This window comes from Procambarus clarkii, chromosome 33 (assembly GCF_040958095.1).
Source record: "Procambarus clarkii isolate CNS0578487 chromosome 33, FALCON_Pclarkii_2.0, whole genome shotgun sequence".
Classification (NCBI taxonomy): Eukaryota; Metazoa; Arthropoda; class Malacostraca; order Decapoda; family Cambaridae; genus Procambarus; species Procambarus clarkii.
In genome coordinates, this window is record NC_091182.1 from 4514606 (window position 1) to 4586694 (window position 72089).

Sequence of the window (72089 nt, forward strand, 5' to 3'; positions counted from 1 at the left end):
TATTGATTTCTGTCCTTCCTGTGAGATCAGTAATGCAGGCACCTTCACGTTCAGGAAGGTGGTGGTAGCCGTAAGTTAAGTTCTTATTCATTATTTAAACTTATCCCTTTATTTTGTTGCTTCCCCCATTTAATGGTTCTGTTTAACAGTTATCTGGGAGTTCAGTGAGGGTCACAGTAAGCTTGCAAGCAGTGTTAAGTTGGGGTTTTGAGTGGGAAAAGGGTGCAGCAATCAGGTGTTACAATGGTAGGCAGCGGTGTTTTGAATAATTTTCTTGAGAATTATTGAAGCCTCACACGTCTGTCCATTCGGTCACATGCTGAAGTAGTGAGGGAGTTCAGCCAGGGGCCCACAAGCTAGAGTTCGACGGTAATCCCACGTCAGTGCGATGGGCATGAAGTGGGCGATTCAATAGTGTCGTGAGGGGCTGGTAAGTTTAAATTTAGTCGCTAAGAGCCCGCCTTAGTTGGTTTGACAGGGTAATAAATACTCGATCTTCTTCAACCGTGTTACGGACCCGAGCCCAACGTCCGAGCACGGAGCAGTGACGACCGCGCCATCTGTGGGTCAGCTCCCGAAACCCCCTCCAAATCGACGACGACACCTGGTGAGGACGAGGTGTACTGGCCACGAGGGCCAGTTTCCAGTCCTGTTCAGCTCACAACACAGCCGCTGCTGACCTCTGGTGAGGTGGTGCTCAGACAACAACGCCATCTATGGAATGGATACGTCAGGCGTTTGTGTCTAAGCCTGTAAGTGAGGTGCTTTAGTGTGTCCCTGTTACTGATGACGTGTCTGATTACAGAGTCGACCTGGGACTGCTGTAATGGAGGTTGGATCAGTCTACCCAAGGCAGCCGTCTCGACACCAAGTGTTTTGCTGCAGCAGCTGTGAGTCCCCCCCCCCCCCCCCGGATGAACACTGTGGTGTTACCCTGCCTGTGAAGCGGCAGTTGAAGGATTGTCATACCCGGGACTGACTGGTGGAGACGCTTAACCACTGGGGTGTTGTGGAAAGGAGAGTGATCTGTGGTATCACACAAGGCTCCTGACTAGGGCGCGACCCTAGTATCGCTCGTGGAGTGGCCTAACCAGCGTCGCTGATTCGGAACCTGCCAGCTATCTGCTGGACTTGTGGTTGACGGCCTCCACGACGGTGCCCCCAGTGGAACTGAGTTTTGGCTGGCCTGTGGCCGGGGTAGACTCAAGATTCTCGAAGGATTCATCGTGAGGCCACGAGAGCACCAAGAGCTTGGCACCGTGAACGTCCAGGGTCTTCAGAGGAAGACTACCTCGTGTATTATAGTGTTTATACCCTCCCCCGTGTAATCTTCTTATATCATATTTATGGTGAAGGTATTAATTAAATTATTTAGTTTTTGACTTTCTTTCCCTTCCTCTTTTATTTACTTGCGTTACGGATCACATCCCTTGAAAGCCACTACTGGCTTGGGGCCGGATACCCTTCCTCTAACAACATCAGAGTAAGAACCCGGTTACGACCCGAGAGGGCCGTAACATAATTGGCATCCCCAGCGGGATCCGACCCCTTGTCAAGTATGTTTGACAGGGGTGGTGAAGTGGCGTAATCCCTGTAAATAATTCCCCCTGTGTGTGACTATTAGGAGGTTATACGTCCTGTGCGGTGCTCAGAGTGACTAAGTGCAATATTGTGCAGTGCGGTGCTCGCTGTGATTAAGTGCAATATTGTGAAGTGCGGTGCTCGGTGTGATTAAGTGCAATATTGTAGAGCGAAGTGTTCGCTGTGATTAAGTGCAATATTGTGTAGTACGGTGCCCGAGGTAATTACGTGCAATATTGCCAAGTTCAGTGTTTGGTGCGATAAAGTGCAATATTGACGTAGAACAGTGCTCGGTGCGTTAAGTGCTAACGTGAAAGCGGTGTGTTAAGTGCTAAGTGTTCCATCTGTGACAATGGCAGAAAAAGCTTATTTTGTGTTTTATTTTTTTATTCAGTGTTTTATTCAGTTCAACCATTGTGTCTGCAACACGCTAGTGTTTAATTTATAATTTTGAAATAGGAAATATTAATTATTAATTAAGAATCAGTGTGACTGTGGCTAGGAGCGGTGCGGTTATCAGTCACAATTTCTCAGTGAACTGCAAATCGACTGCCAGTAAACAAGTACATTATTAAAAGATCAAGCTCAATCAATTAACGGAAAGAATTAATTTACCATTAACTTTTCAACTAATAAATAGTGATAATTATTTCTGATCGCCGTTGTTAGCGCCGGGCGTTCAGAGTTATATAATTGTTGAAGCTTTAACCATCCCGCCAGCATTCAATTATTATGGTAACGTCATCAATCACAGGCGTCTAAGAATTACAAAAAAATTTAACAATTCAGTTAACATAAAGTGTTGAATTAATTGTGCGCTGGTCAGCTAGACTGAGACTATTTTTGCTAAATAAAAGAGAGTTCAGGGTAAATTATTCACAGTAAATTCAGTTTAGTTCCTTTGTGAAAATATTACTTATACATTTTTCAGTGTATTGTTCAAGAGTCCAGTCATTTGTGTTCACCATAACGAACCACTAAGTTGGTATGCTGAGTGCACTTGTACATTCTTCTGGTAACCAGAAAAAGGCATCTGGTGTCGGTCAACACTCACTGTTAGTTTGTGGATAATAACAACGCAATAATACAACAATCTTCACTAACCAGTTTTTCTCCCCTCATAACCACTCCACATTTAGTCTGAATAAAGGAACTGTTAAATTAACCAACAAACTATACAATAAACGTTACTTAATATTTCGAAGAGTGGAAGGTAATCTTGAAGTCATCTCGCCTTTCGACGCAACTCTGGTTATATATAAGCTTCCCCACTACTCCAGTGGAATTGTCTGGGTAAAGGAATAGTTTATTGGGTCAGGTAATTGAGTTGACTGGCGAGGCTAAAGATCAACAAATCTAATATGTTTGCTATAAGTTAACCACGCCGCCTCCAGCCCTTGCTGGGGTTGTTTACAAGTCCCACGTGGCCAGGAGAGAGCGCCGAGCCTGCGAGCATCTCCTTGGCTCGTTATCCCTTCAAGGGTTTGCCTAATTATAATTTCTAATCCTTAATTAAACAGAATTTAATGGTAAATTCCATACGTAAAAGCCTTCAGTTTTAATTATGGTTATTTGTATATTCCTTTATGAATATCACAAGAGTTTAAAAGAGGGTTACATAAGAGGGTACAGGAGTTACATAAGAGGGTACAGGAGTTACATAAGAGGGTACAGGGGTTACATAAGAGGGTACAGGGGGGTTACATATGAGGGTACAGGAGTTACGTAAGAGGGTACAGGGGTTACATAAGTGGGTACAGAAGTTACATAAGAGGGAAAAGGGGTTACATAAAAGGGGACAGGAGTTACATAAGAGGGTACAGGACTTACATAAGAGGGTACAGGAGTTACATAAGAGGTTACAGGGGTTACATAAGAGGGTACAGGAGTTACATAAGAGGGTACAACGTTACATAAGATGGTACAGGGGTTACATAAGAGGGTACAAAGGTTACATAAGATGGTACAGGGGTTACATAAGAGCGGTACAGGGGTTACATAAGAGGGTACAGGGGTTACATAAGATGGTACAGGAGTTACAAAAGATGGTACAGGAGTTACACGTGATGAGGTCAAGAAGCACTTATTGGAGCTGGACGTGAGAAAAGCTGTTGGGTCGGACGGAATCTCACCATGGATATTGAAAGAGTGTGCAAGAGCACTTTGTTTGCCACTCTCCATAGTGTATAGTAGGTCACTGGAAACGGGAGACCTAACAGAAATATGGACGACGGCTAATGTCCCAATATACAAAAAGGGTGACAGACAATAGGCACTGAACTACAGGCCAGTGTCCTTAACTTGTATGCCATTCAAGGTGAAGGAGAAGATTGTGACAAAAAACCTAGTAACACATCATGAGAGACGAGACTTCGTGACAACCCATCAACATGGGTTCAGGGAGGGTAAATCTTGCTTTACAGGCTTAATAGAAATTTACGATCAGGTGACAAAGATTAAGCAAGAAAGAGAAGGATGGGCGGACTGCATTTGTCGGATGTCGGAAAGCCTTTGACACAGTAACCCATAAAAGGCTGATGCATAAGCTGGAGAAACAGGCAGGAGTAACTGGTAGGGCGGTCCAGTGGATAAGGCAGTACCAAAGCAATAGGAAGCAGAGAGTTACAGTGAGGGGTGAGACCTCAGATTTGCGTGAAGTCACCAGTGGAGTCCCACAGGGCTCTGTGCTCAGACCTATCTTGTTTCTGATATATGTAAATGATCTCCCAGAGGGTATAGACTCATTCCTCTCAATGTTTGCTGACGATGCCAAAATTATGAGAAGGATTAGGACAGAGGAGGACAGCTTGAGGCTTCAAGAAGACTTCTTGAGGTTATCTTGAGATGATTTCGGGGCTTTTTTTTTAGTGTCCCCGCGGCCCGGTCCTCGACCAGGCCTCCACCCCCAGGAAGCAGCCCGTGACAGCTGACTAACACCCAGGTACCTATTTACTGCTAGGTAACAGGGGCATTCAGGGTGAAAGAAACTTTGCCCATTTGTTTCTGCCTCGTGCGGGAATCGAACCCGCGCCACAGAATTACGAGTCCTGCGCGCTATCCACCAGGCTACGAGGCCCCAGACTTGGACAAGCTGCAGGAATGGTTGAACAAATGGTTGTTAGAGTTTAACCCAAGCAAATGTAATGTAATGAAGATAGGGGTAGGAAGCAGGAGGCCAGATACATAGCATCATTTGGGAGACGAAATACTTCAGGAGTCAGAGAGAGAGAAAGACCTGGGGGGTTGATATAATGCCAGACCTGTCCCCTGAAGCTAATATCAAGAGGATAACATCAGCAGCTTATGCCAGGTTGGCTAACATAAGAACGGCATTTAGAAATTTGTGTAAGGAATCTTTCAGAACATTATATACCACATATGTCAGACCAATCCTGGAGTATGCGGCTCAGCATGGAGTTCATATGTAGTCAAGCATAAAACTAAACTGGAAAAGGTTCAAAGGTTTGTCACCAGACTAGTACCCGAGCTGAGAGGTATGAGCTACGAGGACAGACTACGGGAATTAAACCTCACTTCGTTGGAAGACAGAAGAGTTAGGGGGACATGATCACCACATTCAAGATTCTCAAGGGAATCGACAGGGTAGATAAAGACAGGCTATTTAACACAAGGGGCACACTCACTATCGGACACATGTGGAAACAGACTGCCCAAATGAGCCACAGAGATATTAGAAAGAACTTTTTTAGTGTCAGAGTGGTTGACAAATGGAATGCATTAGGAAGTGATGTGGTGGAGCCTGACTCCATACAGTTTCAGGTGTAGATATGATAGAGCCCAATAGGCTCAGGAACCTGTACACCTGTTGATTGACGGTTGAGAGGCGGTACCAAAGAGCCAGAGCTCAACCCCCGCAAGCACAACTAGGTGAGTACACACACACACACACACATAAGGAGCAGCCCATAACAGCTGTCTAACTCCCTGGTACCTATTTACTGCTAGGTAACAGGCACATCAGGGTGAAAGAAACTCTGCCTATCTGTTTCCGCCGGCACCGGGAATCGAACTCCGGCCCACATGCTTACGTACTCAGTGTGCTGTGCACTCAGCTGACAGCGCTCAGTGTGTGTGTGTGTGTGTGTGTGTGTATTCACCTAGTTGTGCTTGCGGGGGTTGAGCTGTGTCATAGGTTGTGTCAAAGAGGCCTGTCAAGAATTTGGTGGTGGTGGACCTTTAAATGTTGTCTAGGGGAATAGATGATTTTACTTGAGCCAAGGGGACATCAAGGAGTAAGTAAAACAGCCTAGTACAAAAATACAAATTTATATGTATAAGACATATGACAACATATATAATAATTTGTACTCCTAACAACTCAAGGTCATTCTGTAATAATAAAAACTCCCAAGCGGGCTCTGGTTACCCTATGGCTCACAGTCCCAAACCTGGAACCATGCACACTGCCACCACACCTATCAACCGGTGACACACATATATAAACCTCTAGGAAACCTGTTCTCTCTCTTATAAAACATCACCAAAGACTGCATTACTACTCTACCCTATCTTGCAACCCTGATACCAGGTAATGATGGTTTATCTGACTGTGCGACCGCAGAAAAACCCTCAGAAAAGCAAGGTCTGGTCGTCAACGATCCACCTCCCCTCACGTCAAGATGGCGTCCACCTCTCTTGCGTCATTGCCCCTTTATACTCTATTATTTACATTTGCAATCAAACTCTTTATTGACTTTATTTACCATATTCCCAATGCATGCTTTTTGATTGAGTCCATTTTTCCCTCACATAGTTAGGCTATTCCAGTTCACATTATTCCTAACAATCTCTAGCTGAGAAGGAACTACTTTGCTTGGCGGATTATTACTGGTGACTCGCGGCCTCCCAGATATCAGCTGTAGATTTATTCCTGTTAAATATTGTCCACTGTGTCCACCAACAATTTATAATTGAAACTAACCTCCACAGGATGTACGGTTCGTAACACGCTGCTCTTTCGGCCCGCATTTCAACTATTACCAACTCCTATTGTTTTTTAAACACACACACCCCAGGAAGCAGCCCGTAACAGCTGTCTAACTCCCAGGTACCTATTTACTGCTAGGTAACAGGCGCATCAGGGGTGAAGGAAACTATGCCCATTTGTTTTTCCGGCGGTGCCGAAGGATCGAACTTCGGTCAGTAAGTCCACGAGTCTAGAGCGAAGTCTACTCGGCCACCTCCCACCCACATGTGTGTAATTACCTAAGTGTAGTTACAGGATGAAAGTTACGCTCGTGGTGTCCCGTCTTCCCAGCACTCTTTGTCATATAACGCTTTGAAACTACTGATGGCCTTGGCCTCCACTACCTTCTCACCTAACTGGTTCCAACCATCTACCACTCTGTTTGCGAAAGTGAATTTTCTGATATTTCTTCGGCATCTGTGTTTAGCTAGTTTAAATCTATTACCTCTTGTTCTTAAAGTTCCAGGTCTCAGGAAATCTTCCCTATCGATTTTATCAATTCCTGTTACTATTTTGTATGTAGTGATCATATCACCTCTTTTCTTCTGTCTCCTAGTTTTGGCATATTTAATGCCTCTAACCTCTCCTCGTAGCTCTTGCCCTTCAGTTCTGGGTGCCACTTAGTAGCATGTCTTTGCACATTTTCCAGTTTCTTGATGTGCTGCTTAAGATATGGGCACCACTTGCAACCAGCTGGCATATTCTAGCTTTGGCCTAACAAAAGTCCTGAACAATTTCTTTAGTATATCGCCATCCATGTATTTAAAAGCAAATCTGAAGTTAGAAAGCGTGGCATAGGCTCCTCGCACAATATTCTTTATGTGGTCCTCAGGTGATAGTTTTCTATCTAGAACCACCCCTAGATCTATCTAGATCCACCCCCTGTGTGTGTGTGTGTGTGTGTGTGTGTGTGTGTACTCACCTAGTTTTCTTTTCAGGGGTCGAGCTCTGGTTCTTTGGTCCTGACTCTCAACTGTCAATCAACTGGTGTACAGATTCTTGTGCCTAATGGGCACTATCATATTTACATTTGAAACTATGTATGGAGTCTGTCTCCACCACATCACTGCCTAATGCATTCCATCTGTTAACTACTCTGACACTGAAAAAGTTCTTTCTAACGTCATTGTGGCTCATATGGGTACTCAGTTTCCACCTGTGTCCCCTTGTACACGTACCACCCGTGGTAAACAGTTTATCTTTATTTACCCCCCTGTCAATTCTTCTAAGAATTTTGCAGGTAGTGATCATATCTCCCCTTGCTCTTCTGTATTCCAGTGTCGTCACGTGCATTTCATGCAGCCTGTCATCGTAACTCATGCCTCCCAAAGAACAAATCCACAAGGGCCCTAACGACGGTTCGAACCTACGTCCGAAAGGATCCCAGACGCTGCCTTAATCGACTGAGCTACAATATGGCCAAAAGAATTGCAACCAGAAGTTCTACTGAGCTTACTTCGATCCTGCAGCCTCTCCGAGACACAAACCAGGGTTGTACACAATTCCCCCATGCACTCGTTCTCTATCAATAAGCTGTTCTTACTTCATTACACACAGAAATCACAATAGCGTGATGCATCAAATGAACAAATCCACAATGGGGGGGGGGGGTGTTCCACGAATCCACAAATCCCTTGTGGATTTGTTCATTTGATGCATCACGCTATTGTGATTCCTGTGTGTCATTCCTCTTAGTTCTGGGACTAGCCTAGTGGCATACCTCTGAACTTTTTCCAGCTTCGTCTTGGGCTTGACAAGTTATGGGCTCCATGTTGGGGCCGCATACTCCAAGATTGGTCTTATAGATGCGGTATACAAGGTTCTGAATGGTTCCTTGAACAGGTTCCTGATGGCAGTTCTGATGTTAGCCAGCCTTGCATACGCCACAGATGTTATTCTTTTGATGTGGGCATCAGGAGACAGGTTTGGCTTGATATCAACTCTTAGATCTTTTTCTCTGTCCGTTTCATGAAGGACTTCATCTCCCATTCGGTATCGTGTCTGTTCTCCTGTTTTCACCGCCTAGTTTCATTCCCTTACATTTATTCGGGTTGAACTTTAGTAGCCATTTGTTTGATCATTCAGTCAGTTTGTCTAGATCATCTTGTAGCCTCATTCGATCTTACTTTGTCTTAATCCTCCTCATAATACTTGCACCATCAGCAAACAATAAGAGGAACCAATTAGAGTCCTGGGAACTCTCCACTATCACAGTCTATAAACCTTGTTCACCAGTTAGCGTCTTGGGATCTCATCACCATCACAGGCTGGACACCATGGTCACCAGTTAGCGTGCTGGGAACTCTAAACCATCCCAGTCTGTACACCATGGTCACCATTTAGGGTCCTGGGAACTCTAAATCATCCCAGTCTGTACACCATTGTCACCAGTTAGCGTCCTGGTAACTCTCCACCATCACAGACTGTACACCATGGTCACCAGTTATCGTTCTGGAAACTTTACACCATCACAACCCTCAAACCTTGGCCCCCCCCCCCAGTTGAAGAGACGAATTAATGACGTTATGTTCCGTGCTTAAGATGAAGACATGTTTGGAATCTGCTATAGCTGACTTAGCTTGATTTGAAGGAGGTATCCGAGTGCTTGTACCCAGCTGTGCTGACCACACTGGCTTCCACTCACATCATCTCTTGCAAACGGAAATTTTCTAGACTTTTAATTAACGTAAAAAATATGAAAATTGTATGAAATTGATATGAATATATATAAAAATTGTACCACACTTCACCAATACGATTTGTGACTGTCAACACACACTCATAGTTCATGGTTAAGGTAACAATATTGACTTTCCTCTGATTGTAATAGTTCTTTTTGTAACTATTTTGTCGACAATACCAATATGTTGTGATGGACCACCAGAAATTTCACTTTTTCTATTAATTAATTTTGACAAACTGGAAACTTTTTCAATAATAACTTTCATGTATAAGCTTACCTAACCTAACCTTTGCTAGCAATCCTGGGCCTAATTCTCGCGATTATAGGCCTAATGTACTACATATAGGTGCAGTACTAGGAATGGGAATTTTTATGTTTTGATTTTAGCTTTTTGGGGACTGTGAAATTAATATTTCAAAAATTAGTTTACTGTTAGTCCATCACTACATAATGGTACTGTCGACCAAATAGGTACAAATAGGTAAGTATGATCAGGTAATGAGGAAGGGTGGAACAATGCAACAATCTTCACCAACCTATTTTGTTGTTGTGTCACACTTATAACCGTTCCAACTTTTGTCTAAATTAAGGCATTGATAAATTGGCTAACAAACTATTGAACCTAATACTTTGGAGAGTGGAAGGTAAGCTTGGAGTGTTCTTGGCTTTGGACGTACCTCTGGTTATATATAAGCTTCCTCACTACTCAAGTGGAATTGTCTGGGAGTGAAGAAATAGTTTTATTGGTTTAGGTAATTCAGTTGGCTGTTTTGGCTCCAGAATTACCAAAATATTCTAGATTAAATTAACTGTTAACCACACTGCATCTTGTCCTTGCTCGGGTTGTTTACAAGTCCCACTTGGTGAAGTGAGAGCGCCGAGCCAGCGAGCAACTTTTTTTATATATATAATGGAAAAATACAAATAAATACAATAATAAAAGCATGGGTGCCGAACCACCAGAACAAATAAAGACAAAACCGTGAACAGTACAGTAACATGACAATAACAGAACAGCAAGTAACACAAACAGAACTGGAAAGCGTTAACACAAACAAAAATACAAAATACATACACATGATTAGCAGGCAGAAGCAAGGCACATAAAGTTAAGCTTACAAGAAGAGGCACCAGAGTGCCACATCATAATTACAGAAAAATGACAGGAAGAATGACAGGAAGAATACACGAATACCATAATGGCAAAGACAAAAACTACAGTAAGAGCAGGGCACAACCTGCACATAGTCACCCATATCCATACTACTCATGAAACAAAGTTCCTGGATATCTCGCTCAATTCACATCCCACCTAACTCCCAAGGTTTTTTATCCTATGTTATTATGTCTGAGAAGACATTACCATTACTAATAATGAAAATGTACAATGAAATCACATTAACGTAATGTAATAATGAGAAAATCCTTTATACATCATGCTTGAAACGCTAACTTTGCTTCAGTTGTAAGCCTCAGGAACCTTAGAGGATTCACTGGTATCATAAGTTGCATTGCTCTTGACCATGTTGTGGCGTGGCTTTTTTATGGTGATAGCTTGGGGGTACCAAGTTAGTGGGTATAGAATCCTCCTCATGGCTCCTACTCATCTATATAAATAAAAATGTAAATGTTCGTTTGTGCATAACCGCTAATCTCCAAAAGTTCTTCACCGATTGATTTGAAATTTTCACACAAAGTTCCATTCGCACCCGAGCAGGTTTTTATATACATACTTTATAGATGTCAGGTCTGTGATGGTAAAAAAAAAAAACATGCTTTTTCTGAAAAAATCATGTGTTTTTCATGTGAGGGAAATCTTCGAAACCTCTTTACCGATTGCTTTGAAATTTTGACACAACGTTGCATTCAAATAGGCGCGTCTTTTTATACATCTACTATATACATGCCTCACCTGTGACAGGAAAAAACACGCTTTTTTTAAAACAGCGCCATCAGTTGGACGTAAGAGCAACACACACTGAAATCTTCGAAAGTTCTTCGCTGATTGCTTTGAAATTTTGACACAACGTTGCATTCAAGTAGGCACGTCTTTTTATATACCTACTATATAGATGCCACACCTGTGACAGGTAAAAACATGCGTTTTTTAAAAACAGCGCTATCTGTTGCACATAATAGCAACATGCACGCTATACTAAATATGTCACGAATTCCATTTCATTGTTTCCGATTGCATTGATAAATTTTATTTTCATAGATTTCGATATATTTTATTTTTTATTGAATTAGTTTGTGTGACATTTGTGTGAATTTGTTTATGTTTGTGTTGGAATTGAGGTGTGTTGTTTGCCATACCGTTCATTTTGTAGGTATAGATGCCACTCCTGTGACAGGTAAAACTATGCTATTTCTTGAAAAACAGTGCCATCTGTTGCATGTAAGAGCAACACACACATGCTATAATAAATATGTTACAATTCCATTTCAATGTTTGTGATTGCATTATAAAATGAATTTTCATAGATTTTGATTATTTTCCATTTTGATTTATTTATTTTGCGTGAACTGCGTTGGAATTGAGCTGTGTTGTTTACCATACCATTCATTTCGTGAGTATAGTTTATTTGTTCAAAATAGTCAAAATCAAAATAATCAATCAATTAATCAAAAATGAATAAAAAAAGTACAAATAATAATCAAAATAATAATCAAAATAATATTTTATTCATAACCCAGGGGCCTGGTCAGGGACAGGATCGCGGGGACGTTGATCCTCGGAATCACCACAATGTAGGCTGATAACATATGCATACATCTATACTATGAGAGAAAATATCAGTTTGTGAGTCTGATATCTGTGTGTCTGACCAAAGTTGGAGGCCAGACACTTGGGTTACCCTCGCCCCACTTTGCAGTGGGAATAGTTTGGGGTATGGGCTGGATGTAGGATGGTCGGGGATAAATTAAGTTATTTTTTTATTAAATATCAGTATTTAAACCCCTCAGGTAATACGTTTGAATTTTAAAATGAAATCGTGGATGTGTTTTCCGTAGAGTTTATCGTAAAAATTGTGACCCAGGAAAATGTTAGTTAAACAGATGGGGGGACATGAGATAGATGAGGGGAGATTGGGGACAAGGGACTAATAATAAAAGGGGAGGTGGGCAGGAGGAGGGGCGGGAGGGAGGGTAGGTGGGAGAGAGGGAGGGAGGGAGGGAAAGGGGGGAAGGGGGAAGAAGAGGAGGGAAGGGGGAAGGGGAGGTAAAAGACAAAGACCACTGCCTAATTCCCCTTTACATATTGATGTGAATGTAAATAGCTGTCTGGTGGAGATTGGAGGCCAGACGGAGGAGAGCGGGAAAGAAGGGAGTGAAGTAAGGACAAGTGTGAGGAGGGAGATGATAAGGACATGGGGTGGGAACAAGGGTGGGACTGGGGGAGATGCGAGGGAGACGGGGAAGATGGAGGCAGAGAAAAGAAGGTAAGAAAGGGGAGGGAAAGGGTAAAGAGGGAAGGGAAGGTGGAGGAAGAGTGGGGGATGTGAAGAGAGGTGGAAGGAAGAGGGGAGGAATGATGGTTGGGGGTATGAGATTATCCTGGACACTGCCGGGCGCCCCTCCTGTAATATTATAGTAAAGAGGCAAGTGAGAAGGAAGCCCACCTATGCATACTAACCATATATCACTTGATATATGTAAAAGGGCCAAATCAAAACACTACCTCCCAGAATATGTCTAGAAGGAGTGGGCGTAGGCGTGTCCGCCCTAACCAGCGTTCTCAGCCTCCACACCTTCAGCCACAACATAACCAACCTCAACAAAGCCCTGAACAATGTCAACACCGGCCTCCACACCTTCAGCCACAACATCACCAACCCCAACAAAGCCCTGAACAATGTCAACACCGGCCTCCACACCTTCAGCCAAAACATAACCATAACCAGGCACTGCATCACCAACTTCAACATGGCCCTGAACAACAACAACACCGGCCTCAACACCCTCAACCACAACATAACCATAACCAGGCACTGCATCACCAACCTCAACAAGGCCCTGATTAATGTCAACACCAGCAGCACACACACATCACGGGTCTCAACTCTTGAATCAGCGGTTTAGCTCTGGCAATAATCAGTCTGGACAACTTCCCAGCCTCATATTAAGGCCCTGCTCTAAATGCATTCACAGGGGTCAAACGCCTGAAACCTGTCGGAGTGATCTCAGGCGCAATCACTGCCATCGAAGACTCATGTCCATCAAAAGGACTCATGTCGAATCAAAAGGGATCTGGATAGACAAGATCAAATGTTTAAAGAAATGATCTTTGACAAGTTCAAAGAAATACTCATACTAAGTACACATTCTTACTTGTCAGCATTCGTACTATCTATACCCGAACATTGCAGATGGCGTGTGCATTACTCAGCACCTCAGATTTACACACCTCCAGCACACCAGCTGCGAGGTCTGCCACCATACACAGCTGTCTTCTCAAACAAAACGCAGATATAAGGAGTCAATTACAATAATGTTTGCCAGTATCAAGGGCTTCATTACCAATCTTGGCGATCTCACACACAGCTTTGTGAACACTCATCGTCGTGATGTCATTTTTGTTCCAGAAACAATTCTAGATGACAGGACTCCTAAGAACTTTGTTTAAGTTGCCGATTATACATCATGGATGCGCCGAGACAAGCAGGGTTAAGGAGGGGCTGTTCCAGTGTGTATCAGCAAAACTGTGCATGCCCAACCCATTGATGTGGTCATCTTGAAATAATGGTCTTCAAAATGTGCATAAATCCTGGTGAATCAATACTCATATGTGCAATGTACAGACCTCAATGGCAGGGTGCTTCCCCCAGTCAACTTCCTGATGGACAACCTAAACTCCCTGCTAATGTCAGCACATTATAATTGTCGGTTCAGTGACCTCAGCCAGTATCTCATACAGGGGGATTTTTATGAACGCTTAGCAGTCTTCAACCTCGAAAATTTTGTGAGCTTTCCAACCACATATCAGGCTCGTTCCTCGATCCTGTCGTATCTCACCTTCCTGCAAGCAAAGTTCATTGCAGACCTACGGGATGTGTTGGTTCTTCAGACCACCAGGCTGTGTTTACTACACTGGTTATCCCAACAGATCGAGGTGAAACATCTGTCCGAACTATCAGGCTTTCGGACAGTGAGAACTTGCCAGCATTTTGCTCAGATCTTGACGCAACTGAGTGGAATGCCTTGCTCAAGGGGGACTTGAACAGCCAAGCAAAATCTTTCACCAGTCGTATACTGGTGAAAGAGTTATATAAAGATCGGCAAGCATATTCATCTGAGCACACAATCCTGCCTGTAAACCGGGAGGATGGAACTGTTGCAACCAGCAATCAGGAGAAGGCTGATCTAATGACAACCCACTTTGCTGCCAAGATTGGCTTGGGAGCTTTAAGGATGTGTGTGTGTGTGTGTGCGATACATTACAGAAGCATAGAGTATGTGGAGCTAGAACAAAGAGAATTGTGTGTTTGAGGAAGATAGCTTTAGCAGTATGAGGAGGGATGAAGTGTAATCACATGCATAGATGAGAGAAGAGGGTTCTACCAGAACAGCATTAGCAGACAGAGTTAACAATCCATTCATACAACTAACCATCCAACCAACCAACCAACCTATCAACAAATTGGACACTTCCCATCACATTTCGCTCCCATCGTTCGCCTGGGATGCCTTCTTGCTTAAATCTAAAGTAGAACTTGATGTAGTGTCAGATCCTCTGGTATATGACTTAATCCCACGAAAACTCCGCAGCGTGTTCCCCCAGCGTGCCTAGACAGTATACAAATGTTGTGGACCAACATACCAGGGCTGAGCCGAGTGATGACAGCGGTTACAACATTTACTTGGACATTAAGGCCAAATTTGACCAAGAATGTTAACCTCAACAGTAAGCAGTTCAGTAATATCACGACCTGTACAAGGCAAGTGGACGTGGCATAAAGTGCTGGACTTAACTTTTCTTAGTAATAATTATTTACGTACAAGAAATTTAATTATATTCAACAAAAAACAACAAAAAACAAGTACAAAAGGCTCATCTCCGAGCTTTAGCATCTCTCATATTAAGAAAGATTAAGAACATATTGGATAATGGACAAAAAAAGACACCAAGATTAGCCTGATGAGCCACATTTATAAGTATATATATAAGTTCCAAACACATATATATGTGGGACGCCGTAATACAGTTGATAGAGTGATCGCCTCGAGTTATTGGATCTGAAGATCAAGTCCCACCCCGAGGAATCTCTGTCACTGTCTCTGGCATGAACAGTGTTGTGACCACAGTAGCCATCATGGACCGCCGCTATGAGGTGTTCACAGTTGGCGATGCCCAGCGCCAGCTCGTGAGGCATGCTCTTCGAAAGACCAAGAGCCAGCGCCGACGCAGCAAGGAGCGAACCCAGGCATACTGGATGGCAAAGGTCTGTGGCAAGGAGGTCCAGACCCTTCCCTCCCGCGCCACCCACTCTCAGTGAGTCTCCTCTCCTCTACACACTTGTAGTAAAAAAAAAAAAAAAAAAAAAAAAAAAAAAAATCCCATAAACAAATTAAAACAAAATTATATACCTTAAAAATGTTTTATTTAAATTTATATTTTTTTTTTATTTTTGTAGTCTTACAAATTATGACATTGGAAATTGGAACTTTTTGTTCCAGGTAGCAAATCTTGAACAACAACATATGGCATATTATTATTTGTATATTTGTCTTAGTTAATTTACTGATGAAGCCAGTGTGTAGATCGGTACAATAATTAAGAGGTGAGTAAAGGATGTGGTAATTGTAATAGCGGTAGTGTGTAGTGTATGTGGTTATTGTGATGAAGGTAGTGTGTAGTGTATGTGGTTATTGTGATGAAGGTAGTGTGTAGTGTATGTGGGTATTGTGATGAAGGCAGTGTGTAGTGTATGTGGTTATTGTGATGAAGGCAGTGTGTAGTGTATGTGGTTATTGTGATGAAGGTAGTGTGTAGTGTATGTGGTTATTGTGATGAAGGTAGTGTGTAGTGTATGTGGTTATTGTAATGAAGGTAGTGTGTAGTGTATGTGGTTACAGTAATGAAGGAATAGTAATAATTATTAAATATTTATATTATTATAATAATTATTATAATAATAATTGTTGTAATTAATAAATATTATTCTTCCTTGTGCTGGGTCATGAAGGAAGCGGGCCTCGGGTTAAAGGTGGCTGTGACCATCTATGTCTGGAACCCATAGGTGCGGGGTTCGAACGTCCACCTCCTGGGGCTCGTTTGGCCCAAGCTCTTCAAGTGGCTGGGATCGTTCTTGGCCTTGCTGGGGTGAGTCTTCTTCGGCCTCGACCACCGCGGTGTCCGGGTTTGTAGTCCCTGTGCCTCCTTTACCAACTACTAAGTAAACTCCGGTAGTGTCTTCATGCTTCACAGCATCACTGGAAACACTGACCTGGTCAAAATCTCAATAATGCCACCTGGTCTTCAGTACTATTGTCTAGGGTTCAGTAGAAGTAACCAAAATTTACCGGTTTACTGGGGCATATCTAGGCAAGGCACTGTAATATAAGTAAACAGCTCTATACAACTGCTACTCCCAAAGTATATAATATAGCTTCAATCAAAGCTTTTCGGAATCATTATCATGCACACATCAATTGTACACCCTATGAACTAGCTGTCACTAGGCTCCAATCACTTTTGTCACTAGACAAAAGGCCAGTTGTATTTGTTGACGAAACCCAAGTGAGTTTGACCCCAGACAAGACGCAGACACCCTAAGCCACGTAAGTTACAAACAGTGAATTGTACAGTTTTTAGTGATGGTCTTCAAGTATCGGGTCTTGGCTATGGTCTTCGTAGATATAGGTGCCAAAATAAATATTGTCAAGACTTCAGCTCTTAGAGATATTGCAAGTAAGCACTCTGTTACAGTGAGTGAGTCACCAATGACTTTACTGAGTGGTGTTTCTGGGAATAAAGTAACAGTCAAAGTGAAAATAAACCATCCACTCAAGTTAAAGGACATCATGCTTTCTATAACATGCCTAGTTGTGGACAGTATCAGCTTTCCTAGTGACATATTACTAGGGTTGTACACCATGATTGATGAAAATATTGTATTGTTTCCCAATCGTTGGAACATTAGTATTAAGGACAATGTCATTCCATTGTGTAGTATGTATAGAAGGGATCATGAGTTCAACCCTCAGGAAGATTATGTTTATTTTGTTGACAGCCGACTTGCCAGCGTTGGCTTGTCAGGCCCATGTCACAGTAACATACCCGAAAAAACAGGCATTCAATTGAAGCATCGTAGTTGTGTAGTTGCTCAGGAAGTGAGTATGGAGACTTTCTGGACGGGACGCCCTAACGGATTGTCATTGTCTTGCTCGCCTAGCGGCTTCCATCTCTGAGGTCAGTGGTTCTACGGCTGCTGAAACTGTGCTGCACTCTCACTCGCTCACAAGAGTTAAAGTTAAGATTGAGGGAGTGCATGAGTTATTGGATATCATTGTAAACAGTGAAACGTGTAAGTATGTTGAACCTTCCTCTCATGTAGTGCAGGATGGTACAGTTACATTGTACGTTGCAAACACTAGCAGTGCCAACATCCATCTCCAGTCTGGCACCCACATTGTAGAGTTTGCCCATTACTGGTTAATGGTGCGAGTGGTGAATGATGTCTCCGTGGAGCATGTTGTGTGTGCACTCACATCAGGAGAATGTGGATCTCAGCCAGAGGTGCAAGTGCAACACCTCATTCCTTCTGATTTTCCCTGACTCCATGGTTCATCTTATAGGAAATTATGAACAAGAATAGCGCAGCTTTAACTTTACTTTACCTTTAACTTTACTTTAACAGTAACTTTACTTTAACAGTAACTTTTCTTTAACAGTAACTTTACTTTAACAGTAACTTTACTTTAACAGCAACTTTACTTTAACAGTAACTTTACTTTAACAGTAACTTTACCAGGCGACACGTTTGATCTTACATCTCTTATTATTCATAAAATTCCCCCTGTGCCAGGAACTAGACCAATTTACGTACCAGCTTATCGTTTACTACATTCTCAGAGAGCAGAAACTGATAGACTTATAGAGGAAATGCTACAGGATGATGTACTATAGCAAAGTAAATCACCAAGGAACACTCCATTGATTATCGTTCTAAAACAAGATGGGACGTAGAGACCAGAAACGACTATCAGAAGCTGAACAGAGTAACTATACCTGACTGTTTCCCACTTCGTCCTAAATGATTTGTTGCAAAACATAGGTCGAAACAAGGTATTCTCAACTTTAGATTTGTTGCAAGGATTCTGGCAAATTCCATTTGATGAGGAACGTAAACAGGTGAAAGCGTTTCGTATTCCTAATGGTCGTTTTCATTTAAAGAGAATGCCAATTGGTTTGCAGAGCAACCTAATAACCTTTTCCAGGCTCGTGACGAATCTATTTCATAGATTGATAGGTAGTACTCTTCGAGTGTACCTCGATGATCTCATAATAATGATGCAAGATGTTCAGATTCACTTCCAGAACCTTGAGAAAGTACTTGCAAAAGTAGCAACAGCAAATTAAAAAAAAACTCTCGAAGTGCTAATTTTTAAAGAAGATTAACTTCTTAGGTCATGCAGTTAATCTCCAGGAAATACCTTGAACGAATACAAAATTATTGCTGCCCATGATTTTCCATAGCCATGTAATGCAAAAGCCGTAAGACCTTTCACAGATCTTGTTGGATTTTATCGTTCATTTATTACTGGGGTTTCTCTGTCATAGCAGCCCAACTTTACAGGTTGCAAAGAAAAGATGAACATTTTGTTTGGGAAGAAGCTCAAGAACAGTCATTCAATAAACTCAAAGCAGCACTGAATACTGCACCTGTCCTTAGGTACCCAGATTTTTCTAAATCTTTCATGTTAGTCATAGATGCTAGTGATGTAAGCTTGGGTGCTGCATTACTTCAAACCGAAGGTCACAGAGATCATGCAATAGCTTATGCTAGCCGTACAATATCTAAAGAAGAGAAAAATTATAGGGTAACTGAGCGTGAAGCTTTAGCGGTTGTGTGGACTCTGAAATATTTCAGGAATACAATTTATAATTATCCTGTCCATGTTCTTACAGATCATCAACCATTAATTCCTTTTTTTCAAGAATAAGAATCATGTGGGAAAATTTGCTAAATATTTGCTCACAATTCAAGAGTTCAACCCAACATTTGGTTATATCCCAGGAAAACAAAATGTTGTAGCTGATGCTTTTTCTTGATATATAGCTGCAATTCATGTAAATTACCCAGCATTAGACGCTACAGAAGTTGAGACAGAACAGAGACAAAACCCCACCATGGGCACTATGGTGGGATATTGGACAATATGGGCACATGTCATTATGTTTCTGACTAAGCAAGATTCTCATCTAATTCACTAACCCCCAGTACCATTGAAAGAGTTAGTGTTGACAGACAATTTACTGTGTAGAATAGTGAAGCTAGAGACCCTCCAAGGAAGTCCTGTCAGTTAGTCTGACAGTTTGACATCTGTCATCAACTAATATCTGTTGTTAGTCTGACATCACTATTAGTACAAAATGTGTTAAAGATTATCAATGATGCTCCTGCTAGCCATGCTCAAATGGCTAAAAAGATTGCTTATTATGTTGATAGATGTTTGATCTGTTTACAGCATTAAAGGCAAGTCATGGGACCAAACCCTATTCATGTGTACCGAGCGACTAAAGCACCATGGGAACGAGTATCAATGGATTTGTTGACAAATTTTGCAGAAACAGAAAAGGGGAACAAACACTTGCTCGTAATGGTTGATAACTTTTCCCGTTATTGTAAATTAGTTCCCATCCAGAACAAAACAACAGAAACTATAGTCAGTGCAATCCATGATCAAATAATTTGCAGATACAGTATACCTAAAATTATCCCTTCAGACAATGGGCATGAGTTCAGTAATATTATATTAAATAGTTTGTGTGATTTATTAATTGAACATTCAAAAAATATTGTATTATGCCATATCATACAGCAAGTAAGGGTTAGCAGAGCGTACTAACAGGAAAGTGTTAGATGTTTAGAGAGTCACTTTGAATTTTCATAACAGTAATTTGGATCAGTTCGTTCCCATAGTACAGTGTGGCATAATTTTTCAATTAATGCCTCAACAGGAGAAACCTCTCATGCTATTCTTTATGGCACAGATAAGATCCTTCCTAATGTATTGATTAGTGCACTCAGAGTTCCTTTGTATAACTCAGATGATTATGATCAAGTAAAGCGTAGACATATGCAACTAGTTTTCAAGAAAATACGAGAACACTTGTCTAATGCAACAACAAAGTTTTCTCGAGCAAGAAATTCACAAGCTAAGCCCTGTAAGATAACTGTGGCATCTGTAATAATGGAACTTGACCAACACAGGTCTGGCCCTGTGTTCAAGATAACTAAGAAATTTTTTGGCCCATATAAGGTAATAGAGCTAATCAAGAGTAATAAGTACAAACTTAAGAATCTGTTAAGAAGAGAGTATATAAATGAACACCTAGACCACATGAAGTAGGCTAAAATGACTGTTGATGAGGCTGATGTAGAAGATGATAATGAAGTTACCCAGACAGATTCTTCTATTGTGACACCATCTACAGTGGTTGACAGACCAGTTGACATAAAGCAACCTCATGCCAGCAACTATAATCTTAGATCTAAAGCTTTAGTCTCTACTGTGCACACACCCCAAGTCCACTGTCTAGATGCTAACGAGATTAACTACCCAGTTGAGAGTCTGACACGCAGTTTCATGTGTTCCTGACCTGCAGTCAGAGCCAGAGTTGTATAGTGCTCTTGAACTAGGTGTTAACATTAGCAGAATGTGTAATTAAGTGCAGTCATCGTTCCGTTTTAGTTTCGCCAAACCAGAAAACTATAGTCTCCTGGACGAAGGCGTTCTCTTGTTTATTGCCTTACTTCCCAGTACTTCGACCTCGTGTCCTATTAATGTCGTGAAAAGCATTTACTTTTGCAATGTATTTATTTTTTCAACTTTGTTTTGTTTCTTAATCATATGCCAGTGTGAAGTCTACTGTGCCATTTGTATTGTTACAGTTCATGTCTTCAAGAGTTTTCTTAGTGTTCTAGCCACCACATTAAGGCTTTGGATTCCTGACAAGGAATAGCTCCTGTCACCCCAGAGTTGACTGACTGACTGCTTTAACCAAGATGTTAGCCTTCTCGGTCCAGTCCTTGTAAATATTTTGTAGTGTACATATTTGTTTTCTTTCTTGAAATATTAATTCATTGTAGTTATTAGGTCATGCTCGTGATCCATTTAGTTTCAGATGAGTGTCTTGTATTATGTCCATACACATGTCATTGACACAAGATGTGGATAATTTTTTGGACACAATACTTTCTGAGTATGTATTGTTCATACCTGATGATTAGACATGCATACATGCATATTTTCTTCATGCTCTTGTTCTAATTGAGCATTGTTACCATCACCTTTTGTCACAAGATGTTTCACTGAGTAAGACTATGTTATAAGTTTTATGTGAACATGCCAAACTGTCTCAGTATAAACGCACACCTGTCCTGTCATTTACTGTGTTATTTGGTCTTTTACATTGTAAGATATTAAGCAAGCCACCGAGGTCCTTCAGAATCTATGTATTAGATAGCCAGAGATTTGTCGACAAGGGACGTCCACTTGGTAGTGTGTCCGAGAGGTGTCAGTTTTCAAATTTTAGGTTGGAGTGTAACCAATCACAGAGGCGGTAGGTCTCTGACGTCACACACCATAGAGCTGGTGGGTGCCTGCTCAAGTGGACGGCACCAGTACTTAGCCAGGACTAGAGTACGTAGAACCTAGGTTGTGCTGGACCTATATTATTATCTCCTCTCAATAAAGTCCTGTGAAGCTATCTAGTGTGATCTCTTAAGTCCCAAGTAAGAGCCATCTCCAACACTCCAACCAACAAACAATAAAGTTGAATATATCTTGTATTTAAACACTTACTATCAAACCTTGTAATGTAATGCTGCCGAACTTTGTATTGTAACATTTACTGCATCACCTTGTATTCTAACACTGCCACACCTTGTGTTGTAACACTGCCACACCTTGCATTGTAAATCTTACCACTACACTTTGTATTGTAACACTTCATGCCACACCTTGTACTGTTACCCATACTGACACACCTTGTGTTTTAAAACTTACAGCCACATCTTGTGTTGTAACACTTACTGAAACACCTTGTATTGTAACACTGCCACATCATGTATTGTAATAGTTACTACCACACCTTGCATTGAAACACTGCCACCCCTTGTAATGTAACCCTACCACATCTTGTATTGTAACAATTACAGCAACACCTTTCATTGTAACACTGACGGCCATACCTTGTTTTGTAAACCTTACTGACACACCTTTTATTTTAATATTTACTCTTTTACCTTGTATTTTAATAAATTACTTCCACACGTTATATTGTTACACTTACTGCTACACCTTGTATTATAACACATACTGCCACAGCTTGTATTGTAACATTGCCACACTTTAAAGCACTGCCACACCTTGTATCACTTATTGTCCACTTTGTATAATAACACTTACTGCCACACCTTGTATTGAAACACTAACTGCTACAAATGTATTGCAACGCTTACTGCAACACCTTGTATTGTAATACTAGAACACCATGTATTGAAATACTTCCACACCTTGTATTGAAGTACGGCCACACCTTATATTGTAAAACGTAATGCTACAGGTGGTATTCTAACACAGCCATACTGTGAATTGAAATATTTACTGCTACAACGTGTATTGTAACACTTACTGCCATGCTTATAATTTATCGTTCATTATTTTAACAGAAACTTGGCTAAGTAAAGACTATATCCAACTCTACTCCTTAGCTGGATATAAAGCCATTCACAACTGTAGGCCTAATAAAAAAAGGTGGCGGCTCAGCTATATTACCGAGATACATTTATCTGCAACAGTGTAATTTGTGATAGAGATGACTACTGTGAATATACTTTTGCTCAGTTTACAATTAAATCCCTTAAATCCTCCTTGACTATTGGAACCATCAATACATTTCCCAATACTAACATAGCTTCATTCTCAGATAACCTAAGGAATCTTATTATAAACAACAATCTCAACAAAAAACCATTCATTCTGGGAGGACACTTCAATATTGACCTTGGTCAACAAAATTGCTCTCAAGTTGACTATTTCTTTAACAGCATGAACTTCTGTATGCTAATCCCCACAATCACCAAACCTACCCGAGTCACTCAAACATCAGCCACTACCTTGGATCACATATGGACTAACATATCAGCTCCCCTTGTATGTGGTACAATCTACGACAGAACAACTGACCACTATCCTACCTTTCTCATAGCAAACATGGATATAACACCACCAAAAAGCAAGAAACTTACATTCAGGTTACACAGTGAATCAGCTTTAGGCAATCTTACAAATGCACTTCACAGTATTAACTGAGCTTATCATCTGAGTATACCATAATCATAATCATAATCATCTGAGTATAACTCAGATGATTATGATCAAGTAAAGCGTAGACATATGCAACTAGTTTTCAAGAAAATACGAGAACACTTGTCTAATGCAACAACAAAGTTTTCTCGAGCAAGAAATTCACAAGCTAAGCCCTGTAAGATAACTGTGGCATCTGTAATAATGGAACTTGACCAACACAGGTCTGGCCCTGTGTTCAAGATAACTAAGAAATTTTTTGGCCCATATAAGGTAATAGAGCTAATCAAGAGTAATAAGTACAAACTTAAGAATCTGTTAAGAAGAGAGTATATAAATGAACACCTAGACCACATGAAGTAGGCTAAAATGACTGTTGATGAGGCTGATGTAGAAGATGATAATGAAGTTACCCAGACAGATTCTTCTATTGTGACACCATCTACAGTGGTTGACAGACCAGTTGACATAAAGCAACCTCATGCCAGCAACTATAATCTTAGATCTAAAGCTTTAGTCTCTACTGTGCACACACCCCAAGTCCACTGTCTAGATGCTAACGAGATTAACTACCCAGTTGAGAGTCTGACACGCAGTTTCATGTGTTCCTGACCTTCAGTCAGAGCCAGAGTTGTATAGTGCTCTTGAACTAGGTGTTAACATTAGCAGAATGTGTAATTAAGTGCAGTCATCGTTCCGTTTTAGTTTCGCCAAACCAGAAAACTATAGTCTCCTGGACGAAGGCGTTCTCTTGTTTATTGCCTTACTTCCCAGTACTTCGACCTCGTGTCCTATTAATGTCGTGAAAAGCATTTACTTTTGCAATGTATTTATTTTTTCAACTTTGTTTTGTTTCTTAATCATATGCCAGTGTGAAGTCTACTGTGCCATTTGTATTGTTACAGTTCATGTCTTCAAGAGTTTTCTTAGTGTTCTAGCCACCACATTAAGGCTTTGGATTCCTGACAAGGAATAGCTCCTGTCACCCCAGAGTTGACTGACTGACTGCTTTAACCAAGATGTTAGCCTTCTCGGTCCAGTCCTTGTAAATATTTTGTAGTGTACATATTTGTTTTCTTTCTTGAAATATTAATTCATTGTAGTTATTAGGTCATGCTCGTGATCCATTTAGTTTCAGATGAGTGTCTTGTATTATGTCCATACACATGTCATTGACACAAGATGTGGATAATTTTTTGGACACAATACTTTCTGAGTATGTATTGTTCATACCTGATGATTAGACATGCATACATGCATATTTTCTTCATGCTCTTGTTCTAATTGAGCATTGTTACCATCACCTTTTGTCACAAGATGTTTCACTGAGTAAGACTATGTTATAAGTTTTATGTGAACATGCCAAACTGTCTCAGTATAAACGCACACCTGTCCTGTCATTTACTGTGTTATTTGGTCTTTTACATTGTAAGATATTAAGCAAGCCACCGAGGTCCTTCAGAATCTATGTATTAGATAGCCAGAGATTTGTCGACAAGGGACGTCCACTTGGTAGTGTGTCCGAGAGGTGTCAGTTTTCAAATTTTAGGTTGGAGTGTAACCAATCACAGAGGCGGTAGGTCTCTGACGACACACACCATAGAGCTGGTGGGTGCCTGCTCAAGTGGACGGCACCAGTACTTAGCCAGGACTAGAGTACGTAGAACCTAGGTTGTGCTGGACCTATATTATTATCTCCTCTCAATAAAGTCCTGTGAAGCTATCTAGTGTGATCTCTTAAGTCCCAAGTAAGAGCCATCTCCAACACTCCAACCAACAAACAATAAAGTTGAATATATCTTGTATTTAAACACTTACTATCAAACCTTGTAATGTAATGCTGCCGAACTTTGTATTGTAACATTTACTGCATCACCTTGTATTCTAACACTGCCACACCTTGTGTTGTAACACTGCCACACCTTGCATTGTAAATCTTACCACTACACTTTGTATTGTAACACTTCATGCCACACCTTGTACTGTTACCCATACTGACACACCTTGTGTTTTAAAACTTACAGCCACATCTTGTGTTGTAACACTTACTGAAACACCTTGTATTGTAACACTGCCACATCATGTATTGTAATAGTTACTACCACACCTTGCATTGAAACACTGCCACCCCTTGTAATGTAACCCTACCACATCTTGTATTGTAACAATTACAGCAACACCTTTCATTGTAACACTGACGGCCATACCTTGTTTTGTAAACCTTACTGACACACCTTTTATTTTAATATTTACTCTTTTACCTTGTATTTTAATAAATTACTTCCACACGTTATATTGTTACACTTACTGCTACACCTTGTATTATAACACATACTGCCACAGCTTGTATTGTAACATTGCCACACTTTAAAGCACTGCCACACCTTGTATCACTTATTGTCCACTTTGTATAATAACACTTACTGCCACACCTTGTATTGAAACACTAACTGCTACAAATGTATTGCAACGCTTACTGCAACACCTTGTATTGTAATACTGGAACACCATGTATTGAAATACTTCCACACCTTGTATTGAAGTACGGCCACACCTTATATTGTAAAACGTAATGCTACAGGTGGTATTCTAACACAGCCATACTGTGAATTGAAATATTTACTGCTACAACGTGTATTGTAACACTTACTGCCATGCTTATAATTTATCGTTCATTATTTTAACAGAAACTTGGCTAAGTAAAGACTATATCCAACTCTACTCCTTAGCTGGATATAAAGCCATTCACAACTGTAGGCCTAATAAAAAAAGGTGGCGGCTCAGCTATATTACCGAGATACATTTATCTGCAACAGTGTAATTTGTGATAGAGATGACTACTGTGAATATACTTTTGCTCAGTTTACAATTAAATCCCTTAAATCCTCCTTGACTATTGGAACCATCAATACATTTCCCAATACTAACATAGCTTCATTCTCAGATAACCTAAGGAATCTTATTATAAACAACAATCTCAACAAAAAACCATTCATTCTGGGAGGACACTTCAATATTGACCTTGGTCAACAAAATTGCTCTCAAGTTGACTATTTCTTTAACAGCATGAACTTCTGTATGCTAATCCCCACAATCACCAAACCTACCCGAGTCACTCAAACATCAGCCACTACCTTGGATCACATATGGACTAACATATCAGCTCCCCTTGTATGTGGTACAATCTACGACAGAACAACTGACCACTATCCTACCTTTCTCATAGCAAACATGGATATAACACCACCAAAAAGCAAGAAACTTACATTCAGGTTACACAGTGAATCAGCTTTAGGCAATCTTACAAATGCACTTCACAATATTAACTGGGATTCTGAATTCAATAATTTTCAGGATATAAATTCATTAGCTAACCTCTTCCTCTCCAAAACTCTAAGCCGTTGCAACCTTCATTGTTCCCTTCTTACCAAGCAAGTAATTGACAAAAGATTAAACAATCCATGGCTCACAAGTGGTATTCTCAACTCAAGCAACAAGAGACATGAATATGAAAAGAAACTTAGGATTGACCTAGTTACAAAAGAAGTAGTTAAAAGGTGCTCATCAATGCTTACCAGTATCATAAGAAAGGCAAAACTTTCATATTATGTGAATAGATTCAATGAAGCAAAAGGCAACATAAAAAGCACATGGAAAACTATCTCTAGTATCCTAGGAACTAAACAATACTCACATAACCAAATAAAACTCTATAAGGATGGTTATACACCGTCAACTGATTTAGAAATGGCAAATGAATTTAATAGCTTCTTTTCATCGGTTGATGCTAATCTTGCCAGAAAAATCCCACAGACTCAGACACATATTACCACATATCTCTCAGGCAGATATCCAAACTCTCTTCTCCTTTCACCAGTAAGCCCGGCAGATGTTGTGTCCATCATACACTCACTAAAAACCAAGGCAGGGAACACCAGTGAAATTCCGTCCATTGTATACAAGAGCACCTCCCATGCCCTTGCGCCACCCATAGCTATACTGTTCAACAAATCCATAGAGTGTCATACCTTCCCTCATATCCTTAAAAAAGCAAGAGTAACGCCAGTCCATAAAAGGAGTCAATCTGGCAGACATAAACAATTAAAAACCAATATCAAATCTACCCATTCTATCAAAAATATTTGAACAAATTATCTACAAACAGCTCTATTCCTACCTCCTAAAATTCGATATACTCAGCCCCTGCCAGTTTGGTTTCCGGTCCCAAAAGAGCACCAATGATGCAATCATTAGTCTCCTTGATGTAATCTACTCAGCCCTTGACAAAAATGAGTTTCCGATTGGACTCTTCATTGACCTAAAAAAAGCCTTTGATACTGTTAATCACAACTACCTCCTACTTAAACTCCAGCATTATGGAATCCGAGGCCTTGCCCTGGACTATATCCGATCCTATCTTAGTGACAGACACCAGTGTGTAACCATCAATGATACAACCTCTTCCACTCTACCAATAACCGTTGGAGTGCCACAGGGCAGCATCTTGGGACCTCTTCTATTTCTTATATATATCAATGATCTGCCTAATGTCTCTAATATTCTTAAACATATATTGTTTGCTGATAATACTTCCCTCATCTATTCAGACCCCAACCCACATACACTAAATAATGTTGTGAATAATGAATGAAAAAAGTCCACTTATGGATGTCAACTAACAAACTAAACATAGAAAAGACCTACTACATCTTATTTGGAAGCAAATCATCGAATGTAATTCAGCTACAGATAGACAACATTAATAACATCAGTAATAAAAATGATGGAAAGTTTCTTGGCCGATTCCTAGACAAGAGACTCAACTTCAGCACCCACATTCAACACATAACTAAGAAAGCCTCTAAAACAGTTGGTATACTCTCCAAAATCAAATATTATGTTCCTAACTCTACTCTCACTATATTATGCACTAATCTATCCCTATCTTAATTATGGTATCTGTGCATGGGGTCTACCACTGCAAACCACCTTAAGCCCATCATCACCCAGCAAAAATCTGCTATCAGAATAATAACAAATTCTGCTTTCAGACAACACTCGGCTCCCTTGTTTAAATCCCTTAACTTGTTAAATATTACATCCCTCCACACATTCTCTTGTATCAACTACATTTACAAAACCCTGTTCTTAAATGCAAACCATGCTCTGAAACTCTCCCTGGACAGATGTAATAGGACCCATTACCACCACACCGGAAATAAATATCTCTTTGATATCCAAGGGTCAAACTTAATCTACGTAAACACTCTATGCAAATTAAGGGACTTAATCTTTGGAACTCACTCCCTAGTGAATTGAAAAGCTGTCAAACTTTTGCCTCATTCAAAAAAAAAAAAATATCTAATTTCATCTTCGTAGTTTCCTACACTGTGCTTTAAATTTGCTTTGTATCTAGTGTTATCCAATCTCCCAATCTTGATGTACTTAATCCAAACAACTTTATCATTGTGTTCATTGCTGTCTTCTTTTATGTGCTAGCCATATGCTGTATGGCTTGCCTACTAATTTTTGTTAAACTACCGTTCAAGCTGTCATCGCAATCAATCTGAGCTACCTATGTACTCTAATATACCTACAATTTTCTCTCATCTTTTATTTTTTTCTTGCTATGTAACTTATCATTTTTATAAATTTTGCACGTATTTACCTACTTAAAATTCTCTTAGTTTAAGAACCTGCCCGAAACGCTGCGTGTACTAGTGGCTTTACAAGAATGTAATTATTATGCTATGTATCCTCACAATCCCAATGTACCTTCTTGTATATATATATATATATATATATATATATATATATATATATATATATATATATATATATATATATATATATATATATATATATATATATAGATATATATATATATATATATATATACATTATATATATACATTATATATATATACATTATATATATTATATACATTATATATATATACATTATATATATATACATTATATATATTATATATATTATATATATACATTATATATATTATATATATATTATATATATATATATATATATATATTTAATATATGTATATATACATTATATATTATATATTTATATATATATATATATATATATATATATATATATATATATATATATATTTAATATATGTATATATACATTATATATAATATATATATATATATATATATATATATATATATATATATATATCAATAAATAAATGCCTTGTATTGTAATATTTACTGACAAACCTTGCATTGTAACACTGCTATAACTTGTATTGTACCACTGCCACCTTGAATTGAAATACTGCCACACCTTGTTTTTTTACACTTATTGCCACATCTTGTATTTTTACACTTACTGCCACATTTTGTATTTTTACACTTATTGCCACATCTTTTATTGTAACACTTACTGCCACACCTTTATTATAACAATGACTGCCTCACCTTGTTTTGTAATTCTAACTGCCAGATCTTTTATTATAATGTTTACTGTCACTCTTTTTATTGTTACACTTACTGCCACACCTTGCTTGAAACACTGTTTCACCTTGTATTGTAGCACTGCCACACCTTGAGAAGGTACTACTAACCTAATTGTATTGAAGCACTTCCTCACATTGTATTGTAACACTGCCACACCGTGTACTGTATCATTGGCACACGTATTGTGTTGTAACACTTCCTGCCACACCTTGTGTTGTAACACTTCCTGCCACACCTTGTGTTGTTACACTGCCTGTTGCGGCCTCCTAGAGCTGGTATCCGGTTCACGTCACCTCTGTGGACATAAAAGTCATTAGCCTGACAGAGAGTATACAAGGAGAATATTGGATGGTAACCTCTCACCGTGGAACAGTGAAATGTAATCGGATGCACAATCTAGACGGCGTTGATATCATTACGTCACTCACCAGTGGACATCATCATTGACCTCACCTCCTAACTGAGGTATGAAACAGGAGCCTTTCTCAAACGCAACACTTCCACCAATAGATGGCGTTGTCTTCGTCTCACCTAATGCCTTGGAGTTGGAGTGAAGGTCCGTAGATGGCTTTGATATCGTCACTACTTACTTGATATTGTATTACTGCCACACTTTGTAATGTAACACTTCCTGTCACACTTTGTATTAGAAAACTTACTTCTACACCTTATATTGTAACACTTAGTGCAAGGCCTTATATTGTTCCAAGGGGTTGTCATAGCCAGAGGGTGGTAATGGATGGACGAGCTCCCCATGACCTTTAAAATGCTCCTATACGGCATGCATCTCAAATTGCCTTTGAAAACCAAGTCCAACTCCTGGCCTGCACGGGCGGCTTAGTCTAAGTCCGTCGGTACTGCTTTTTACCGACAGGAGAAGGGGCGAGGGGGGCCTCTGGCGCCTTAAAACCAGCTGCTCCGCGTAGATGGGACTCGATTGCCTAAGAAGGCAGCCCATCTAGGGAAAGGAAAACCCTGATTTTAAACCTCCGCTGCCTTGCGGCCATACCCCATTTTTGGGATAGGCTTCAGGAGTCAACCTCGAGGAAAAGTCCGGAGTTGGAGCCCCTAAGGCAGTTCGTTGTTGACGTCGACCTCGTTCTGGCAGCTCCTGCGACGTTGCTGGAACCATGTGTATTGGCATTTGCCTTTCTATTGGATAATTTCAGCAACGTGGAGAGGGAAACCTGCTGCATGGGTAGCAGCTTCTCCTCCATATCTACCTACCCAGGCTTTGCGCCCTGGAGAGGGCACTCTAGCTTCGCCTCACAGCGTCGAACCAACACGGGAAGCGACAGTCTACGGGTTTTAAGTCTTCTGCTCGATTGGCGAAGAGTGTGACGCCAGGGGTTGCTTCCGACAGTGGAAGGGGTCATCGCGCCCCACTGGGCAGCTACTACCCGCCTCAAGCTGGGCAAACCCCAGCCAATAAGGTGTTGCCTCGACACGGTCCGTTAACCTCACTGGGTGCGTGGGGTTTAGGGTGAAAACCGACAAGCGGCCTGACAACTTTGCACCAAACAATACCAAACCTAAGAAGAAAATATCAACTGCCCTAAAGCTGGGCACATGGAACGTCAGGACACTAACACCAGGTTTCTCTGACGACCTGCAATAAATCAATGACGCCCAAAAAACAGCAATCATCGATAGGGAGCTGAGCAAACTGCAGATGGATATTGTTGCTTTCCAAGAGACCAGGCTCCCTGGATCAGGATCTGTGAGAGAGAGGACCTTCTCTTTCTTCTGGCAAGAAAAACCACCTGATGAGACCAGAGAACATGGTGTGGGATTTTCCGTCAGGAATGCACTGTTGGGACATATTATGCCACCAAAGGGGGAAACCGAACGAATTCTGTCTCTGCAACTGCACTCCCAAACAGGACCAGTCAATGTAATTAGTGCATATGCTCCAACCCTGACTTCTCCAGCAGAGGCAAAGGAAAAATTCTACGATGACCTCAACAGAGCCATAGCGAGAATCCCTGTAAAGGAGCCACTGTTCATCCTCGGCGACTTCAACGCCAGAGTGGGTGCCGAGCACAACATTTGGCCAACTTGTCTGGGTCAAATCGGCATAGGGAGGATGAATGAGACCGGGCAACGTCTGCTAGAACTCTGCTGCCTTCATGGTCTTTGTGTCACCAACACGTTCTTCGGCACAAAGCCTCAACACCGAATATCTTTTACACCCCAGTTCACGAGCCCAGTTCCAAGCACTGGCACCAGCTTGACCTGATTCTTACCAGGCGTGCAAGTCTACCCAGCGTCAAGATTACGCGTAGCAACCAGAGTGCTGTCTGTGACACCGACCACTCCCTGGTATGCAGCAGGGTCAAGATGCAACCAAAAAAGATTCATCACTCGAAAAAGGCGGGCAGACCTCGCATCGACACCACCAAGACCTGCAACCAGGACAAGGTGGAAGATTTTGCACGCATGCTCGGTGAAGCTCTCCCTGGCCCAGCCGGGGTCACTGCCTGTAAAAGATGGGAGCACTTCAGAGACGCTGTGTTCAACGCTGCCATTTCCACCTTTGGCAAGAAGACCAGCAGGTCGGCAGACTGGTTCGAGGCTCACTTGGAAGAGATGACACCTGTCATCGAAGAGAAGAGAAACGCCTTGGCAGCCTACAAAGCCTGCCCAAGTCAGCGCAACTTACAGATCCTTCGGGCCGTCCGCTGCAAAGTGCAGCAGAGCGCCAGGCGATGTGCCAACAACTATTGGCTCCAGCTCTGCTCCTAGATACAGACTGCAGCGGATACAGGCAATGTAAAGGGAATGTATAACGGCATCAAGCAGGCCCTCGGCCCAATCCAGAGGAAGACCGCTCCTCTGAAATCTGCCACTGTCGAGGTGATTCAGGACCAGACACTGCAGCTGAAGCGCTGGGTCGAGCACTACTCTGAGCTATACGCCCGGGACAATGTAGTCACCGAAGACGCCCTGAGCGCCATTGAGTGTCTGCCTGTGTTAATGGAGCTCGACAGCGAACCGACCCTGGAAGAACTCAGCGATGCCCTAGACTCCATTGCTTCTGGTAAAGCTCCTGGCAAAGATGGCATTCCTGCTGAGACCTTAAGTGCTGCAGAGGTAGCCTGCTCATGGAGCTACATGAAATTCTCTGCCTCTGCTGGGAAGAAAGAGAGGTGCCACAGGACATGAGGGATGCCAACATCGTCACGCTGTATAAGAATAAAGGTGACAGGAGCGACTGCAAGAACTACCGTGGAATCTCCCTCCTCAGTATTGTCGGAAAACTGTTTGCTCGAGTCGCATTGAAGAGGCTCCAAGTACTTGCAGAGAGAGTCTATCCAGAATCATAATGCGGATTCAGAGCTGACAGATCCACCATCGACATGGTCTTTTCCCTCAGACAACTGCAGGAGAATGCAGGGAACAGAAGCAGCCACTCTTCGTACCCTTCATAGATCAGACGAAGGCCTTCGACCTCGTCAGCAGATTGGCCTGTTCAAGATCCTCCCCAAGATTGGATGCCCACCCAGGCTTCTCAGCATCATCAGATCTTTCCATGAGAACATGAGGGGCACCGTGGTCTTTGATGGCCTAACATCAGACGCCTTTGACATCCGAAGTGGAGTAAAGCAAGGCTGCATACTGGCTCCAACCCTATTCGGGATTTTCTTCGCAGTTATGCTGCGGCACGCCTTCGGATCTGTCACGGAAGGCATTTACCTCCGGACCAGGTCGGATGGAAAGCTCTTCAACCTCGCCAGGCTGAGAGCCAAGATGAAGGTTCGGCTTAGGTGTCTGCGCGACTTCCTTTTTGCCTACGACGCAGCAGTCACTGCCTACTCAGCCGAAGACCTCCAACGGCTCATAACCCACTGCAGCGAGGCCTCTCAGGCTTTCGGACTCACCATTAGTCTGAAGAAAACACAAGTCATGGGACAAGGAGTGGACTCCCCACCTGACATCGGCATCTCCGATTCCAAACTGGAAGTCGTTCACGACTTCGTGTACCTGGACTCCACAATCCCTGACTCCCTCTCTCTTGATATGGAGCTAAACAAACGCATCGGTACGGCATCTACTACCATGTCCAGACTGACAAAGAGAGTGTGGGCCAACAGTAGGCTAACTGAGTATACTAAGATTCAGGTTTACAGAGCCTGTGTCTTGAGCACTCTCCTTTATGGCAGTGAGTCTTGGACACTCCGCGCCCGTCAGGAAAGACAGCTGAATGCCTACCACATGCGCTGCCTTCGACACATCTTGGACATCACCTGGCAGGACAAGGTGACAAACAACACCGTCTTGGGGAGAGCAAGAATCACCAGCATGTACACAATGCTGAAACAGTGACGAATGCGTTGGCTCGGGCACGTTGTGCGAATCGGCGATGGTAGGATCCCCTAGGATCTCCTGTACGGAGAGCTGAGGCAGGGAAAGCGTCCAGCAGGCAAGTCCCAGCTACGGTACAAAGACGTATGCAAGAGGGACCTGAAAGCCATGGACGTCGATCTTGCTATATGAGAGACACTGGCTGCAGAACCTTCAGCCTGGAGGCAGTCTGTTCAAAGAGGTCTCTCCAAGTTCGAGGAGTCACTTGCCAAGGAATCGGAGGCAAAGAGACAGAGAAGGAAAGTCGGTAGCCAGGAAGACAGACCAGAATCGGACTTCGTTTGTGCTCGGTGTGGGATGGACTGCCACTCTCGGATTGGCCTCATCAGTCACACCAGACGCTGCACCAGGATTGACAACTAGGGCGCAACTCCATAGTGTCCCGAGACTGAAGGATACCTACTACTACTATATTGTAACACTTACTGAGGCACCTTATATTCAAACACTTATTGCCATACCTTGTACTGTAACACTTATTGCCACACCTTGTGTTGTTACTCTGCCACACCTTATATTGTTCAACCTCCTGCCACACCTTGTGTTGTAACACTTCTTGCCATACCATGTATTGTTAAACTTATTGTCACACCTTGTAATGTTACACAGCCACACCTTCTATTATTTCACTTACTGCCACACCTTGTATTGTACCACTGCAATGCTTTGTATTGAAACACCTACTGCCACAAACATGAGATTTAAAACTTACTTCCATATCTTGTGTTGGAACACTTACTGCTACACTTTATATTGTAACACTCAGTGCAACGCCTTATATTTTAAAACTGCCTCATCTTATATTGTAACACTTGCTGCCACAGCTTATTTTGTAACATTCACTGCCACACTTTGAAATGTAACACTGCCACACCTTGTATTCTAGTACTTTCTACCATATCTTGAATTTAAACATATTACCTCACCTTGCATTATAACGCTTACTGCCACATCTTGTATTGTAACACAATACAATGTCACAATACTTTCTGTCACTGCTTGTAATGTAACACCTTGTGTATAATGCCACGTCTTGTGATGCAACAGTTACTGTCAATTTTTATTGTAACATTTACTGCAAATCCTTTGTTGTATCAGTGACTGCCAGACCTTGTTTTGTAAAACTAACTGCCAACATTTACTGTAATACATACTGTCACACCTTGTATTGTAACACTTACTTCACCAGATTAAATTGTTACACTTTCAGCCACACACCTTGTTTCGTAACATCTTGTATTGTAACACTTACTGTCAAACCTTATATTGAAACACTATCACACCTTGTACTGTAACAATTTCTGCCAATCCTTGTATTGTAACACTGCTCTACCCTTATCATAACTCTTTCTGTCATATCTTATATTGTAACACAGTCAGTCCTTGTATTGTAATATTGCAATACCTTGTATTGTAAAACTTACTGCCGCACCTTGTATTGCCATACTTAATGTAACACTTAATATCGTGAAACTTACTGCAACACCTTGTATTGTAACACTGCCACACCTTCCTGTTATTCAAACACTTACTGCCACACCTTGTTTTGAAACATGCCACACCTTCTATTCGACATTTACTGCATCTACTGCATTATTGTAACACCTAGTGCTTCACCTAGTCCTAGTACTGTGGAATGTTAGGACCATGACACCGGGTCTCTCGGAAGATCTGCTGGAAGTGAACGACGCCCGCAAGACAGTTGTGATCAACAATGAACTCCTCGGGATCCAGATGGACGTAGTCGCCCTGTACCAGACACGTCTGCCCACAACCGGCAACATTCGGGAGAAGGATTTTACCTTCTTCTGGCAGGGCAAACCAGAAGAAGAGGTAAGGGAGTATTGCGTTGGCTTCCCTGTCAGAAATAGATTGCTAGGGTCCATAGTACCGCCCACGGAGGGGTCTGCAAGTATCATCAAACTTCAGCTTTATACAGCAGCAGGAATGGTCAGCGTCATCAATGCCTGCATACTGTGATGGTAATCTCTTTCAAGAGAGATTGAGCCTGCTCTTCCCTACGTAGAGTTACTTATATATATACAACACTAAGATGCTACCTTCAAGATATGTCTACCAGTAGCACAAAACGTTTTGACCAGGTGGCAAACGTACCCTAAACTTCCCCCACTCCTCACTCCCTCCATGACGGCTCGCCACCGTCGTCAACCAGCAAATTACCATTCCAGTGTGCCTGCTTCTGATTGGTGACCCGCCATCTGCACACCTGCACCTCTGCACCTCAGCGCTCTCTACCAAGTCGATGTCTGGTCTTGAACCAGCCATTGAAGTTAGAATATCCTTGTGCTGCCAAGCTGTGAACTGATATACGCTCTGTTTATTGGTGGAGGTTCTCAGCTAGCGCTATATTCTCAGCACCTGTTAATCATTTTTCTGTCTTTATTTTATTTGTAGAGTAACGTCACCCTTGTTCTTAATTTTTATGTTATATTTTTTGACTTGTTTGTTTGCACTGTACATAGCCAAGGAATTGTCTTATTCATAATTTTTAAAGTTAATTAAAGTTTCATTGTTCATACTATGTGTTTTGCGTGTCTTCCCTTACTTTACCACAGACAACAGCCAAGCAGTTGATCTTTTTTTCTAAAATGTGATAGGCATTGACACCAGCCATTAGGAGGACTGCCGAACACCTACACTTTCCCGTCACACTGACCTCCTCTACCGAAGCGAAGGACGAATTCTATGATGATCTCTGCCTAATTCTTAGAGACCTACCTCAACAAGAGCCAGTCTTCCTCCTGGGAGACTTTAATGTAAAGGTTGGTTCTGATCACAGCTCTTGGCCTTGCTGCCTGGGCTAGTTTGGATTTGGGAAAATGAATGAGAATGGGCAGCGCCTTCTGGAGTTCTGCTGGGGCTCTATTTTCAAAACTGCCATGTCCACCTTCGGTAAGAGGCAGAACAAGTCAGCAGACTGGTTCGAGGCCAGTGGAAAGGAACTGTTACCCATCGAAGACGAAAAGCGACGAGCTCTCTCAGTCTACAAGAACCTGCCCTCAGAAAGAAATCTACAGGTCCTCCGAACTGCCTGCAGAAGAATTCAACAAACTGCAAGGCGCTGTGCTAACGATTACTGGCTCCGACTTTGTTCCAGCATGCAGACCGCGGACACTGTCTGCAACATAAGAGGCATGTACGAAGGGATCAAACAGGCAACATGCCCTACACAAAACAGGACGGCTCATCTGAAGTCAGCCACTGGAGAGATCATTAAAGATCGTGATCAACAGATGAATCGCTGGGTGGAACGTTACTCCGAACTCTACTGCATAGAGATAACTTGGTCAGCATAGAGGCCTTGGATAAAATCGAGTGTCTGCTCATCATGGAAGAACTAGACTTTGAACCGATTGTGAAAGAAGTTCAGAAAGCACTGCATTCACTTTCCTCTGGGAAGGCGCTGGAAGACGATGGGATTCCGACTGAAGTTCTCAAGTGCGTTCGAGGAACACTTAAAACTGAGCTTCATGAACTTCTATGCCAGTGCTGGAGGGAGGGCTGTTGATCCGCAACATTTATATAATAAATGTTGCGGATCAATAAATAAAAATAAATAGACATCATAATTCCAGTGCCCGGCTCTGTGGTGCAGCGGTCAGCACGTCCGCCTTTAAAGTGGCAGACTCGGGTTCAACTCCTGGCTCAACTTTCATCTCAGGTTCAACTTTTTGTCTCCAACTAAATTTTCACCCTGATAAATTTACTAATTAATGTTTTACATTATCTTCAACAGAGTATTGGTAAATGTGAATATATTAGGTCTACAGTGTCATGATCATTTGTTATTTATTTTTTAACTTTTAAATAACAAACATTGAAGAATTTGTTCTGTAAAACTAACAAAAATAAGAAGAATAGTAAAACTGATGATGGTACATTACGTTGGTGCCAAATACAGTATGTGGGACGTTACGTTGTTAGTCCAAATACATTAGGTGGGTCGGTCCCATGGGTTCCAAATACAGGAAATAGCGCGTTTTGTTGGTTGTTCAATTAATGTATGTGGGGTGTTATATTATTTATTCATATACAGTATGTGGAATGTTACGTTGTGAGTCTAAATACAGTAATGGGAAACTACATTGGTTGTTCAAATACAGCAGGTTATATGTTTTGTAATCTATTCAAATACAGCAAGTAGAACGTTACTTTATTGTAATCTTTAATGCCACCCCGTTTATTGTGACATTTAGTGGTGCACCTGCTATTGTAACACTTCCACACCTTGTATTGTAATACTTACTGCCACACCTTGAATTGTAATACTTACTGCCATACCTTGTATTATAATTGCCACACCTTGTATTGTAACTCTGCTATACCATGAATTGAAACACTACCACACCTTGCATTGTAACTCTGCCTCACCATGTGTTGAAACACTTCACACCTTCAGGGGAGCCGGTGGCTGAGCGGACAGAACACTGGACGCGTGATCCTGTGGTCCCGGGTTCGATCCCGGGCGTCGGCGAGAAACAGTAGGCAGAGTTTCTTTCACCCTGATGCACCTGTTACCTAGCAGTAAATAGGTACCTGGGAGTTAGTCAGCTGTTACGGACTGCTTCCTGGGGGTGGAGGCCTGGTGGAGGACCGGGCCGCGTGGACACTAAGCCCCGAAATCATCTCAAGATAATCTTGTATTGTAACACTTACCTACTTGTTGACTGACGGCACCGTGGAGAGGGGGGAGGGGCCTGCTGCGAAGGTGACAGCTTCTCCCCCGTATCAACACATTAACTTTGTGTTGTCTTTGATACTTTAACGTATCTACCCTGGCTTTGCACCCTGGAAAGGCCACTCCAGACCCACAACCAGAGCGCAACTTTATAGTCTCCTGAGACAGAGGAATGCCTTCTAATACTACTGCCACACCCACCTTTTGTTGTACCATCTACTGCCACACCTTGTATTGTAATACTGCCACACCTTGTATTGTAATACTGCCCCACCTTGCAATGTAACATTTACTGTCACACGTTGTATTGTAATACTGCCACACCTTGAACTGTAACACTGCCCCACCTTGCAATGTAACATTTGCTGTCACACCTTGTATTGTAATACTGCCACACCTTGTACTGTAACACTGCCCCACCTTGCAATGTAACATTTACTGCCACACCTTGTATTGTAATACTGCCACACCTTGAACTGTAACACTGCCCCACCTTGCAATGTAACTTTAACTGCCACACCTTGTATTGTAACACTTATTGCTACGTAGATGATGAGTCACAATAACGTGGCTGAATGTGTTGTTATTGTGTGTGTTCTTCTTTATCTTCTGGTGTGTTGACTAAACAACACACCAGAAGATAAAGAGACAGCACTGTGGAGAAATGCCCGACAGACCACTGGAACATTATCTAACACAGTGCACAGTTACAAACCCATTAAGATTTCAAAATCGATTCAACAGAGCAGAAGAAGTTGTTAAACACAAATGGCAAAATCTTACTGAAGCAACCATACAAGTCATAAATACTCATGCTCCGAACAAGTAAAACAGAAACAAGCAACGCTTAGTGGGTAGGCCAGAGGCTCAGGGCCCACGCAGAAATATTCCTGCAAAAGAAAAAAATAAAGAGACGACGACGTTTCGCTCCGTCTTGGACAAGTATTAAGTCGATTGTGATGAGACAAGGTTGTTGGTATTGTGGTTTTAGATTTAGCTACACAGAACAAAATGTCCATTTAGCACGGGCTATGGTGAGCCCGTAATTGAGTTCGGTTATTCGCGATAAGCTTGTTACTGTGATAAATGAGTCAAAATTTAAAATGAGGGGTTTCCTACTTTTTCCGTTTCTTTCTCATTTCTGTTTTAGTGCACTGGTTTTAGTCCTGTTTTAATAACATCATCTCGGTGGTGGATGTAAATGCAGAATATTCACTAGTGTGTCCCATTCTTCAACGGCTTTTCTAATCACTGTAGTCGCTGTGGAATTTTCAGTTAATGTAGCTGCTCTCGTTGGATTATTGTTGAGTTTGAAGCTATTTTATGCCTATCAATGCCTATACTTAAACTATTGGGTTTATTACCTCCCAGCAGCACTTGCAAACAAGCCTTAGTTTGTGTATGGCTGAGACAAAGAATGCACGAGGCATTTAGTAAAGCAAGAGAGAGGTGAGGAGGAGGAAATCTTAGAGGAAGGTAAGAGCAAGGCAAAAGGTACAGATAGGATAGGTGTAAGGGGGTAACAATAGGTGTAAGAATGGGAACATAAGTAAAAGAGGAGAAAGAAATAGACAAAGGATTGGTAGGCTTATGTTAGGTCCCGTTTGTTAGAAAGTTTAGATCATCTGGGTATTGTCGGGGTCCACCACCATAAGAGGGGGGGCGAGTAACAGTATATTCAAGGTCACTCACCGTAGCCCTGCGGGTCTTCACTCTATCCTCGCGGCGCCACTGTACGCCAGGAGGGTATCCCAGTCAATCCCAACCGGCCTCTGATCGAGAAAGAGTGGGAACACAACTTGTTCTCTTAACTATTGTGTGCCCGCCCCGGCATGGGCTCTACTACTAACCACAAGGTCGCCAACTGGTGTTTCCGGTGTCCAGTAACACGTCAGTGGTTTTGTTGAATTGTGGTAACAGTGGCAAGAGCACACTCAATATGTCTGATATCAGGCAGGTATTTACTTCTATCACTATTTGCTTTCAGGTATTATATAGCCACAAGAAATATGGAGGGGATGATATAAACACCAATGTACTTTGTATTTTACTTAAAACTCATTCAAAGACATCACAAGATTATATCAATAAGCAAACAGCTGTTTCAGGCGGAAGTCGCTCGTTCCCACATATAATCATGAACTCGCCAAGCCGGCAATGCTCCCCCTCACATCAATGTCAAAATCAGCTGGGCTATTCCCACCGCGCGAATGTTCGTGTATTTGTTTACCTGGTGGCGTGAGGCGCCTGTTTCTTTAAATTCTCAAAGATCACTAGAAGTTCGAACACACAATATTTGCAACAATAGCACGTAAATACTTCGCTGCACTGATCTTGAGCTCAATCAAACATTTCTATATTAATGGACACAATAATTCACTAATATGGTATAACACACTGCTCTTCATTTAATGATAACGTATGCAAGTATATATCACTGGAGTTCTCAGTAATTCCATTCGTGGGCGATAACACAATTAATCACTGCACACATGAATGATTATTCAATACACAAGCATAGACTTATATATATATATATATATATATATATATATATATATATATATATATATATATATATATATATATATATATATATATATATATATATATATATATGGATGAATCATAGACATCAATAATGGTAATAACATAGTTACTGGGCACACAGCCTAATACCAAATACTGGTATATTTATATATATATACTCTCTCAATAACTGATCATATTAAAGTCTCATGAAAGACATTACCAACACAGTAAATTCATCAATTACTCCGAGTGCCTACATACACCAATAATAATCATAAATATTGTGGGTACTCTATGTAGTCCCACTCTGCACACTGGTGCCTTACTGTGACATGGGTGAGCCTTGCTCACGACATACAAAATACTCTGGCTAAATAATATAGCTGACTAAAGGGGAATTGGGAGGGAAACTAGAATCACCTACTTCCACCTATCCTCCGGTGAGAGTTGAGTTGTAGCTCCCGGTCCAGGCTCCTGCCTCGTGTAGGGAACGCCCCCACACACACCCTGTCGTGTCCTCCAGGAACTCAATCAACGTCCCACCATAAACGCGTCGTCTTCGTGCCTTTCCACTGCAGGTCCGTGCTCCTCCTCAACTTCTTGTAGGGTTGGAGTTGGTCTCCCGGCCGTCAACTTCTCCTCCCAGCTACGGCTGCCTGCCTACGTCTCGGCTGCAGTCGTTCGGATTCCCGATTAGTGTCTTCTTCACTGCTTCCCAGTGGATTGGCCTAGCCGCTACGTCGTCACTGTGAAGCTATCAGACGTCCCAGACGATACTGCCTAGACTTCACCTGCACAGCACCCGATCCTGGAGCACTTGATGCTCAATATTCCGTCAATTCCCTTTTTGGTCCACACATGGAATGAAGGAAGACCTCTGGCGTACTTGCAGACTACGGGTGACGCATAAGATCCACGGGAGTGGCGTGTTACTGTCAGATTGACAGGATCAATCTTCACACATCCGACCACCTTGACGTGTCGTGTCAGACTGATTCCCTCCGGAGGATTGGCCCAGCCACTATGTCATCACTGTGAAGCTATCAGCCGTCGCATACGTCGCCGCCTAGACTCCACTCTTGCACAACACCTGTTCCTGGAGCACTTGTTGCTCAATATTCTGTCACTTCCTTCTCTGGTCCAACACATGAACGAAGGACGACCCCACAGGTGATGGCAGACCACGGGTGATGCGTAAGTCCTCCGGAGACAGGGTAAACTGTCCAACTGACAGGACCCCCAGCGCACGTCCGACCTCCTTGACTTGCTGTCTTAGACTGATGGCGCCAGAGTCGCGCTCTGACCGGAACCCCCCTTCCTTCGTGACGTCATATTCGCCATGGGAGGTTTTCATTGGCTCCCTGTGCCACATCGCTGTCGGTGACCAATCTGGTGTCACTGACGTCACACAGTTTTGGCGGCAAAACAGAGTAGCCAGCGCCATATTGGCTTCCTAAAGGGCCTAAACCACAGGCCAAAATACTCTTCTTTTACAAATTTCTCGCCACTTCGAGAACACTACATTCTCCCACATATATCAAACTGATGCCTGCGACGTAGAGAACGCTCGGGTAAAGTGGACATGACTCTTATAGCAGGCGTGGGAGAAATATAAGGGGGGGAACACCGTCACAGTATGTACAGTGAAAGGGAAGAGTGAACGGCAACAAAGACAGGACTAAGTTTCATGTTGGGTAAGTTGTGTATCAGAGCCGATTAGACAAGACGGCGTCTGCGAAAAGTAGAGTTAGGAAAGAGCAATCAATATTATGACAAGAATCTCTAACATGACTTAAGATAGCATTGTTTGTGTCTGCAGATATAAAACGTCTTTTGAGTTCCTTAAGTCTGTCATTAAGTGTACGGCCAGTTTCCCCAAAGTTTTGGAGTGGACAAGACGAACATGAAATAGAGTAGACACCGGCAGCATTAGCCTTGTATTGTAACAATGCTGCACATTGTATTGTAAGACTTACTGCCACACCTTGTATTGTAACACTGCCACACCTTGAATTATAATACTTACTGCCACACCTTGTATTGTAACACTGCCACTCCTTGTATTGTAATTCTGCAACACCTTGAATTGAAAAACTTACTTCCTCACCTTGTATTGTAATCCACCCACACCTTTTATTGTAATATTTACCGTCACACATTGTTACATACGATCATTTATATTGTTTATATATAACCATTTTATCCGCAAAATTTATATAATAAACATAATAATTCCAGAGCCCGGCTCTGTGGTGCAGCGGTCAGCACGGCCGCCTCTAAAGTGGCAGACTCAGGTTCAACTCCTGGCGGAGCCTTTTTCTCTCCAACTAAAGTTACACCCAGATAAATTTACTGATTACTATTTTACATTATCTTCAGTTAAGTTTATGTGAAATACGTAAACAAATATTTAGCTAATTATATCGTATAAAAAACTCAATTAAGCCTACATTTTCATAATAAATTTATATTTATTTAACAAAGAAATTGCAAACACTGAAGCATTTGTTCTATTAAGAAGTGCAAAAAAAGTATTGTTAAACTGATGTTGTTACGTTATGTTGGTAGTCCAAATACAGTATGTTGGCCATTACATTGGTAGTCCAAATACAGTGTGACGTTATGTGCGCAGTGCAAATACAGTAACACCGCCACACAGTTTTTTGTAACACTTACTGCAACACATTACATTGAAACACTTGCTGCCAGACATTGTTTTGTAACACTTACTGATACACCTTGAATTGTAACACTTACTGCCATACCTAGAGTTGTAACACATTCTTGTACACCTTGTATTCTAAGACTACTTCCCCTTGAAGTATAATATTTCCAGAAATACTTTATATTGTAATACTGCAACACCTTGTTTTGATGCACCATCACACTTTGCATTTCAACACTTTCTACAACATTATGAATTGTAATACTTACTTCCACATCTCGTGGAATATAGAATATAACGAGAATATAAACAATATTTAACTCCCTATAACACTTTCACGCATTTGATGATTTCTAGGTCGTCACCAAATTTTCTTACGTTTCCGCATAACAGACTACGCGTGTAGTCCGGCGAAAAAATATTTGTATAAATTCCATTTATTATCCGATCAACTTGGGAATAGTTTACAAATGTTTACCATGAAATTTACGTTTTTTCTAATAGTCGAACAGCTTATTAAAGAGATCGGCATGGCAGTGAATCATCGTGGTAAACCAATTGTATTATTGACACGACGAGTATAATCGACGTAGTTTTTATATATGTTGCCGGTCGAACGCATTCTTATGTGACCTTTAATACTTATGTTCTTATAGAACAATCTATTGCGAACACATTGGAACAAAAATGAAATACATACATCGAAAAATAATGTCAGGACAGTGAATTGAATATACACTTTTCAAAGCGAGTTTCGCCGATATGCCGCCGCGGGTAACACTTCGGTCACTTCCCTCACTGTTTTTGGGTGGGCTACGACATTGAATCTATATTTCTATTACTAATTACCGCGTGTAGTAACCTAGACTAACCATATTTCATTATCTGTGGCTACCGGCAGTGTACCACATATGTTAGCCTAACTCACACCAATTTATTTGCTGTCTATACCTCATGTATAAGGTAACACTAGTGGGACATAGTCAGTTACCCACAACACTCAGACCTATACCTCACACTGAGGTAAGAATCTTCAGGTCACCAGGAGCAACAGCTCACAATTTCTAAAATAACTCCACATTAACACCTGCGTTAGAGTGGCCTCACCATCTAACCATTATTTATCTAGGTGGTAATGACATCCATCCTACTCGACACCCAGCTGAGGTAATTAATCACCTTAAAACAATAATTTCCTCATTTAAACTTGTTAGCTGGTCAGTAGTGTTCACATTAGTGCAACCTCGTCAACAAGGTCATAATAATCGAGGGGAGTAAGTCCAGAATATTACCAAAGGGCTGCCAAATATATAAACTTTCGACTGAGGAAAACAGTATGATTGGATGCCACTTACATTCAATTTACAGCCAGACCATACAGGCAAAACCTGGCAAGAGATGGTCAGGTGAGTCTAGGTCACATGTAGTTGACAAATTGATCAACTCAATCAACCATTATAAAAGGTTGTGGCTAGCAAGCCAAAATTAACTATATATTTTATATTTTTACTTGTGTGTTCAAGTGCCCATTTATATATTATAAAATCTAAAAAAAACAAAAACACAGCACATATTCACATTACCGCACCATTAATTAATTTACGCCAACCTTTATTAGATAGGAATTTAGGTTGTGATTGTGCTGAGTTTTGCACAAATGCCGACTAAATAACTTAGTAGTTTCTTTAGTAGAAATTATTTCAACTAGTCTTGAACTAGTCAATAAGGCATTATATTATTCATTATTGTGCTGACTCTGCAACAGGGTGAGATCCAAGTACCTTATTTTCATTATTGTGCTGACCCTGCAACAGGGTGGGATCCAAGTACCTTATGCTCATTATTGTGCTGATCCTGCAACAGGGTGGGATCCAAGTACCTTATACTGACTCTGATTACAGTATATATACATATGTATATAAATCATTTTGTGTATTCACTATTTGCATATATAAATTTTGAGTGCTGCTGAATGTTCACTATTACATCAAATGGTGATAATGAAGAGCTAGCCAGGAGAATTTCTAATAGTGACATTCAAGTATTGCTCAAAATTCTTAGCTGCTTGTTGTTAGGTAGGTGCATTTAACTCGGAATGAGGAAGAGTGCAACTTAGCCAGAATAATTTAGGCTGTAATCAATTTACTTGCCAACTAATGAACAAGTACCCAAGCTACATTAGCAATAACTATTCAAGTCCTATGAAATTTGAACTTAAAGCCACCATGGCTACTGAAAAATTAAAGAGAGTCTGTATTGGCCTTAAAGGTCATTTAACCAGACTGATCAATAAGTCTGAAACTTTATCTAAAGCAACTCCCATTGATTACCATCAATTAGAAATATCATTGAGAGTAGCTGATCTCAAATTTGATCAAGTCAGATCTACAATCAGGTCTTATCTTGATATACTGAATGCAGCAGAAACTGATCCTGATGAAATCGATCAAACTCTAGCTGAGACATCTCAATATGAAGATGACACTCAAGATAAGCTTAATGTACTATGTAATATAGTAAGTCAACATAAATTCAATGCAAATAATACTGTGTCTCAATCCAGTGTACAATTACCTGAGGTTCGTCGACCTACTTCAGACTTACCTACATTTGCAAGACTAGATGAAGAAAATTGGGACACATTTTGGACTTCATTTGAGTTCATATACATGCAAAACCTTCTCTTGATAAGGTTTCTAAATTCTCTTACCTAAACAGTCTTCTCAAACGGGAGGCTAAAAATGTAATAAATAACCAAAGCTCTTGCTGAGAGCAATTATGAAGACGCTATAAAACTACTAAAATTGAGCTATTGCAACAAAGAGTTAAGTATAGCTAACCTATATTATCAGTTACTGGATCTAAATGCACCAAGTAACCGACCAGACTCACTTCAAAGCTTCAGGCTAGAAGTAGAGTCTCTAGTGAAGGCCTTAGGTACTAAAGTTGATGTACCAGCTTCCGAATGGTCAATTAAGTTACTTTTACAGAGGAAATTACCTCGAAATATTTTAGCAGAAATCTGCTCACACTATAAAACCGAGTTTCTCACTCTCGAGGAAATATTCGAGGGGTTAAGAATAATGGTCAACAGGTTGAAAACTCATGATAAGATTAAACCTGAGTCTAAGCAACCTAATACTGACAATTCAGTTAAACCAAAATCGCCTTTGAACAAGTCTAGTAAATTCAAGCCTAGGACTGTTCCATCCACGGGAAAGAAGAGTGGTAACATAGGTATTTATTCAGTATCTCCCTCTGAGACTGTAGTTGATGTGTCTGCCAAGAAGACAAACTCAGCAAGAAAGAGAAAATGTCTGTTCTGTGAACAAGAGCATGTCACTTATAAATGCAATGTTTATCCTAACTTTGATACCAGGATTAAACGCCTACAAGAATTACATAGATGCACCAAGTGCATGGGTTCTCATGACCCCAGTAAATGTGTAGTCCATCTACGGTTGTGCAGTAGATGCAACAAAGGTATGCATCATTATGCCTTATGTAGAAAGACATCACAATCTACCACACCTCGGGTGGATTTTATGAATTCTCCCACAGTTCAATACTGCAAAGTACACCAAGAAATTAATGTACTTGCAACTGAGTCAGGCAATAATACTAATCTGCCTAAAGCTCAGCTTAAACTAATTAATAGGAAGTATAGAGTCAATACTAGAGGTCTTTTCAAGCAAGGATCACAGAAGACCTTCATCACACAGCAGTTAGTTGAGCGGTTGAAATTAAAACCTGCCAAACCTGCCAGGGAGCCGGTCGGCCGAGCAGACAGAACGCGGGACTTGTGATCCTGTGGTCCTGGGTTCGATCCCAGGTGCCGGCGAGAAACAATGGGCAGAGTTTCTTTCACCCTATGCCCCTGTTACCTAGCAGTAAATAGGTACCTGGGTGTTAGTCAGCTGTCACAGGCTGCTTCCTGGGGGTGGAGGCCTGGTCGAGGACCGGGCCGCGGGGACACTAAAAGCCCCAAAATCATCTCAAGATAACCTCAAGATAACGTGTGAAATTAAGTATCTCTGGGTTCTTGACTAACAGTGGACCTCGTGAATACCAAGTAGTCAAGGTATTAGTACGACTTGGATCTTCCACTAATTCAATACTAGCGGAAGTAGTGGATAAGCTTCCTTCAGACCTGCAGGTCACAGGACTTGTTCACACTGCGAAATATCTCAGACGTAACCGCATGCGGCTAGCGTATCACAAAATAAATTCTGACCGCCTCATAGACGTTGGTATCCTAATAGTTGCTGACTATTATTACAGATTTATAAATGGATGCACCCGACAACTAGGGATGAATTTGTTGTCATCTGCTGGAGGCAAATTGCTAACAGGACCGGTGCTTTTTCAGCAAAAATCTGTGTCAAACAACAAACAACCAAACAATTCAATAGTGGCGTGACTAGGCTCGGAACAGTCACCCCTACATTTCAGAGAAATATCTGGAGATAATGAGTCTGATCCACCTGTATTTCGACTGTGGGATTTAGACACTTTAGGTATTGTCCCTGATAAGCCAATCCCTGATGATATGTGGACTTACAGCAATATCTGGACACAGTTGTCTATAGAGGTAAACAATACTGGGTGAGACCTGGCATGGAAGTTGAATTATCCCCAACTTTTAGTGAATTATTTCATGGCAGCTTCCCAATTAAAGTCTCAATTAATACAGCTACAGAAAAAGCCTGATAAACTGAATATGTATCATCAATTAGTTCAACAACAACTCGACAGTAAATTCATTGAAGTTGTTGATAACGATGACCGAAAAACAGGTCACTATCTACCCCATCACGCTGTAATGAAAGACTCAGTGACGACACCAATACGTATCGTTTTTAACTGTAGTGCCAAAGTGAAGGCAAACAGCGTGTCCTTGAATGAGTGTCTCCAAACTCGACCTAGCCTAACACAAAGGCTATATGACGTATTATTACGATTCCGTACTGGTATTTTTGCTTATACTGCTGATATCAGTAAAGCTTTCCTTAGAGTAGGCTTACAAGAGGAGGATCGTGATTTTACCAAATTTCTCTGGATTAAGGATCCACTGGATCCTGACAGTAATGTCATAACCTACATATAATCCCCTCATATAACCAGAACAATAATCTCCTCCCTCACTGGAAATGGAAACATTGGTTAGTGCAATAGGCCTGGGGCCCTGAAACTTCTTCAGTCGTTCAAGTGTATGAGCATTACCTGCTTACGCTGGTCAGAGTGCCTCACTTTGTACTTGAGGTCCCCAGTCTTTTCTGTCACAATGTAGGGGCCTTCGTACTTGTGGGACAAAGTGTTCCCTAGTCGAGGCTTTAATACCAGGACAGGGTCACCAGGCTGAAATACCCGCAACTTAGCCTTAGCATCGCTTCGTTCTTTCATATTTTCTTGAGCCTTCCCAAGATACTTTAGTGCAGCCGCCTTGCAGTCCTTGAGTCTCTGGTGGTGTTGCACAAAGAAAGCCAAACCTTCGGTCAACGTTACGTTCCGTAACAGATTCTCCTGTAACATTTGCAAGGTTCCACGAACTTTATGGCCAAAGACTAACTCAAAAAGAGAACATCCCAGTGAACTTTGTAGCCCCTCTCGAGCAGCAAACAAAAGATACGTCAAGTTCTCATCCCAGAAGGTGTGGGAACTCTCGCACGATGTCTTCAACATCTGCTTCAGAGTTAGATGGAGCCGCTCAATTACCCCTGACTCTTTGGATGGTATGGGCTGGAAACCTTATGAGTTATTCCATGGTCCTTACAGAATTGTTAAAAAATATCACACTAAAAGTTAGTACCATTGTCAGTTTGCACGACCCGAGGCAGTCCAAAAGTGGAAAAAAATTACAACAACAACGAGCAACAACAGTCTTTGCTCGGTTGTTCCTTACAGCAAAAGCCTCTGGGTAACGGGTCGTAATACACATCATCGTGATTAGGTAAATATTACCAGTCTTAGTTCTAGGTATTGGACCAACACAGTCCATTACCACATGAGAAAATGGTTTCTCCGGCACGACAATAGGCCTTAGAGGAGCTTTAGGTGGTGTCTGGTTTGGTTTCCCAACAAGTTGACAAGCAATACATTCATTACAAAATTTTGCCACATCGCTTTTCAGCTTGGGCCAAAAAAATACTTGCAGATTTTGTGATAAGTAATATTAATACCTTGATGTCCCCCCATAGGATCATCATGAGCAGCTGACAAAACTCTCCCTATAGCATGTCAGCAACATAATCTGGTGGACTACCTCCCACTCATTTGACAAGGGAGCACTCTGTGGTCTCCATTTTCTCATCAAATTCCGATCATTGTAGTAGTACCCAGTTGCTGCGTCTACAATTTCCTCCTTAGAGATGGCTACCTCGTGGCATTCTGCAAGACTGGGGTCAGCTTTCTGTAACTCACTCAAGGAGGCGTCCAGGCCTTGGTCAGATGCCATTGGCCGAGGCTCAACAGTGTTCTCCTCCACCTCCTCACTACTCTCGGTAGGCGGTGGTGGCAGGCTCTCCACAATGTCCTCGGCCATGTCATCGAGTCGGGCCATGAATGTGTCCGCAAATTCCACTTGGCTTTCACCACTCGGAAAGTTCCTCGTGTCCTCGGGATTTACCACCTTGGCTAGCACAGGGCTGCCCTCACATTTAAGTCCCATAGACCTGGTCACCGTGCACGCAGGGTACACAACATTATCCTCTGCAGCGGGTAGATCCAGGAAAACCTTAGGGGTAGGCAACATAATAGGCAGTCTGAAGTCCCCTACCTTATCCCCTGCTAAATCATTACCCAATATTACATCAACATTAGGGAAAGGTAGGTACGAAGTGACTCCGACTGTACAAACACCCTTGTGGAAATCAGACTCTAGGGTAACCTTATGGAGGGGTACTGCTCGAGTATCACTAGTGACACCCTCGACCAGTACCACCTCTCCAGTGTCGAGAGTGTTGGCCCCTTGCAATGCACTCTCTAAAATTAAGATTTGGATGACACCGGTGTCTCGGAAGATCACCACGTCCTTCCAGGAAGATCCCTCAGACAAAAGTAGTCTCCCTTTCGATAAGAATGGGGTAAGCAGGTCCAACCACTGTGGGTTGGAGGTCTTACTCTCTAACCCTTCAGAAGGCCTCAAGCCCTGTGTCACAACAAGAGCATTGGGTCTTTTTTCCGGGTACAGTTGCCAACAACGGCTAGTAATGTGGTTAGGATGTTTACAGTGACCACAGATACGTCGGGGAGAAAAGATATTACTAACAGGATTGCCCTTCAGTTCACTCTTAGGTGCCGTGGGGCTAGACAATTTAACAAGGTTAGTTATGTCTGAAACAAAAGATGCATTAGGTAAAGGGTTAGAATGAGCTGGTCTGGACTGGCTGTGGGTATAAGTTTTGCTACTCAGCGGTGTATAATTATTTTTATTGGGCCTTTTGCCCGCCCACTGGTAGTTTTCTGCCATCTTGGCCAAATCCCCTATTTTAGAATCTACCTCTATCCTTCCTCTAATGTAATGTGCTACATTCTCTGGCATATTATCTATAAAGTGTTCCACTAAAACTAAATTCTTAAGTGCCTCGTATGTTTCGGCTTTAACTGAGCGAATCCATTTTTCAAACAATCTAATTTGATCATTAGCAAATTCAGTGAACGGTTGGTTGTGAGTAGGCCTAAGGATGCAATAAGCTTGGCGGTGAGCTTCAGGCATAATTTCATATGCCCTCAAAATCCGTTCCCTGACTTTACTATATTCAAAACACTCGTCGTCAGCAATGTTTGTAAAAATATCTTGGGCCTTACCTTTAAGTCTTCCCTGTAGGATTTTCACCCACTCTTCCTTTGGCCAGTTCATGGACATGGCTGAAAATGGTTGAAAAACCTTTCAGGGTCCGACTCTGAAAATTCAGTCAAGTTATGCTTTTTCTCATAATGCCTAGGGTTTGAATCTCCGGCAGGTGGTGGTCCAGTGGTATTCGCTCAAATTGTAGCCTTCTCGGTTTTGATTCTTTGCTCCTCTAGTCTTATTTTTGCTAACTATGTAAGTACTATGTACAATTAATTGTACTATGTACAATTAATTGTACTATGTACAATTAATTGTACTATGTACAATTAATTGTACATAGTACAATTAATTGTACTATGTACAATTAAAGTACAATTGTACTATGTACAATTAATTGTACTATGTACAATTAAAGAGATTGTAAAATCTCTTGTATGTATGTACCTTACCTAAATAAACATTCGATTTGATTTTGATTTGATTTGATTTGAACTCTTGAGCCATCTCTCTGTCCCTATGAGCTGCACTTTTCGCTTGGCTAGGCTGGCATAAAGGTGTATCATCTGGCAATAGTTCTTGATCCATGCAATGTTGTAATATTTCATTCACCAAAGTCCACTTTTTATCCGCGTCATTTAACTCTTGGCCAAATTCCTTGCCTAACAATATTAAATTAGATTTGATAAGCTTCTTGATCTCTACCACTGAAGGATCCTTTGCCAGTTCCTGCATTTTATCCTCCATCACTAATTAATTTAGCTCCTAGCCAAAGAAAAAATTAAAAAATAAAAATTGGAAAAAAAACAAAAATTTGCACGGCCCCTAACACATGGCCACACTTACCTCAATCGTGAAGGGATCCAGCTAGGTGTCCAGTCAGTGCAATATATATCCTTTGCTAGATTAGCTGGGCCCTAGGCTAACACACAACCATTCTGCGGAAAACAAGAATTTTTAGTTTTGGCACTCAAAAATCAAATTTTTTACAATTACAGTTCATCCCAGTCAGGCCAACCACTTGTTAAGGATTGGTGGTCTGATATGTGGGGCTTGTATTATGGAGTAGGTTCAGCAGTTAGAATTAAGATGTATCTCAAGTATGGGAGATCATAAAGGCTCGGCCCCCAATAAAATATAAACAGAGATAATTAATTGGCTACAAGACAATGTCAGCCTAGAGGTAGATCATTGATCTCCTACACGGGAAGAATGGATACTCCTTTAAAACTAACTTATTTATTAAACCCTCTTAACAACCCCCCCCCCCATATACATTCACAACAATAACAATAATTACTTCACCACACTATCTTACGTTAAAAGCCTTGGTCCACATAAACAGGATATAAGGTTTTACAATGAGCACAAGCTAGGGTAAAGTCTACTAGGCAAGGGACACTAGCAAGGACTCTAGGTAGCTTACTGGTACTACTGGAGCCCATGTGGTTCCACTGGGACCCCCTTAGAGTAACTTAGCAATGTAAACACTAGTGATCACCTAATTAATTAATACACATTATTACTCTACACATTACAACACACTTATGCCAGAAAACGAGAACACAACACATTACTTATCTTGGTAAACTAGACACAGAATAAGGTAAGGGAGAGAAGCAGGAGGAAGTGGAGAGGGATGCAGAGATCATTACATCACGACGCCAGCCAGAGAAGGAGGTGCGTCTCCAGTTTCAGCTTCCTCCAGTTTACTCAGATCTACTTTACTAATACTTTCTAATCATTTGTAAACATAGCTGATGCCTATTTTATTAATTATTAATCAACCACAAGCTCAGTCTTTAAATGCTCAGTGAGAAACAAGATTCGTCTTACGTCTGGCAAGAAAGATACAGACACACATTGGCAAGCATTCCAAATAATATAAAGTCGTTTATTTAGCTCAATTTGACCTCTGGTTTCCACTGATGAACCCAGGGTCGTAACAACCGCGCTTTGCTTCGGCGCCATTGACACCGCAGTCTGCTCAGGAGTCCCCGACTCCGCGCTCTGCTCAGGCATCCACGACTCCCCGCTCTGCTCAGGCGTCCCCGACTCCCCACTCTGCTCAGGCTTCCTCGACTCCCCGCTCTGCTCAGGCATCCCCGACTCCCCGCTCTGCTCAGGCATCCCCGACTCCCCGCTCTGCTCAGGCATCCCCGACTCCCTGCTCTGCTCAGGCGTCCTCGACTCCCTGCTCTGCTCAGGCGTACCCGACTCCCCGCTCTGCTCAGGCGTCCCTGACTCCCCGCTCTGCTCAGGTGTCCCCGACTCCCCGCTCTCCTCAGGCGTCCCCGACTCCCCGCTCTGCTCAGGCGTCCCCGACTCCCCGCTCTGCTCAGGTGTCCCCGACTCCCCGCTCTGCTCAGGCGTCCCCGACTCCTCGCTCTGCTCAGGCGTCCCCGACTCCCCGCTCTGCTCAGGTGTCCCCGACTCCCCGCTCTGCTCAGGCGTCCCCGACTCCCCGCTCTGCTCAGGCGTCCCCGACTCCCCGCTCTGCTCAGCCGTCCCCGACTCCCCGCTCTGCTCAGGCGTCCCCGACTTCCCGCTCTGCTCAGGCGCCGCTGCCACCGAACTCTTTGCCACATCTGGGTGTACCTTGGTGTCATGTACAGTTTGTTTGAAGACATTAGAAATTGCTATGCAGGCATTAATTAGTAATTCTCTGTTTTCGGCGGGAGTTTTATCCAGGATTTCCATCATCTTCAAAAAAGTTACATCATCCTTTTTGCAGAGCCAGTACACAGAGTGGTCACTGGGACCATTTCTCCTTGAATTATTAGTCATGTTGGCACATTTTTTGTGTATGGCTGCTGAACAGAGTTGCATTTAAAGCTCTATTGGTAATCTACCTTCATGTTGCATTCTATGCACGTTTTTATCAAAGACATTTTTGTTGAACACTTCTGTTCAGTGGTAATGGTCTTCCAAGGTCTTACAAGGTGGGGTGTTGACCGTTGGGGGTTTGACCGTGGGTGTTGACCGTTGGGGGTTGACCAATGGGGGTTGACAGTGGGTGTTTACCAACTATATATGCTATATGGACTGACAGTGTTGCTAACACATGTCGCACTCTTAATTTGTTTTGTTCACTTGTTAGATTACATTACTTGCATTTTCCCACTTGTTATCTTACAGTGGAGGCGTCTAGTTTCTGTGCCTGGGCACTAGTTACCTGAGTGCGTAACACTATTTGGAAGAATTCACACACACACAGTGGGTACTGGGGTGGGCCTACCTCCAAATGGCCCTTGTTTATATACACACGACGGACTTATTTTGTGTATAATTTGTTCACTTGTTGTTAAAATATGTTATCTTAATTTTTGTATAATAGACACACGTTTTGCATAGAGAGCTTAGCACTATGGGCATTGATTTCTTGATGTTTCAATAGCGAGGGATGTGATTTATTGACGACTTGGCAACTATTGCCTAAGGCCTGCTGGCACTACGAGGGCAGACATTGACTACACACGAGTTTCACTTATTTTTCCTTGAACACAAACGGTCGGATGGTAATCACTATGATATGCTTTTTAATATGTTGTGACACACTTTAAAAGTTATGTGACTGTGTTTAGTTCCTGTATTACTGAAATTTCCCTAGATATATATTGTTTTCTGCGGAGCTCGCATAGTGTGGCCCTTCCCCCTCTCACACCCAGAACGACACCATTTGGAGGAGGAGGAACGACAATCAAAACAAAAGTTACTCTAATTGAATTTAAACAATTACGTTAACACACACGTGTCTCAACGACACTTAAATGGCATCAATAACTCGTAAATCAATTAATTACATCAACTTGAAAGTCAAGCATTCGGTGAGTAATTCCCAATTAATTACTGAATACAACAGCCTATTAATTCAGACGAGTATTGACAAAGCCTACTGTCTCTCAACTGACAGTTCACTTCCGGTCTTACGACAAGATTACCTTAACGAGGGTAGACTACTGTACCACACACAATGTTCCAATACTCCGTGTAAACAACAACATCAACATCTGGTGAATTCACTAAGTGGCGATTACTAATTCTCTCTAATTAGCTACGAGTGCTTAATCACTCTGTCCTCAGACAGAGCTGATCAGTCCAACGAATTACAACAGCTTAATTACAGCGCAATTGACTCCGATCATAACAGACCGTCAACCCCTTACGTTAATCACTCAATTAACGACAGCTCGTTAAATCGTTAACACTACGTTAGTCTTCACTTGACAATTCCTCCACTGCGTGAACTTCACTGTGACTGTTGCCTATACACGTCCCTACGTTAATCACAACAATGTTCAACGAACAAGTGACCTCGTTAAGTAAATCGTGACCCTCCGGTGACGTTAACTGACTTTAATTCTCACGGAATCCTTCACAGTACACAACGCCTTCCACCAAGGTCAAACTTGTCTACGGTTTACACACACAGTACAACACAGTACATCACAGTACAACACAGTACATCCTTGCCACTCACGGCAAAACTTGTAAATGACTTCCCCCAGTAAATTATCCACCAATAATTCACACTTTACCACAACACAACAGTAAAATATATAACCAAGGGAAATCTCCCTGTTACCACTTTTCACTGCTGAAAAAGGGAATCAAATTACAGCGAATACATACACGGCACATAGAAAAAAATATAGAAGTAAATAACTCACTTTACTCTACCTCTGAATGTGTCACTAGGTGTCTTCACACACGTCATAAATCACAGTTGGGCCCAATCCTCAACTTGATGACAAACAGGGTAGACTCACACGTCTCCAATTCCCATTCACCTCCCCAGGTGGTCCCAGGGACAAAAGCCAGACGGAACACTGGGGGCGAACCCAGCTTCAGAGTTTTATTACCCAAACGGAAACAGTGTACTTACATCAATCATGTGGGGCCCCGCTCTTTCACTCACACATACACGTCAATCACACTCCCACTGCTGCTGCTGGATGATGACGTAGGCGTCCTCACTTCCTACACGTGATCAGGTGGAGCACAGGGTCCTAGACCACGGGGTTAGCTCTACACACACAGAGACCAGGATGGCGCAGACACACCGGCTTAGGCAAGCCAGGGTGCGCACAACAGCAGGAATGCGGTACCACGCCCCTTCCACTTGACACGGTACCCCAGGATACGATGGTACACGGTGTTACACGGTACACGAGACCCGAGAGAGTCCTTCACTGTTCCTCAGAATTATAACATTTAAGGTTTCTCTCATAACACTGAAACCTTTTCTAGCACGTCTCACAGCAGTATCTTCAAGCACAGATACGATCGACGGCGGATGTCGCTTTTGTAGCCCGATAATAAACTACGCCTCACTCAGTCCAGTTCCTCTAAGATGGCGTCCCACAATTACGCGGCTAGATGACAAGTTCTCATGGCTTGATACAAGCCCCTTTCCGATTACCGGATTCTTACCCACGGCACACGGAAAGATAGCAAGATGTAGGCGTGACTTTAGTAACGTTGCAGGCGGTATTTCCCGATTCTTGGCCTAGCACGGGAAATGTCCTGTCCTCGGGCAGCAACGTCCTAGGTAAGAATGTCTTTCCCGCCAATATCATGCCTGGGGTACCATGCAGTACCCCTCAGCGTCTTGGCCAATCACGGTTCAGCATTTCTGAGGCCCCAGAGCCTCAGCCAATGGCATACCTGCCCCATGACGCTACCCCCTCTCTCACGAGGTGGACACGTGATAGGGGGGGGGGGGGTGGTCTACGGCCGTTAACCCCCCATACCTCCCTCTCTACACTTGACTTGTACAAAAATTTCCCTGAAATCAACTCCCTCCTGTAATTTCCTTCACAGACCTGATACAGCGATCAGAATGACATCAATGGCTAGCAATTGTCATGGGCTGTCCAACGACACCCAACACGACTGTGGAAAAGTTATATCCAGAAAGTTGAATCACGGTGCACATCACTGGTGCACTATGCAATTTCGTACTTAATTCAGTGCACGAGAGAGCAGGGAAAATATGTCCCCTGACATCAACCTCCCACTAAGGGTTTATTTCACTGGAAGCAAAATACACCCCACCATTTTACCAGCTCGATGGTGCACTGTGCACGAGCTGTCACACACACCTTGACAGCTCACTTCCGGCTGGGTAGTGGTGGGTGGAGACTCCGTTTTCTATGCGTCGTCGCCCTGAGAGACTTGGGGTGACTCCTCCGATTCGTTCTGGGTAGTGTTACCTGACTTAGGCGCAGAGTGGTGCTCGGCTCCAGGGCCAGGCTCTAGCCGGCTCGACGCCTCGAAGCTAGGCTGAACCCCCAAGCTCTGCAGCTCCGGCTTCAGTCTGTGTCATATCGGACACACTAGCAACACCCTGGGATGGACTACCCGGAGAGGCTCTATCTTCACTCTCCTCCGACCTTGATGACGCATCATCGCGTTCCTCATGGCGTTTTAACATGTTAACATGGTACTTCTTATTGACCCCCCTTACGCATACGACGTACGTCAATGAGTGACTGCACTCAGTGATGGTGAAGGGTCCCTTCCACTGTAGCAGGAGCTTGTTCCTGCTTGTAGGGAGGAGTAGGAGTACTTTATCTCCCACCTTAAACTTCCTCTCCCTGGCCTTCTGGTTGTACCTGCTCTTCTGGTACTCTTTAGCCTTGGCGAGTTCCTCCCTGGCCAACTTACACGTCTCTTCTAGACGGTTCCTCAAATCTATGACTTACTCATACGTCGTCTTGGTTTCTGGGGTACAGTCTTCCTCCTCCCATAGGTTCTTCAACACATGCAGCGGTCCCTTTACTGTGCGACCATACAGGAGCTCGAACGGTGAGAACCGGGTACTTGCCTGGGGTACTTCCCTGCAGGCAAACAATACCGGGTTAATGTACCTTGGCCACTCCTTGGGTTGCTCTATGCACATCTTCCTGAGCATTCTCTTTAGGGTACCATTAAACCGTTCCACCAACCCATTTCCCATAGCATGATAAGGTGTGGTGAATGATGACTGCAACATGAGTAGCCTAGCTACTTCCGCCATCATCTCACTAGGTGAACTGTGCCCCCCTGTCGCTGTGTATCTTCTCCGGTATACCTAAGCGACTGAAGAATCCAACCAATGCTTCCGCCACTGTGACGGTCTCGATATTCTTCAAAGGTGCCGCCTCTGGATACCGAGTAGCATGATCTACCATGGTCAGGATATATCTACTGCCGTCTGATGCCCTCGGCTCAATCGGGCCAATTATATCTACACTGACCATCTTAAATGGTTGATCAATGATGGGGAAAAGCTTCAGCTTCCCTGGCTGCACCTTACCTCTGTCAGCGGTGCGTTGACAGGCGTCACATGACCGAGTGTACCGCTGTACGTCCCCAGTCATCCCTGGCCAATAGAACGATGACTGAATTCGTTCACTGGTCTTAGCATGTCCCATGTGACCCCCCATTACTCCCTCATGACCGAGAGTAAACACAGCTAGGCGATGCTCTTTGGGGACCAGTAATTGTTCCCAAGTGTCCTGGGATGTTTCCACCCTGCGCACTAGCTTACCCTTAACCTCCAAGTACTTATACTTGCGCTTATTCATGGTGAAGACCCTACCCTCTGCTGGCATGCTCTCTCATCTTCCTGAGTGTGGGGTCTTTCCTTTGGGCTTCCTGGAATTCTTTAGCGCTTACTCCTTTCAAAGAATGTAGTTTCAGCGGCTTGACCACTTTGGTGGGTTGCGCACTCATTGCGCGTGTGGTCACCGCGGCTACTAAAACCTTGTTCCCCCTGGGAGCAGCAGTGACACCCTCAGTCACCAGGGGTCTTCCCCCTCTCCTCTTATCTACCTCTGAGGCGGTGACCCTTGCCCACCCCCGGGGTTGGCGGGACCTGGCTGGATCAGCTGATCGAGCCCCCACCCACCTCCTTGAGTTTCTTCCCGTTTTCTGTTGGCGGAAAGGAGCAGACTTTCCCCGTTTTCCTTGCGCCTGCTGCCTCTGTTCCTTAGCCGGGGATGCAGCCATGGCTTGGCTACCAGCTGACTGGCACGTGACGTCACCTCCAGCTGGTGTGAGTCCCGTTCTCTGTGAGTCACTTCCACAGGACCGACTCTTACTATTTCACACTCCAGGGGCGTTTCCCAACAACAACCCGTATACAGCGTTCTTGCATTTCACCGCTCGTATTTTACCTTTAACATATGGTGTGTCAACAGTCAGGGATACCTCGATCATATCTATCTGTGTACCATCAGGGTATCTTACATGAATGGTTCTGCCTGTCTCGTTCCCAGGCTCGACAAGGCTCTCTCGGACCATATGAGTAGTAGCTCCCCTGTCTCGAAAGACCTTGGTCCATTTACCATTAACTAAACCTTTTGCAGTCTCCAGGGTAGTGCTCCAGAGGATCACCTCCCTCGTGGGCACCCAGACCAGCAATTTGTGCGTGTGTTCCCCCCTTTTCTGCACGCTTGCTCTTCTTACACTGTGCTGCCTTGTGACCTGGCTGGCCGCAAATAAAACAGCGGGGTCCACTGACCTTGTGTGGCTTATGGCTTACTCTAGACTTACTCTCTTTAGGCCTAGCCCCGCTCCCTGAGGCTTGGTCACGACGTCGGTTCTCAGATGAACCTCCCTGTCTAGGTCTGTGTGCCTCAGCCCACCTATCGGCACATTCTGCCATAGCCTCATTAAGACATTATAGATTCAGTATCTCATTCATAGATTATGCTCTCTCATTCTCCTGAGTTTAGCACGGAGCGCAGATTCCACTGCCTCCAAGAACAGTTCCCTAGTCATCAGCTCAAACAACGTGTTGTCTTCCGGAACGACGGCGTTGTTCAACTCAAGATAGCGCTTTGAGGCTCGACTGCAGCCTCTGCAACATGGCCCGGTACGTTTCCCCTTGACGTACTCTAATCTGACGGAATGCCCTCATCATTCCATCGGCCGAAATGCCATAGCCTTTCATTAAGGCTCGCTTCAGGGCATCATAATCGTTGCACATGGGAGTTCCCAAACCCTGGTATATACTTAATGCCCTTCCCTTCAACAATGAAGCTAGCGCTTGGGCCCAAGTTGACCTACTCCACTTCCCTTCCGTTGCTCTGCGTTCGAAGCGGTCAATGTATGCATCCATTGAATCCACTTGCTCATCGAAAGCTATAAGATTAGGCATTTTTATCTTAACAACTGGCCCCTCTGGGCCGGGCTCTGTGGGTTGGGTTTGGCTTCCCTTCCCAGCTGTGGCTTGCACCTTTGCAATCTACAACCGGTTCTCTCTCTCCTGATGGGTATTCCACATTTCCATCACAAACTTAGACATCCCATGTGCTGAGAGACCCATTAACCTAGCTTGTTCTCGCAGCATGTCTAAAGTGAATCCCGCCTTGGGTTGTACAGTCCCCATTCTGGCCGGCGATTCCTGCATCAACCTACCTGCTGATGCAACTCTACCTTCCACGAAAGTTTCTATTGGAATTCTTTGGTGAGGGCGCGACCTCCCACTAAGATCCTGTGGCGTACTACTTCTATCACCTCCTACCACGTCCACTACACGAAAGTCGGCTAGGGGATTTTCCTCATCCCCTAAATCACTTCCCGGCGTTTCGTTCGCCGAAGCGTAACTAGCGTTAAGCCTTTCAGGTGACGCTTCTCTCTCTGACGTGTCCCTAGTGTCACGGAGGGCTGGCAACTCCTGACCGACCCATGCCTGGCATATCTCCTCCACCCGGGCCCTGTGTCCCATCACGTACTGACGGCATTCCCCCTCCGTCTTACTACCCGCATCATCTGGCATCCTGCCATAGACAGACACATACAGATACACGTACTCTTTCCTGTAATCCACAGACCTACTGACAGTGTGTGTTGGTGTGTGTACCTACTTGTGACAACTGTGACAACACACCCCCAACAATACTGTTCCACAATGTTCTGCAATTTGAGACTTTTTTCTTTAATGATCAAAAGTCCGTGCATGGGCTCGAACCCAAGTGACACAGACCCACGTTGGGCGCCAGATCTGTGAGATTTTTTCTTTGACAGGTTATCAAAAGAATTAAGTCCTATTGATGTTACGTTAATCGCAACTACCTCGCAAGAGAGGCAGACCTTAAACAGCAAGAGCTGCCAGTGGCAGATATTTAATCTTAAAGCCTAAGATCATAGGACCGCGGGAACAAACCGCCAGGCGAAACCACTCGGGTAACACCTGTCACTTAGGTCGCTGGCTCCTCCTAGTTAACAAACTAATAAAGGGTAGCCGACGGATTCTCACTTCTTATTTATAGAAGTGTGGTGCTGTGCAATGGACTCGAGCTTTAGATACAGACTTGATATGAACATAAGCAGGCAAAGCGTTGCAGAACATGAAATGTGGGGCAGTATTATTGGAAGGTTTGACGTAAACGACCGTTTCTAAACAAAACAATTTATTCACAAAACAAGACTAAAACTACTACACATTGAATTTACGTTACTTTACTGTCACTCCAGTGGCACATTAAAGTACAGCTAATCAACAGCCTGATGGACCCACGGTCTCCTTATCCCGTCGTCGCTGACTGAACAATGACACTAACTGAACAAAGTGGCGCCCACTGGTGACGCAAGCTTGCAATCAATATTGTCACGGCTTCACGGTGACCAATACTATAATCACAAAAACTTGACTGGCGCTCGCTGCCCACAACGAGGTACCAAGTAACAAGGCGGTTAATCCAAGAATGATAACCCCTTATAAAAAAAATCTTACGTTAACACTTGTCTCTCAGGACAATCAAAACAAAAGTTACTCTAATTGAATTTAAACAATTACGTTAACACACACGTGTCTCAACGACACTTAAATGGCATCAATAACTCGTAAATCAATTAATTACATCAACTTGAAAGTCAAGCATTCGGTGAGTAATTCCCAATTAATTACTGAATTCAACAGCCTATTAATTCAGACGAGTATTGACAAAGCCTACTGTCTCTCAACTGACAGTTCACTTCCGGTCTTACGACAAGATTACCTAACGAGGGTAGACTACTGTACCACACACAATGTTCCTAATACTCCGTGTAAACAACAACATCAACACCTGGTGACTTCACTAAGTGGTGATTACTAATTCTCTCTAATTAGCTACGAGTGCTTAATCACTCTGTCCGCAGACAGAGCTGTTCACTCCAACGAATTACAACAGCTTAATTACAGCGCAATTGACTCCGATCATAACAGACCGTCAACCCCTTACGTTAATCACTCAATTAACGACAGCTCGTTAAATCGTTAACACTACGTTAGTCTTCACTTGACAATTCCTCCACTGCGTGAACTTCACTGTGACTGTTGCCTTTACATGTCCCTACGTTAATCACAACAATGTTCAACGAACAAGTGACCTCGTTAAGTAAATTGTGACCCCTGGTGACGTTAACTGACTTTAATTCTCACGGAATCCTTCACAGTACACAACGCCTTCCACCAAGGTCAAACTTGTCTACAGTTTACACACACAGTACAACACAGTACATCACAGTACAACACAGTACATCCTTGCCACTCACGGCAAAACATGTAAATGACCTACCCCAGTAAATTATCCACCAATAATTCACACTTTACCACAACACAACAGTAAAATATATAACCAAGGGAAATCTCCCTGCTACCACTTTCCACTGCTGAAAAAGGGAATCAAATTACTGCGAATACATACACAGCACATAGAAAAAAATATAGAAGTAATAACTCACTTTACTCTACCTCTGAATGTGTCACTAGGTGTCTTCACACACGTCATAAATCACAGTTGGGCCCAATCCTCAACTTGATGACAAACAGGGTAGACTCACACGTCTCCAATTCCCATTCACCTCCCCAGGTGGTCCCAGGGACAAAGGCCAGAGGGAACACTGGGGGCGAACCCAGCTTCAGAGTTTTATTACCCAAACGGAAACAGTGTACTTACATCAATCATGTGGTGCCCCGCTCTTTCACTCACACATACACGTCAATCACACTCCCACTGCTGCTGCTGGATGATGACGTAGGCGTCCTCACTTCCTACACGTGGTCAGGTGGAGCACAGGGTCCTAGACCACGGGGTTAGCTCTACACACACAGAGACCAGGATGGCACAGACACACCGGCTTAGGCAAGCCAGGGTGCGCACAACAGCAGGAATGCGGTACCACGCCCCTTCCACTTGACACGGTACTCCAGGATACGACGGTACACGGTGTTACACGGTACACGAGACCCGAGAGAGTCCTTCACTGTTCCTCAGAATTATAACATTTAAGGTTTCTCTCATAACACTGAAACCTTTTCTAGCACGTCTCACAGCAGTATCTTCAAGCACAGATACGATCGACGGCGGATGTCGCTTTTGTAGCCCGATAATAAACTACACCTCACTCAGTCCAGTTCCTCTAAGATGGCATCCCACAATTACGCGGCTAGATGACAAGTTCTCACGGCTCGATACAAGACCCTTTCCGATTACCGGATTCTTACGCACGGCACACGGAAAGATAGCAAGATGTAGGCGTGACTTTAGTAACGTTGCAGGCGGTATTTCCCGATGCTTGGCCTAGCACGGGAAATGTCCTGTCCTCAGGCAGCAACGTCCTAGGTAAGAATGTCTTTCCCGCCAATATCATGCCTGGGGTACCATGCAGTACCCCTCAGCGTCTTGGCCAATCACGGTTCAGCATTTCTGAGGCCCCAGAGCGTCAGCCAATGGCATACCTGCCCCATGACGCTACCCCCTCTCTCACGAGGTGGACACGTGATAGGGGGGGTGGTCTACGGCCGTTAACCCCCCATACCTCCCTCTCTACACTTGACTTGTACAAAAATTTCCCTGAAATCAACTCCCTCCTGTAATTTCCTTCACAGACCTGATACAGCGATCAGAATGACATCAATGGCTAGCAATTGTCATGGGCTGTCCAACGACACCCAACACGACTGTGGAAAAGTTATAATCCAGAAAGTTGAATCATGGTGCACATCACTGGTGCACTATGCAATTTCGTACTTAATTCAGTGCACGAGAGAGCAGGGAAAATATGTCCCCTGACACCGCTCCAATATAGAAGCATCAAGAAATATGGACCAATAGGCTTTCTACAAATCACTTCCATTCAACCCATTGTTTCGTGTTCTGTCTTGTGTTTTAGGAATTTAATACCCTATTAATACCACCTCACACCATCCACCTTACTCAAATGTAGATATAAACAAATCGAAGATGTGTAAGTTCTATTCAGTTGTGTATGTGTAAGCTGAAGTCTTTGAAAATGTAATAAGTTTTACGAAACTGCACTTCAAGTGTCGCGTCAGACTAGAAATAAAAATGAATTTTGGAGAATTGATTTTTGAATTACCACCAACAGTGAAAAGAAACGTACGAAAGATCGAGAAAATTCGTGTTATAGAAATATATATATATATATATTATATATATATATATATATATATTATATATATATATATATATATATATATATATATATATATATATATATATATATATATATATATATATATATATATGCGCACTGCATCCAGGGTTCCTGCCCGCCATCTGAGGAGCTGGAGGAACTCGACAACCTATGATAACCATCTTTGTAACCCATATGTAACTCCTTTTTTGTAACAAAGTTCAAATAAAGTAAATATATATGTGTACATACAAAAGAATGGGGGTGGTAGGAGAAGATAATATTAGTGTTCAGTGAGAAACCACAAGGTCTCCCTCTGAATACTTTTTATTTTCTTCTCCGAGGCTATGGGTCCCCACATTGGCACCAGAGGTGGTACCCTCACAAACTTTAAAAAAAAAATATATATATATATCCATATGTAACTCCTTTTTTGTAACAAAGTTCAAATAAAGTAAATATATATGTGTACATACAAAAGAATGGGGGTGGTAGGAGAAGATAATATTAGTGTTCAGTGAGAAACCACAAGGTCTCCTCTGAATACTTTTTATTTTCTTCTCCGAGGCTATGGGTCCCCACATTGGCATCTATAGGTAGGTACCTATCACAACTTTATCTATATATGTATATATATATATATATATATATATATCTATATATATATATATATATATATATATATATATATATATTAATATATATATAACGCACAGTGGGGGATCCTCAGATAAGGTGCTAAGAACTAAGAACAAAGGTCATTTTGTTCCAAGTCTAAGAACAAAGTGTAAGAGGTCAGTATTAGATGTTTATGTTTGAACCTTTAAAGAAGTTGTCCAATACCCTCCAACTTGTTCAGTAATGTTTGGAGAAGTTTCGATGAGATCAGCCTTGTCATGTCTGGTTTGCAGTGTTGTTAGTCCTGTGACACGTTTCTAGTATGAGAATGATTGATAAAGATGAAGCCACCCAAGAGTGGCACGGGCATGAATAGCCCGAAATGGTATGAGAGTTGATTTAATTCTGGGAGGATCTTTCTCCAAACCAGCTGTATATGTCCCTTTGTATATGAGGTCTCAATGTTTGTTTGTCAATTTCTAACTTACTACTTATAAACTAAGTATTATTAGTTTTACTAATATTTTTTACTAAGTATTTACTAAGTATTACTTACTAAATAAACTAATGTTTATTTACTTTTTCCCCCGCAGCTTCAACTTTCAGTGGCTAATCAAAAGGTACAGTAATTTATAATATCTTTGTTTTTCGTAGTCTAACAAACATAATTTGTTCTTTGCTTCAAAATAATTACATATGTTTATAAAGCCTCTTAAGAAGCAAAGTTGATCATTTCGACCGAGTAAAGGTGAATTCCAAGGAGTAGTTTGGTAATGAGTTTCATTTATAAAAATAACCTCCAAAATTATAGATGTTACAGAGTGTAGACTTAAATAAATTATTAACTATAAGGATACAGGTGTATAATTTAGTTGCTAGGTAATACAATATATTTTAAAGTGTATTTTTCATACGCGCGAGTGTATGAAAGGTGTATATGTATACACAAATTGGAAATATTAGAGCCGAGACTGATGTCCTCAATTACTCATGATTAGCATCATAATTAAGCTCTCGTTATTTAAGGACACTCTCGTTCGCTGACACGACAAAATAACACAAACTACATATCATGCCTCAGTCATTAACTGTAATCATTCAACATGTTATCGAATGGCGAAGAGTGGATGTTATTCATTTACGCATCACATTCATTCACTGCATTGTAATACATAGGATAAACTCGACACATTAAACAGAATGATATCACAAATCCCCACAGCTAAAGGCGATATTTGTTCCATTAGATAGCCAACGCAGGCGTGACCAACGAACGAGTAGCGGCCTGCCCACTTGTCCATTGCGGGATTTGCAAGATTTGCAACACATATATATTCACTTATAGTGAATAATATAATACTACTTAGTTATCAGATCGTCTCATGTCAAACCCACGTTATGAAGTCTGTTATTAAAATGCTGATTTCGACCTAATGCTTTGAAGGGGGGTCTTTAAGGAAGCGAATTTTAGGTAGTGTTGTTGATGAAGTGTAGCGATGCTTGGGTGCGTTGATCTGGTGTTGTTTAGATGAAATGTTGTTCAGGTGGATATGGTAACGATACGGTGAGAGAGAGAGAGAGAGAGAGAGAGAGGAGAGAGAGAGAGAGAGAGAGAGAGAGAGAGAGAGAGAGAGAGAGAGAGAGAGGAGAGAGAGAGAGAGAGAGAGAGAGAGAGAGAGAGAGAGAGAGAGAGAGAGAGAGAGAGAGAGAGAGAGAGAGAGAGAGAGAGAGAGAGTGAGAGAGAGAGAGAGAGCAGAGAGAGAGAGAGAGAGTAGAGAGAGAGAGAGAGATGAGAGAGAGAGAGAGAGAGAGAGAGAGAGAGAGAGAGAGAGAGAGAGAGAGAGAGAGAGAGAGAGAGAGAGAGAGAGAGAGAGAGAGAGAGAGAGAGAGAGAGAGAGAGAGAGAGAGAGAGAGAGAGAGAGAGAGAGAGAGAGAGAGAGATAGAAGAGAGAGAGAGAGAGAGAGAGAGAGAGAGGAGAGAGAGAGAGAGAGAGATAGAGAGAGAGACCTAACAAACCTTACGGAATTCTATGATAAAATAACGAGGATAAGGCAACACAGAGAACGTTGAGCCGACTGCATATTTCTGGACTCAAAAAGCCTTTGATACAGTTCCGCACAGGAGACTGCTATTCAAACTTGAGAGGCAGGCGGGAGTTAGCGGAAAGGCCCTAGCATGGGTAATGTTACGGTGCCCTCTCCTATTTCTTCCATTTGCCTGCTTTAAGACTCATATCAGCTTTCTCTACTGATTCTCTGAGATACAGGGAGTCTGTTGGTATATGTGGCGACAGATAAGGGAGAAATTTACATTATAAGTTGTAGGTAAGGGGAAAATGGCGCTCTGATATAAATGAAAGAGTACCCCTACCTGCAGATATGCCGTTTTGTAAAGGACGCTAGCCGATTGCGGATTGGCCGACTTAGGCCACGGGCGACCAATCAGAGCCCACCGTGACGTCACCGAGTGCCCCGGGCGGCGCCAACGTCAGAACTGGTCTGACTACGAAGGGGAGAGGACGTTTCTCGGTGAGCTCTGAAGGATTTGAGGCTCTACAAGGCTTACTCAGTGGATTAGAGCTAGCCATTGCAGCCCACCATCGTTATTGGAGACCCTGCGCTTCTGGGAAGCAACAAGAAGCCAAGTTCATCGAGCAGAGGAGTGCCAAACTTGGAAAATTGGTCGGCGACGACGCTGGGTGGCGCCACTTGACGCTGAGGGTCTGGAGGGTGTGGCGAGCTGCCCTAGCTGTGACTGAGTCACGTTCACTAAGGACTTTGGAGGGACGACACCGTTCCTAGGGCAAGGAGCAACGCCTTGTGGAAGGGACGAGTGAGTGCATGCAGTGATGTGCGCAGTGCCCAATGGTTAACCAGGATTGGGATATCTGAAACTTTGTGAATAGTTTGGGGATGCGCGAAGGCTTCACGACACCTGAGGACTTGTGGAATTTTCCTGGATCGTCAAGAAGCGACTCAGGAAGCGTGGGACCTCACACCATCGAGGGACAGGCGTCGAGAGCCAGGAATGTAAAGGTAGATCAATTTCCCTCCCATTACCCCTTGTTTGATTAGGCTAGATGGGCCATTATGTTCATATATGTGTGTTATTGCATAATGTTGATACACCAGTAGTAGGATAGGCTGCAGGATAGCTTGTGTCCAGGACTGTTGAAGAGGACAGTGTGTTTGGACGATGGGCAATTGAGGAGGATGTTATGGTTTTGGTCAGACAAACAATCTTCGTCCATATCGTTTTATTCTCCGCCAGTAACAACAAAAAACATTATCAGGTACATGAAATATTATTAACATGATCATAAACAAAAGAGCATCTGCTCCAAACATGCTACCTCCAACATCTGTAGTACTCAATCCCAACATTCCTCCCCTTTTAAATAAAATCTATATCCCTACAGGTTAAGTCTATCAGGCGGTCGTATGACTCTTCCTGATTTTCTCAACTGGGAGTCCTGACCTGTTACTTCTGGGAAACATTCTTCTGAATTACTCCTTGTAGAGTCTATAGGGTTAACTGTATCCCCATTACAATCTACTGCCCCTTGCTCTGCCTTCCTGTCTCCTGTAGGTGCTGCTATCCCTTCATTATTAGGATGGATATCACTAGTTGCCCCACCCCCACCTGAAGGGTCTTCAAAATTTCCTGGGAACCTTGGCATGAGCTGATCGGCATGCCTTTTCCAATTAATGTTCCCAAAACTCTGCACTTGCACAGTGAAGTTCCTGCGGCCCAGGACCTCCCTAATTTTCCCTTCCACCCAGGGCTTTCCACTTCCAAAATTCCTTGCATATACTGCATCCCCCTCATTAAACAACAATTCCTCTCCCTGAGCCAACTGACTGGCCAAGCTAGTTACCGATTTCTCTTTATTGGGATCTGTCTTTACTGCTTCCATGTGCACTTTAAAGTGTCTATTAAACAGTAATTCAGAAGGAGATTTACCAGTAGTAGAATGAACATTTTCCTTTGATTATATAAAAATCTACAAAGCCTTGTATTAATAGTACCTTCCGTAAACCGCTTTAACCATTCTTTCAAGGATCTCACTGCTCTCTCTGCTAGACCATTTGAAGAAGGATTACAGGGGGCAGGTGTTACATGTTTAATACCATTTTTCCGAAAAAAATCCTCCATTTCCACAGAAACAAAATAAGGAGCATTGTCTGAGACAATTATGTCTGGCAATCCAAAATTACAAAATGTTTTCCTTAGTAATTCACAAGTTACAGATGATGTGGTGGAATTACACACATGCACATCCAAAAATTTGGTGTATGAATCCACCACCACTAGGTAATATTTATTATCCATAGGTCCCGCATAATCTACATGAAGTCTAGACCAGGGTTTTCCAGTGCATGGCCAAGAAAGTACTGGGGCCTGGGGTTTCTGATAATTCTTAAAGCAAATATGACAATTTTTTGTTACCTCAGCAATATCCTGGTCTATTTTTGGCCACCAAACCCAACTTCTAGCTTCTGCTTTCATAGCATTTATGCCATTATAGCCTACATGCAGCTGTTCCAAAATCTTACATCTCAGTTCCCCTGGCACCACCACTCTATTCCTATACAAGAGTACATCCTGGTGAATACTAAGGTCAGCCTTTACTGCAGCATACTCTGACAATAACAAATTATCATTCCAACCATATTTGACATTTTTCAACAACAGACTTAATTTAGGATCTCTACCAGTTGCCTTCCTAATAGTCTGGAATGAAATATCCTCAAAAGACATAGATTCCACCAGGTTAACATTCTCCACTGGAATACTGGAATTTAATTCTTCTGTCACAGGCAATCTACTTAATGCATCAGCTACTACATTATCCTTGCCTGGCTTAAACTCTAAATCATACTCAAACTGAGAGAGTAGTAATGCCCATCTTTGAATTCTAGCATTGGCATTAACTGGAATCTGCTTACCTTTGCCAAACAATCCTAGCAGGGGTTTATGATCTGTTCTAGCAAGAAATTTCCTCCCCAGCAGAAAATACCTCAGTATTTTTACAGCATATACCAAAGCTAAGGCTTCTTTATCTAACTGAGAATAATTCTGTTCCGCAGGAGATAATTTCTTGCTAGCAAAATATACTACTTTATCCTGACCATCTACTTCCTGTAATAATACACAACCCACTCCTACTGGGGAAGCATCTACCTCCAGTTTTAATGGGAGTCTACCTGTAAAATTAGTGAGCACTGGAGAATTGATCAATTCCTGCTTAATATTCCTGAATGCATTTTCCTCTCTTGCTGCCCACTTAAATCTAGCCCCTTTTTTCAACAATTCATGCAAGGGTGCTAATTTTGTTGAAAAGTTCTTCACGAACTTACAAAAATGTGTAACCATCCCAACAAAAGACTGTACTTCCCCAACTGATGTTGAGGCTGGGGCATCTATTATAGCAGCTACATTTTTGTGAGAAGGAGTAAAGCCCTTACCTGAAACATGGTACCCCAGATATTCAATGGCCTTGGTCTTCAACGTTGTTTTTCCCTTATTAATCTTCACATTGTGCTTTTGCAAAAGATTCAAAATTTGTTCTAATCTAGCATCATGCACTTCCTCATTCTCCCCACATACAATAATGTCATCTAAAAAACTAGCCACACCTTCAATGTTAACTAACAACTGGGACATGAATCTCTGAAAAATTGCTGGAGACGAGGAGAGTCCAAAAGGAAGTCTTTTATACTTAA